The sequence below is a fragment of the Moschus berezovskii genome, chromosome 27 (assembly GCF_049115385.1).
Source record: "Moschus berezovskii isolate FMDL1 chromosome 27, NW_MosBer_1.0, whole genome shotgun sequence".
Classification (NCBI taxonomy): domain Eukaryota; kingdom Metazoa; phylum Chordata; class Mammalia; order Artiodactyla; family Moschidae; genus Moschus; species Moschus berezovskii.
The window spans coordinates 19,914,526-19,986,614 of NC_142486.1; the positions used below are offsets into that span (position 1 = coordinate 19,914,526).

The window sequence follows — 72,089 nt, forward strand, 5'->3', positions numbered from 1 at the left end:
AACCTTCTAGTTCCCCCCCACCCCTTTTCCCCCCTAGCTGCAGTAGGAGTCAGGTGGGGCCCGTCTGGCTCTGATTGGGCTGTCTTCCTCTTAGCGATCTAGCTCTGTTCTGTCTGCAGCCCTCTCTGCACTCACGCATTCCTTCGTTTCCCTCCTTAATCAGGATTCAGTGAAATAGATCTGGCTGGAAAATCTGTTAGGCTTATTTCCTCCCATTGCAGTTATCTCCTTTTCTCGCTTGTTCCTACACCCAAACAATCTTTTATTAAACAAACTCTTTTTTTGTGTGGCGTACCTACTACATTGTGGATCTTGCGCAAGGGAAGAGAAGCGATGTTAAAGAAATGCGCAAAGGGAGCTCTCCCTCCTGGAGGCCACATTGTTTGTTAGAGGCAACAGAAACAGCAACAGATGTAGCAGATGCAAATTTCAGAGTCACAAAAACTGAGGCGTGAGAAATGTGAATCTTTTATTTGTCTACTCCCCAACCTCACCTCTCCCTCCAGCCTCCCCACCTCCATCCTACCCAGTATAGTAAATTTAATCGAATCATTTCCGAATAAACTCGTCTGGGTGACTTTTCTCTGCTTCAGATTTAAAATCAAATTAAATGTTCATTCTCTTGTCACTCTGCATACTAGGGTTGCTACTGAGCTCTGACACTGACTTAAATAAATAAACAGGTAAACAAACTATATGGACCTCTTTCCTTAGAAGAAAATAGTATGACTCACTGTCACCTTATAATTTAGGGGCCTGTTTGAGCAAGGAAGATTACAATTTAAGTTCAGATGGGCAGCAGTGTAAAATGCCCATGAGAGGAAATCAGAAGTTTTTCCTAATCAGAAATTTTGTTCTATTTCATCCTATATAATAAAAACAGAGGTGTCTGTGGTAAACACAGGTGGCTGAGTTTACATGATGTGATGCATTAAGCTTCCTGTGTGGGGCAGAATGACTGTGTAGGGTAAAATTAAGTTTTCAGTTCAGTTCAGTCGCTCAGTTGTGTCTGACTCTTTGTGACCCTGTGGACTGCAGCACGCCAGGCCTCCCTGTCCATCACCAACTCCCAGAGTTTACCCAAACTCATGTCCACTGACTCAGTGATGCCATCCAGCCATCTCATCCTCTGTTGTCCCCCTCTCCTCCTGCCCTCAGTCTTTCCCAGCATCAGGGTCTTTTCTAATGAGTCAGCTCTTCGCATCAGGTGGCCAAAGTATTGGAGTTTCAACTTCAACATCAGTCTTGCCAGTGAACACCCCGTCCACTTTAGGATGGACTGGTTGGATCTCCTTGCAGTCCAAGGGACTCTCAAGAATCTTCTCCAACACCACAGTTCAAAAGCATCAATTCTTCAGCACTCAGCTTTCTTTATAGTCCAACTCTCACATCCATAATGACTACTGGAAAAACCATAGCCTTAACTAGATGGACCTTGTTTGGCAAAGCAATGTCTCTGCTTTTTAATATGCTGTCTAGGTTGGTCATAGCTTTTCTTCCAAGGAGGGAGCAGCTTTTAATTTAATGGCTGCAGTCACCATCTGCAGTGATTTTGGAGCCCCCAAAATAGTCTGCCACTGTTTCCCCATCTATTTGCCATGAAGTGATGGGACCAGATGCCATGATCTTAGTTTCTGAATGTTGAACTTTAAGCCAACTTTTTCACTCTCCTCTTTCACTTTCATCAAGAGGCTTTTGAGTTCCTCTTCACTTTCTGCCATAAGGGTGGTGTCATCTGCATATCTGAGGTTATTGATATTTCTCCTGGCAATCTTGATTCCAGCTTGTGCTTCATCCAGCCCAGCGTTTCTCATAATGTACTCTGCATATAAATTAAATAAGCAGGGTGACAATATACAGCCTTGACATACTCCTTTTCCTATTTGGAACCAGCCTGTTGTTCTATGTCCAGTTCTAACTGTTGCTTCCTGACCTGCACACAGATTTCTCAAGAGGCAGATCAGGTGGTCTGGTATTCCCATCTCTTTCAGAATTTTCCACAGGGTGTAGACAATTAGAGCAATTATAATTTTGCACACCTAAGTTTGTGTGGCCGTGAAATTTGAGTTTGCTATATCTGAGTTTCTGATGCCTTCTCTAGACAATGTGCACCTTAAGGACAGAGATACTGCCATATGCATTCTACAATTCATATTCTTTGTTAACATATCCTGATTATGGTTCCAACATCAATATTTCCAGCTCTAGGGATGACTCCATTCTCCTTCACCAGAGATTTCTCCAAGGATGGACATGTGACCATTCTTGCCAGAAGCTTCTGGAGCTGCTGGAACCTCCTTTATCTTGCTTGATAAGAGACAGACTCACAAGGAAGAAGTTCTTTCCTTCTCTACTTTTTGTTCATTGGATATGGTCATGGGAGGCAGCCTTCATGTGTCAATGAGGTAAAAATTATCATTGACATAACACTAAGGATGTTATGAAGAAAGACAGAAAAAATACTTTTAGCCACGTATTTTTATCAAATGTGGTTGGAACGTATCCTAACTGATACAGCGTCCTTTGAATTTGTCAGTTGCTTCCTGGTCATCAATGGCCTTGGAAGAATAGCATCAGTGAGGTTGTGGAGGTGGAAGTTTGATGATAGTGAGTCAAGACGTAAATTGGAAAATTCTGTTCCCAACAATATGGAGGGCCAAATAAGCATAGGGAAATTCTAGATAAAGTATAACACCTTTCTTTTAAGTGCATAGCTGAGTGCTCTAGAAGGGAAGAAGAAACAGAAAAGCAGAGAGCTAAGTTCCTGAGTTAACACTGTGTCAACCTTGGGAGCTGGTGTTTAATGCGGTCAAGGCAACCTTAGGGGATTGGGCAGTAACCTTGAGAAGTGTAGAGACAAAGTCTTGTGTCTGGGGAGATGCAACTTAGGGCCCTTAAAGGGCTGTATTTTCAGTGAAAATGTGCAACAGAAAAAAATCCACATTTACGTTCAAGAAAACATGGAAGATTATGTGATTTGACGAAATCTGGGGAAAATCTCTGATAATTAATAACCAAGCCCTGTCCTCATGTGTCTTTGATGTTTGAATATACACTATTTTTATGACCCAGGAATACTCCAAGTGGAAAATAATACATAAAGAGAGGAGCCTTGGAGAGGCAAACATAAAACTGATCCCAAGGCAAGTTCCCTAAACTCAGGCTCCACAGAATTCCCACAGATTAAGTTCCCACTGCAGATGTGTTCATAATCCAAAATTATAAAGCATCAGTTATAACATATAAAGCACTAGTAGACAGAACAAAGAGCAGTATTTGATCCTTACAAATTTCATGCAATAATGCATTTAAATGAAGACTATTTTAAAAAATGTTATGCATAACTTTTTAAAAAGAGATTATTGGCTCTTAATTCGAAATAAGATGGAATAACAGGAATTGGCTGTATCCTTCTGCATGAAACAACTTAAAAGATAAAATATATAAAGCAACAGTTTTCAAGACATTGAACATTAGACAACAAAGGACAGATAAAACAAATGATATTAGCCCTGTTACTGCTCCATGTTACAACCTGGACCGAGTCTCCAGGTTGTAGTAAGAGAGGTGGGACTCAGACTGAGGCTGGCAGGCTCCGTGAGTTGAGGGGACAGAGCTAAGAGGTCACAGAGGCCAAGGCAGTTAAAGTTTGCCAGGCAGGGTACTGGAGAGGAGAGAACCTCGCAGGGAATGAACTCCAGAGATCTTCAGGGGTGCCCTTCAAGTCTCCAGCTGAGTACAGATCATCTACATGTGATATCACATGTGATCATACATGTGATAAAACTACCAAAGACAACTGAAAGAACCACCCTAAGAGGAACCAATTCCTAAGGCACATACAGGGCCAGGAATAAGTCCTGCTCACCACCCTAAATTGGAACACTTTGTAATTATTGGGTAGAATACTAAGAAGTGTCTTGCTGCAGTGTTAGGCCCAAATAATCCCCAAATTAAACACAACTCTAGTTCAGTCAAATAAACTTTAAAAGCAAGCCTTAAAAGAATTGATATATTTTTGAGTAGCTTAACTGATTCCCATATCAAAGTTCAATAATATTTAAAGAAATATGAAAACATCCAAGCACACATCAAAATAAAATTCACAGTTTTACCATCCAATCTTGAATATTATCAAACATGCAAAGAAACAGAAAAATATCGCACAGTGGGAAAAAATAAATAAAAAATGACACAAAATGGAATTAGTACGTAAGAAAATCCAAGCAGTTATAATAATTATGTTCCATATGTATAAAAGTCTACAAGAAAGATGAAATATGTTAAGTGGAAACATGGAAGATATAAAAATGACAAAAATCAAGCCTCTAGATATGAAAACCGTAATGACTGATATAAAAATCATAAGGCATAAGATTAGAAGCAGATTATACTTGTAAAATAGAATATTAGTGAATCTAAAGACATAAAAGGGCTTCCCAGGTGGTGCTAGTGGTAAAGAACCTGCCTGCCAATGCAAGAGACAAAAGAGACACAGGTTGGATCCCTGGGTTGGGAAGATCCCCTGGAGGAGGGCATGGCAACCCACTCCACTATTCTTGCTTGGAGACTCCTATGGACAGAGGAACCTGGTGGGCTACAGTTCATAGGGTTGCAAAGAGTCAGACATGACTGAAGCAACTTAGCATGTATTCACACAAAGACATAATAATAGAAATAACCCCAAGCGAAGCATGTAGAGAAAAAAAGATTGAAAGAAATTAGCTGACCATTGTGAGCTTTGGTAAAACTTCAAACAGCCTAATATACACGTACTTGGAGACCCTGAAGGAGTGAGATAGAAAAAATATTTTAATGAATCACAGTTGAAGTTTTTCTAAGTGGATAAAAACTATAAATACACATATCTAAAAAGCTAATCAAATACCAAACACAAAAATAAAACTATACCGAAGAATATCACAATCTAATATTTAAAAACCAATGATAGAGAAAAATATTAATAGCAGTCAGGAGTCACTTCACATTTGTTAGGATTGCTATTATAAATAAACTATATTTCACAGATGACATTCTATACATGGTAAATCCTAAAGATGAGAAAATTACTAGAGCCCATCAGTGAATTTAGTAAAGTTGTTGGATACAAAATTAATATACAGAAATCTGTTGAATATCTATACACTAACAATAAAATAACAAAGAGAAGTTAAAGAAACAAACCCATTTACCCTTACATCAAAAGGAATAAAATATCTAGGAATAAACCTACCTAAGGAGGCAAATGTGAAGAAAGCTGATCGCCGAAGAATTGATGTTTTTGAACTGTGGTGCTGGAGAAGACTCTTGAGAGTCCCTTGGACTGCAAGGAGATCCAGCCAGTCCATTCTAAAGGAGATCAATCCTGGGTGTTCATTGGAAGGACTGATGCTAAAGCTGAAACTCCAATACTTTGGCCACCTCATGTGACGAGTTGACTCACTGGAAAAGACTCTGATGCTGGGAGGGATTGGGGGTGGAAGGAGAAGGGGACGACAGAGAATGAGATGGCTGGATGGCATCACCCACTCGATGGACATAAGTTTGAGTGAACTCCGGGAGTTGGTGATGGACAACGAGGCCTGGCGTGCTGTGATTCATGGGGTCGCAAAGAGTCGGACACGACTGAGCGACTGAACTGAACTGAACTGAACTAAGGAGGCAAAAGACCTATATTCTTAAAAGTACAAGACAATGGTGAATGAAATTGAAGATGATACAGATAGAAAGATATGCTGTGTTCTTGGATTGGAAGAATCAATATTGTTAAAATGACTATATCACCCAAGACAATCTACAGAGTCAATGAAATCCCTATCAATTACCAATGACATTTTCCTCAAAACTAAAACAAGTGATTTAAAAATTTCTATGGAAACATAAAAGGCCCTGAATACCCAAAATAATTTTGAGAAAGAAAAACAGAGCTGGAGGAATCACACTCCTTGACTTCAGACTATACTACAACGTTCCATTCCATTCCATCGCTCAGTCGTGTCCGACTCTATGCGACCCTGTGGACTGTAGCCTACCAGGCTTCTCCATCCATGGGATTCTCCAGGTAAGAATACTGGAGTGGGTTACCATTTCCTTCTCCAGGGGATCTTCCCGACCCAGGGATCGAACCCAGGTCTCCCGCATTGGGGGCAGAAGCTTTAACCTCTGAGCCACCAGGGAAGCCCAAAGTTACAGTAACCAAAACAGTATGGTACTGGCACAAAATCAGATACATAGATCAATGGAACAGGATAGTGAGCCCAGAAATAAACCCATGGGCTGATGGTCAGTTAATCCATGACAAAGTAGGCAAGAATATAAAATAGAGAAAAAACAGTCTCTTCAATAAGTGGTGCTGGGAAAATGGGATAGTTACATGAAAAATGAATGTTGTGTACATGAATGAAGGTACATGAAAACATTTACATGAAAGAAAGAATGAAATTAGAACATTCTCTAATATTAATACAAAAATAAAATGGATTAGAGACCTAAATTTTAGACCAGATACTAAAAGAACTCCTAGAGGAAAACTTAGGCAGAATAATCTTTGACATAATTTGTAGCAGTATTTTTTTGCATCCATCTCCAAAAGTAATGGAAATGAAAGCAAAAAAACAAAACCAAATGGGACTTAATTAAACTTAAAGGTTTTTACACAGCAAATGAAATTATTAACAAAATGAAAATACAGCCTATGGACTGGAATAAAATATTTGCTAACAATGTGACCAACAAGGGGCTAATATCCGAAATGACAAATAGCTCATATAACTCAATATCAAAAAAACAACCTGATTTTAAAAATTGGGCAGAGGATAAATGTTTTCCCAAAGAAGACATACAGGTGGTCAACAGGCAACTGAAAATGTACTTACCTAATCATCAGTCAGTTAGTCAGTTCAGTCGCTCAGTCGTGTCCAACTCTTTGTGACCCCATGAATCACTGCACACCAGGCCTCCCTGTCCATCACCAACTCCCGGAGTTCACTCAAACTCATGTGCATCGAGTGGGTGATGCCATCCAGCCATCTCATTCCCTGTTGTCCCCTTCTCCTCCTGCCCCCAATCCCTCCCAGCATCATGGTCTTTTCCAATGAGTCAACTCTGCATGAGGTGGCCAAAGTATTGGAGTTTCAGCCTCATCATCAGTCCTTCCAATGAACACCCAGGACTGGTCTCCTTTAGGATGGACTGGTTGGATCTCCTTGCAGTCCAAGGGACTCTCAAGAGTCTTCTCCAGCACCACAGTTCAAAAGCATCAATTCTTTGGCACTCAGCTTTCTTCACGGTCCAACTCTCACATCCACACATGACCACTGGATCTAATCATCAGGGAAATGTAAATCAAAACCACAATGAGATAATATCTCACATTATTAAAAAGACAAGAATAACAAGTTTGGTAAGGATGTGGAGAAAAGAGAACACTCATGCACTGTTAGTGGGAATATAAATTGGTACATCCACTATGGAAAGCAATATGGAAGTTCCCGAAAAAATTTAAAAAATAGAAGTACCATATGAACTGGCAAATTCCACTTCTGGGTGTTCATCCAAAGAAGGCAAAATCATTAGTTCGAGAAGATATACATACCCCTATGTTCACTGCGGCATTATTTACAATAGCCAAGATATGCGAGCAACCTATGTACCCACAAATAGATAAATGAATAAAGGTGTATATAAATACAATGGACTATTACTCAGTCATAAAAAGAATGAAATCTTTCCATTTGTGCATAGAAGGTTATTATGCTAGGCGAAATAAGTCAGATAGAAAACAAATGCCTTATGGCTTACATGTGGAATCTAAAAACCAAAAAAGAAAAGAAACGAAAAACCAGAAACAGACTCATAGATACAGAGACAAAAAATGATGGTTGCCAGGCAGGGGATGGGGGGAGGGTAGAATGGAAGAAACAGGTGAAGAGGATTAAGAGGTACAAACTTTCAGCTACAAGATAATTAAGTCATGGGGATGTAATGTACACACAGGGAATGTAGTCAATGATATTGTAACAACCTATGTAATGACAGATGATAACTAGTCTTATTGTAGTGATCATTTTGTAATGTATAAAAATTCTGAATCAGTAGGTCAGACACCTGAAACATTAATTTTGGCTTATTGTAACTCAAAACACTTTAATTTAAAAAAAGCTCATGGAAAACAAATCCCTTAGTTATATACTACGAACAATCAGAGTTAACCAATAAATAAATAAATAAAAGAGGTTGAAGGAAGAGAAGATGAAATAAGGGAACTAGCAGAAGAAAAAGTTACTGATCTAAAGGAAGAACATAGATTGATATAGGTCAACTTAGGTTGACCAAAGATTCTAGTCATGAATTCACAATGGCCTTGAAAACATGAGCAGCCCAGAAATTTATAGCATCTTGGAGGAAAACTTAGACATTTTACAAGCCAAGTTTTGCTAATCTGGAGGACTTAGCCAAGTCCCCAGGTAGACATTGTCTAACAATATTATTGATGACAGAGAGTAGGATTGAGGGATTCCAGCTAAACATAGTGGGTTGAATATATTTCCTTCTGATTCTTCCTGAAAATTCACTCTAATGATAATAACGGGAGAAAAGGGGTACAAATGAAAAAGAATACAAAGGAAAGGAAACAATGACAACACATTGCTGGAAGATGAAATTCAAATAAACAATCAGAAAATCAGAGTTCTAAATCAGTAGCCCAAAGCCAAGCTATTCATAACACAGAAGTCCAGGAAGAATCAGAATACACAGGTGATACTGGTGAAAGCAGGAATGCAGTTAGGGCCAGAAGAGGGAATACACAGCAGTTCATCCTGCAGAATGCAGATTAGCTCTCTAGAAAGCAGTGGTTCTTAACGCTTGGCTGCATATTGAAACCACCTGGGGAGATGTATTTTTTTATTATTATTATGTTTTTTCACGTGAAGGAAATTGTGTAAATCTTTTTTAGATTTATTTTTTATTTTAACTTTTTTTGGCTGTACTGGGTCTTCATTGCTGCTCATGGGCTCTCTCTAGTTGCAACAAGTGGGGGCTATTCTTCAGTGCAGTGTACAAGCTTCTGATTGCAGTGACTTCTCTCGTTGCTCAGCACAAGCTCCAAGCCCACGCTTTAGTAGATGTGGTGCACTGTCTTAGTTGCTCTGCATCGTGTGGAATCTTCCTGGATCAGGGATTGAACTCGTGTCCCCTGCATTGAGAGGTGGATTCTTAACTGCTGGACCATCAAGGAAGTCCTGGGGAGATGTATTAAATCAGAAACTCTGGAGAGTAGCATCTTCAGTGTTTTTAAATGCCTCAGTCTTCAGTATTTTTAAAGTTCCACAGGTAATTTCAATACGCAGCCCTGTGAGAACCACTGAACAGAAAGGCTCAGGATTTGAGGACATCAGGCATAGCTGTAGTAGGAATGCTGCAACAAGAACAGAAAGATCGACTTAAAAGTCTGTATACAGAGTGAAGCCTGCTACTGCTGCTGCTGCTAAGTCGTTTCAGTCGTGTCCGACTCTGTGTGACCCCATAGATGGCAGCCCACCAGGCTCCCCCTGTCCCTGGGATTCTCCAGGCAAGAGTAACTGGAGTGGGTTGCCATTGCCTTCTCCGAGTGAAGCCTATCCGGCTTCAAAAATACCTTCTGGTAGCCAGCTTTGTAATTATATTGCACCTCCTCTATCCCATTCTGAAGAGTGGAAAATTCCTCTTTGGGAAACTAGCTCAAGAAAAGTGCCTGGGAGATACTAGCGGCTGGGTCTCCCCTAATGAAGTGATGCAATGAGAACAACAGAACCCACTTGACAAACCTTACACACGATTTTTCATGCAAGGGGCAAGAACTAAAAGAAAAAAAAAAAAACAAAGCCTATCATCTCTCCACCAGTCCTATTATATCCATGAATAAAGAACAGAATGTTATTAAACAGGAACAATAAAACAAAAAAAAAGAATTATGAGAAATTATAAATATACTAGCAAAAATAAAAACTGGGAAATGTTGAAGTCTTCACCACAAAAAAACAGATGGAAAATAGAAGGAAAGGGGTAAGAAAATTAAGACAATCACCCCAGGAAATCTTAACAACTAAATATAATAAGTCCAAGGAGAAAAATGAAATGGGAGGATATTGTTCCACAAGTAATAAAATAATGTTTTCTAGAACTGAAAGACAGGAGTTTCTAGATTGAAAGGGCTCATAGAGCACTCAGTGAAGTAAATTTTAAGACTCGCATCAGTGTACATTACTGGGCTTTTTAATGCACCCAGGATGAAAAAGTTCCAAAAAGTTTTCTGGGAGAGGGAAAAAAAATCATATATAAATGGATTAGAAATCAGAATGGATTTGAACTCCTTATCTCAGCAGTGCCAAGCTGCATCATGAGAAAGGCCTCCAAGTATAAGTGAAAACAATTTCCAACCTAGAATTCTATTCCTTGTCAAGCCATAAATCAAGGGTAGGGGTGAAGTAAGAACACTGTCAATATTCAGTTCAGTTCAGTTCAGTCGCTCAGTCGTGTCCGACTCTTTGCCACCCCATGAATCACAGCACGCCAGGCCTCCCTGTCCATCACCAACTCCCGGAGTTCACTCAAACTCATGTCCATCGAGTCGGTGATGCCTACAGGGGCTCAAAAAATTTACCTCTCGTGCATCCTTTCTCAGGGATTTACTAGAGCAGGTGCCCTCTACCCCAAATGAGGAAACAAACCTAGAAAGAGGGATATAGGATGGAAAACACGAAGATCCAGTGCAGGTGAGAAGGTGAGGAAAACTTACAGGATAATAAAGCGAGTTTCTGGGGTCATAGCTGTGCAACAGGCTAAGAAGAATAAATGCAAAGAAGGTTCTAGGAGAATTATCACACACAAAATAGATAAAACTGAAGGAAGATTTATTTGAATATTCCAAGAGGTTATTTACATTTCTAGTAATCTACAGGAAACAGAACACTTGTAAAATTTTTTTAAATTTATTTTTGTCTGTGCTGGGTTTTCATCACTGTGTGAGAGCTCTCTCTAGTTGCAATGAGCAGAGAGGCTACTTTCTTCATTGCAGTGCTCGGGATTTTCATCACGCTGGCTTCTCTGGTTTCAGAGCGTGGACTTTATGGTGCGTAGGCTTCAATAGTTGCAGCCCGTGGACTAGTAGTTGTCGCTTTGGGGCTTAGTTGCTGTGGCATGTGGGATCCTTTCTGACCAGGGATTGAACCTGCATTGGCAGGTGTATTTCTAACCACTGGACCACTAAGAAGTCCTAAACACTTTTTAAAATGAACCAGTTATTAATTTCAGGAAGAATAAAATTTTACAAGAAATCCTTATATACCAGACGACTTAATTCGGAATAATATACCGTAATGTACACACAGTTTGATTCAGCCTAAATAATAAAACTGTTATTTGGAGGATGGGAGAGGATGTCTATGTAGGTGGGGTGGGGGCAGGTGGAGGCAAGGAAGAACTAAAGTAATTGTTAATACTTGAAGCTGGAAAATCAGGAAATAAGAGGAGCAGGCTCTATTTTTATCATAAAAAGTTTTGGGGTTTTATTTTTTTAGGTTTTTGGGTTTTGCTTTTGGGTAGTTTTTTTTTTTTCTTTTGATTTTTGTTTATATATTTGTTATTGGCCACACCACTCAGCATGTGGGGTCTTAATTCCCCAACCAGGGATTGAATTCATGTCCCTTGCACTGGAAAGTGGAGTCTTAACCACTGGATCGCTGAAGAAGTCCCTGCTTTTGTTTATTAAAGAAACAATTAGCAGAGTTGAAATTGCCTCTGGAGAACTGGAGTTGGGGTGCATCAGCTTAGCACAAGAGACTGAAATGTCTTGAAGAAATTTGTGACTTTTGAAACTATGTAGAACTTTGTTAAAAAACAAAATTTAAAACTTGCAAATTGAGAATGCATATGATGATCTGGGTGAACTTCATAAAAAAACACTAACCATCAGAGAACGGGGGATGGAGAATCAGGTAGACTTTGGACTTGTGGATAATTCTAAACAACTGAGGGCAACAGAACTCTATTTTATTGGCCTTCTTATTACCAGGGATATCTTTTTCAAATGGTAACTGGCCATTTGTATACTAAGTAATAGTTGAGTTTGTAATTTTTAAAAGTTGTAGAGGGGACTTCCCTGGTGGTTCAGTGGCTAAGACTTCATGTTCCCAATGCAGGGGGCCTGGGTTCAATCCCTGGTCAGGGAACTAGATCCCACATGCTGCAACTAAAAAATACGACATGCCGCAACCAAGACCGCAGGAAAGAAAATAAAGAGTTTTGGGGGTTGGGGGAGAGTTGCTGTTTTTAAAGAACTAACTGCAGCGTCTTCTGCCCTCTAATGGTATAATTCATCACAGGGAAATTGTTTCTTGGTTCAGAAAAATACCTTAATGACTGATTTCAGTTTAAAAGATGAAAAGCCTATAATGTAGGACAAAAAAGAGGGATGCTGCTGTACATAGGAAAATGAGGATGTGATTTGCTCTGGTAGAAATGTCAGAAAATCTATGAAGACTGAGGTTCTAGTGAGATTAGAAGAGAAAAATCAGCACAAGGAATAGACATCAGGAATTCAAACAAGGGGAAACCGAGGTAAACCAGATCTCACAACTACTCTCAGAAATACTGAGGAAGAACCTGGGTTTCCAATAGAGTGGCTGGTTTGGAAAATAAAAACGAAACCATTAAAGAAAAGGTGATTCTAGAAGGCTGGAGTAAAATTGATCAACACTTGGGTTATACAATAAAATAAAATTTTGGATAAAAATTTAACCTATCTAGAATTTTAACATGTGAAAAAAATCTACTTTAAATGGCTGTCCAGTTCTCTCAAAGTATTTACTGAAAAATCTATCCTTTTCACATCTATTTATGCTGAAACTGTTACTACTTTTATATTTGGATCAATTTCTGGAATGATATTCAATTCCACTTAATTGTCTGCCCTTGCTAGTACCAATACCATAATGATTTGAAAATTATGTATGTTTAGGTGATTTTTCCCCTTTCCTGTAATAGCCAGGCAAATGAGACCTGTGTGGCCTTACCTGCTTCCTGGCAATGAGACCAGGTATAGCAATCTACTTTTGGATAGAATCTTCACCTTTATGAATCAACATTGTAGCCTAAGATTGAAGTTAAGGAAACCTGAAGTGCAACTTCCATTTCAAAAGTGAACCCAAAGGGAATGTTCCTCGTGTGCTCCACAGCCCTACCCCGTCTCTACAACTTCGGTCAGTCACTCAGTGGATGTCATCCACCAAGTGCCTCTCTCCATGGGATCTTCCAGGCAAGAACACGGGAGTGGGTTGCCACTTTCTATTCCAGGGGACTTTGCTGACCCAGGGATCGGACCCGCATCTCTTGCGTCCTCCTGCACTAGCAGGAGGATTCTTTCACCACTGGGCCACCTGGGAAGCCCCCCCTCCAACTTAGTGATGATCTCTTTTTACTTCCCAAAAGGCCATCTGCTTTCTCAAGAAAGAGAATTACAGGCATTTCTTATTCCCTTTTTTTATAGCCAGCAATATATAAACTTCAAAGTTGCTAACAGACTATATCCTTTGTTCTCACCACAAAAATAAATAATTATGTGACGTGATAGAGATGTTAGCTAACACATTGTTGGCAATCATATGGCAATATATGTCTATCAAATCAACAGATTATACAACTTAAACTGATACAAAGTTATGTCAGTTATATATAAAATATTAATGAATTGTGCTAATGAGCTCTTTTAAGAAACATTTAAAATTATAAGATATCAATGTGACTGTAAATTGATGTTTATTAAATTTTATTTCCCAAGATAATATTTAAGAAAATATTATTAAACTAAGAAATAAAGACTCACTAAATGTAGAAAAATAATATTTCCCAGTTACAAGAGGTAACAATTGATTGCATGACTGAAAGGCTGTTTGTTCTTTAGCCTGAGATTCTGACTTGAAATTCTGAGTAAAGTCAAGATTCTTTGGATTCTTGGATTATTTTTGAATCCAAATTAACTTGATAAAGTCAAGTTGAAATCCCTCCTAAATAACAATTTTATTCAAGGGATTCAAAATTTCAGGAATTAACTGTCAGTTTCAACCTTATCTTAACAGAAAAATTGCTACTAATTGATGAACTGCTATTTTGTTTTTATTATTAGTATGTTTCCAACAGTAATAATCACCAGGATAGCCTCCCACCACTAAGTGACAAAAACAAAGGAAATCATACACACACACAGTAACAAAAACAAAAATAGAAAAAAACCAAACTTTAAAAATGTGGTATTGTGGCAGAAATCACACATTTGTGACTATGCCCCTTTTATATTTTACCTGGTTCCAAAAGCCTCTTGATGAAAGTGAAAGAGGAGAGTGAAAAAGTTGGCTTGAACCTCAACATTCAGAAAACAAAGATCATGGCGTCTGGTCCCATCACTTCATGGGAAATAGATGGGGAAACAGTGGAAACTGTCAGACTTTATTTTTTTGGGCTCCAAAATCACTGCAGATGCTGACTGCAGCCAGGAAATTAAAAGACACTTCTTGGAAGGAAAGTTATGAGCAACCTTGATAGTATATTAAAAAGCAGAGACATTACTTTGCCAACCAAGGTCCGTCTAGTCAAGGCTATGGTTTTTCCTGTGGTCATGTATGGATGTGAGTTGTACTGTGAAGAAAGCTGATCGCCGAAGAATTGATGCTTTTGAACTGTGGTGTTGGAGAAGACTCTTGAGAGTCCCTTGTACTGCAAGGAGATCCAACCAGTCCATCCTAAAGGAGATCAACCCTGGGTGTTCATTGGAAGGACTTCTGCTAAAGCTGAAACTGCAATACTTTGGCCACCTCATGCGACGAGTTGACTCACTGGAAAAGACTCTGATGCTGGGAAAGGTTGGGGGTGGGAGAAGGGGACGACAGAGAATGAGATGGCTGGATGGCATCACCAACTCTGTGGACATGAGTTTGAGTGAACTCCGGGAGTTGGTGATGGACAGGGAGGCCTGGCGTGCTGTGATTCATGGGGTCACAGAGAGTCGGACACGACCGAGCGACTGAACTGAACACTGATATAGTTTGCCCTATATTCATTTTTCATTAAATTTGTTAATTTTTAGGAGATGAAAAAGAATCAGTATACCAGCTTTAATCATATATCATTTAGCCTAGGTAAAAATATATTTATAAGCAATTATCAAAATTTTAAGGTGTGTTTACACAAAAGAATATTTTAAATCTTAAATGTATGTCCACTCCTGTATTAGTATCTTAAAATTTTTTTTTTTTTTTTTACTGTGCTGGGTCTTCATTGCTGCATGTGGGCTTTCTCTAGCTGTGGTGAAAAGAATATTTTAAATCTTAAATGTATGTCCACTCCTGTATTAGTATCTTAAAATTTTTTTTTTTTTTTTTACTGTGCTGGGTCTTCATTGCTGCATGTGGGCTTTCTCTAGCTGTGGTGAGTGGGGACTACTCTCTAGTTGCAATGCGAGGGCTTCTCACTAGCTTACTTCTCTTATTGCAGAGGACTGACTCTAGGGTGCTTGGGCTTCGTTAGCTGCAGCTTCTGGGCTCTAGAGTGTGGGTTCAATAGATGTGGCGCAGAGGCTTAGTTGTTCTGTATGTGGAATCTCCCTGGACCAGCGATCGAACCTGTGTCCTCGCATTGGCGGGCAGATTCTTAACCACTGGACCAACAGGGAAGTCCTTGTATCAGTTCTTTTACCACTAAAAGACTTCTTCTCTCGGTTTGCAACTCAATTGTTTTAAACTTTTTATTTTGTATTGGGGTATAGCTGATTAACAAACAATGCCGTGATAGTTTCAAGTGAATAGGGAAGGGACTCATCCATACATATCCATGTATCCATTCTCCCCCAAACTACCCTCCCATCCTGGCTGCCACATAATATTGAGCAGTTCCATGTGCTATAAGTAGGTCCTTGTTGGTTATCCATTTTAAATACAGCAGTGTGTACGTGTCCATCCCAAACTCCCTAACTATCCGTTCCCCACATCCTTCCCCTCCCCCTGCCCCACGGCAACCATAAGTTCATTCTCTAAGTCTGTGAGTCTGTTTCTGTTAAGTTCATTTGTATTGTTTAAGATTCCGTATATAAGGGATGTCGATGTCATACCATATCTCTCTCCTTCTCTGACTTACTTCATCAGTATGATAGTCTTCAGGTCCATCCATGTTGCTGCAGATGGCATTATTTCCTTCTTTTTCATGGCTGAGTAATATTCCACTGTGTACCACATCTTCTTTATCCATTCCCCTCTGTGGATGGGCATTTAGGTTGCTTCCATGTTTTTGCTATTGTAAACAGTGCTGCAATGAACACTGGGGATGCATGAATCCTTTCAGATGTTTTTCTCCAGATATATGCACAGGATTGAAGGGTCATATGGCAGCTCTATTTTTAGTTTTTTAAGGAACCTCCATACTGTTCTCCACAGTGGCTATACCAATTTACATTTCCACCAACAGTGTAGGAGGGTTCCCTTCTCTCCACACCCTCTCTAGCATTTATTGTGCATTTTTTGATAATAGCCATTTTGGCTGCTGTAACACTGAAGACTTTAAAAATGGAAAACTGAGGAAGATTTACACTGGCCAAGTCAACTTCATAGCAAATCACTGAACAGTCACATTGCAGAGTGGAAAAGATTCATGTTGGTGTTGTTTTTTTTTTAAAAAAAGGATCACTGTTAACCCAAGTGCATAATGAAATTATCAATAACTATTTTAAAATCCTTTAACATGACATTAAAAATAATCTCAAAGTCAACAAAGAAAGCCTTGGTAAACTGTTTGTACTTGAAGTTACTGAAAAAATTCACATGGGATCATTATTTTTGGTTGCACTTGGTTTTTGCTGCTGCACGTGGCAAGCAGGGGCTACTCTTCATTGCCGTGCTTCTGCTTATCGTGGCGCCTTGTCTTGTTGTGGAGCTTGGGTTTCAGGAGTTGCAGCATGTGGGCTCAAGTTGTCGCCGGAGGGCGTAACCGTTTCCCAGCATGTGAGATCTTCCTTGACGAGGGATCAAACTCAGGTTCCCTGCACTGACAGGTGGATTCTTAACCACTGGACCATCAGGGAAGTCCACACATGAAATCTTGGAATATTCCTGTTAACCCCATTTCTTTCATGTATACCTGTTATTCACTTATAGCAGCTCCACATTATCCTTTATCAAGGATATATGATTTATTCAGTTATTTCAAAATCACTCTCAATTCTTCAAAATGAAAAATGCTAGTCAAAAGGATGTGATTCCTTGATGGTTCAGCAGGTAAAGAACCCACCTGCAATGGAGGAGACACAGGAGATGCAGGCTTGAATCCTGGGTCAGGAAGATCCCCTGGGGGAGGAAATGGCAACCCACTCCAGTATTCCTGCCTATAAAATCCCAAGGACAGAGGAGCCTGGTGGGTTACAGTCCATGGAGTTGCAGTGTCAGACATGACTGTGTGACTTAAGCACATGGTATATTAAAAGACAAAGCAGGGTACGGCTGTATGTGTGCTAGTGAGGTTTTCATTGTTGCTAAGAAACCCGCTGAAGCTGGCTGAATGGCAGTAGTGTAAAAGGACTTTGATCAAAGTTCCAAATCAGAGGTTCTGTTCTATATAGTTTTGTACAGTAAGAACAGAGCTCACTGAAAGAATCAGACAGGAAAAAGTGGAGAAGACATGCATGGGGACACTTGCACAAATCAGAATAAACCAACCATTAAAACTAGTTGCCTACCTTCTCTGAATCCGTGCCTTAAACATCTTGGACTAGCTTCCTTCATTTTGACATGCTGAGACTAGCAAAGGAGCTATTTTTCAACCCTTCATTATAAGGCTTTGTCTATCCTTGGCACACTTAAGCACCCAGTCACTGGAAGGACACTACCTCCCAGATCTATAGAGCTCACGTTATATTCCTGTCTTTAAAGAAGCTGACACACTGCTGGCTTCCATGACGCAGTGGAGACCAGACAGTTCACAGTAAGCACTTTGGAGAGTTATTAATACTATGGCATATTCAGTGATGCAATTGTGTCCTGAGGCTATTATTTTGGGGTAGGCAGGCAACCCTGAAAACTCAAAACAATCAAGTTTTCAAACAATGGGTAGGAACTTGTGAGACAGGTAGAGGAGGAAGGAAGTCCAGCCAGAGCAAACCGTCAGTTGAGTAGGGTAGAACATGACCTTTTTGGAAACCAGCAAGGACAGGTGTGTTTCACCTGTCCAGCTCCAAACGGCAGGGGTTATTTAGGTGGACTACCTAGGCACTGGCTAGAGTACTCCAGGTTGGGCTGAACCTCACAGGCAGTGGTTTCCTGCTCAAAGCAGCACTAAACACGCGCCATTAGAATTCTCAAGGGTCAAGTAAGGACTGCACCTAGCACAATGCCTGGCAGTTATTTCTTCAATTCTCTCTCAAGCCTTTTAATTGTTAAGCAGCAGTTATCAGCACCTGTATCTAATTTGGGGGGTTGAGCTGTTTAGATAAGCAAGATGGGTAAGGGTGAGCAGGTTATGGGTGTTAGCACGTGGTTGAAATGATGTGATACAGGCAGCTTAGAAGGAAAGACAATAAGAATGACTAAGGGATGAGTTGAAACCTCAGGTCTAAATAAGGCCAACAGGGAAAGGAGCTGAAAAAGTAGGTTGCAGAGGACACACTGGAATTGAAATTTTAAGATGGGAATGGTGACAGGTGGTGATTAACTCAAATTGTCATAGGAGTGGACTGCAATTAAAGTGAAGGCCAGTTGAGCTCAAAGTGAATTATTAACAATGCATCCAGGTAATGAAACTGACCTCACTTGATAGAATGTATGATAACAAAAAGTGAGTTCTAGATGCCAAAATCCTCAGTGAATGTGGGAGATATAGTCTAGATGTGGGGCCAAGATTAGTGCGAACTGAGTGTGGTCTTGCTGCAGTATCTGAAAGCACAAGTGGAACGTGTTGTGAGGTTGGAAAGGGGTGAGGCTAGCAGTGGGTGGAACTCCCCCGTGATGGAGATGTCTGGAAATTTTTTAAGAAGTGACTTAAGAATCACAGCAAAAGAAGAGCTCTTTAAAGTCAAGTTGGTTTCATTTAAAGGCAACATTTCCCAAACTTAACTCAGTCCTGAATGGCTTTCCTGATGTGAACAGCATTTTTGTTATTACCCTTACATTCTTTAAATCATTTAATGTTTTCCCTTATAAATTAAATGTTGCATTAGAAAACATTCTCACGCATGTTTGTACACCACCTAAAACCGAGTACCAACAATGGCACAGAGGACTGTAAGTAAGGTACACTTTGGAAATAACATCAAGGAAATGAACTGAGTTGCTGCTAATGGAAACCCGTTCTTCTCTCACTACCAGTCCAGTGCCCGGGACCAAAGTATTTCAGGATCATTACCTCACACTAGAACTAGTCTCTTTTCCTCCTTTCATCCACTGTCTTCTTAATCTCTATTTACACAGCTGCGTTTCTAAAGTACCATTCTTACCCTAGCTCCCAACATCCTTTCAATAGCTTTTCATTACCTACAATAAACTTCCTGAACCAGAGCCATGAAAGAAACCCACTGTAGTCTCTACCCAGTGCTTCTGGACCTATTACTGCTCACTGCTGGACACAAACTGGGTAGGTCACGTATGGTAAGTACGATTTAGAACTTTATTTAAGACCCTTCTAGATTTATTCAACCAGAAATCAAAGTAACCACGATTCCTTATTTCTGGCCACCTATTATCAGCCCACAAAATGAAGTACATTTTCCATGTTTACTTCAGAATTTTATATATACAGTTCAGTTTATACTAAAGACTCAAACGATAGTTTAAATAGGCAAATAGAAGGGGGAAGCGAAGAGTCATGACATACTTTCCTTCAAATAAGGCAAACATGCAACATTTGAAAAGTTTACTGAAAACTTTTATTGTAATCAAAAAGTGACATAACAGGGTTGTAATGAATTCAGCAAATCATTCTGCTGATATTTTAGAACTGATATCAGCTTTTGCCAGGCAATAAAAATTCAAATGTGAAAATTTCACAGTACAGTAAACTCCACCCCAACTAATTAATGGTGGTTAAAAATAATAGGCCCTAGCAAAACCTCTCATGTTACATGGTCACAACTCACAATTCTGTACAAAAGTTCGTGTTATAAAGCTCTGATGTAAAAATCAAATAATCAAGCAGCAATATTTTAAGTGCAGCACAGGGTCTTCCGTATCATTATTTACAAGGCTTGAATCTCTTTACATTATAACAAAATTTAATACAGATGACTTAGGAATTAAGTCAATTTTTAAAAATCTGCCCTTCTACACAGTGACAGATTTCACTTTTTGGTCATCCTTCTCCTTCTCCTTTTCTTTATCTTTGCTCTTCTTTGACTTCTTTTTCTTATGTTTGTGTTTTTGGCTTTTTTCCAATTCTGCTTCAGTGCCTGCATGCTTCTTATGCTTCTTATGTTTTTTATGTTTCTTGTGCTTTTTCTTTTCCTTCTTTTTCTTCTTCTTCTTGCTGTCCTGACTTTCTGCAGAGCTGGCACTGCTGCTGTGGCTCCGGGTTTGGCTTCCAGAAGGACTGTGACTTCTGCTCGGACTGACACTCGGGCTGCTCTGACTCTGGCTCCTGGTGACGCCTGCCTGGCTGACTGCTGCCGTGTCCAGGCTCTCCTTTGCTTTCTCTACTACTTTATCTTTCAGTTCCTTAGAAACCTTTCCTGCAGTTTCTTCCTCTTTTATAGACACATTGCTTTCACTGTCACTTTCATTATAGTCTGGTTCAAAAGCAGCTTCATCAGTTTCTCTAGTTAAGTCAGAGGACAGTCGAGAGGAGTGACTTAACTGGGGCTTAGGCTTGATGGTGTTCTTATCAATTTGCCCAGCAACTTGCTCTTTCTCAATCTGTGGGTCAGGTGGGTTAAGTATATAAAGTGATTTATTGCCACTTGACTCTTTATTGTTCTTTGCCTCTAACATATGTTTCTCACGATCTTTACAGGGATTTTTATCCACAGATTTTGTCTCTTCACTTAAGCGTTTAGTATCATAAGTGGCTTTATGATCATGAGGTTTTTTGTCTCTCGGAGGACTAGAATTACTTTTTTTGGAATCTCCTGATCCTTTTTTAGGCAAATCTCTCTCCTCCCTTGGCTTAGTTTTTTGTCCAGATGCAGAGTCTTTACTCCGAGAAGGAGAGTCTTTTCTTCTTGTTAATTCATTCCTTTCGTCTCTACGTTTGGAACTTGAATACTCTCTATTGTCATAATCTGTTTTTTTGTCTCTGTTGGGAGTGAAGTCTTTATTTGAGGAACCTCGAATGGAATCATGCTTATCTTCTTTTCCAGAAGTTCTAGTCTCTTTGGAAGACTGAGACAGACTCTTAAAATTTCCTTGCTCATTCAGACGGTCCAGAGTACTATCTTTCTCAGGCTGAGTGCTGTTGTTCTTCCTCTTTTCTGGGTTTTCCTTTTCCAATACTGAGTGATCTCGATCTTTGGTTTTCCCTTTTTCACTAGATGCAGAGTTTTTTGAACTTTTGACCTCATGTTGTGCAATTTCATGGCTCACCTCCTTGGTGAGTTTCTGAATTTTCTCTGATGATTCACTTTCTTTCTCAGTATACTTGATTGCATTTGGTGGTTTAGTGCTAACATTTTTTATAACACTGGCAGGTTTTCCTACACTTGATATAGGCTGTGAGGTTGATTTAACATCTTCTTCTTCAGATTCAAAGTCATCTTTATCCCATTTGGACTGGGGAACCTGGATCATAATAATAACATCTTCAGCAGGAGCTGTGTTGTCATTATTATATTCTTCCATTGTTTTAATGACAGTTCGCTTTGCATCTGTTTTTTCTTCAGATTTCCGCACTGGACTGCCTCCAGTCGAACTGGTACTAAAAAGAATTAAAATATTTTTTATTCAGTGAAGAACTCATAACTGTTAAACACTGATGAGTATAAAAAGACTTAAATATGATAAATGCCCTTTCAAGTTTCAAAAGCCCACTTACTCTGCTCTAAGATATGTATGTATGATTACATAAAAGTAAGTGTGGCTCATTCCCAAAATCTACTTAACATCTGTTATCTTTTAACAACTGTTATCTTCAAAGACAAGAGTAACCAGTTAACCCCTATCATCAATACATTCTTAAGGAACATATTCTCCTTTTCTCACCCCTGCCATTATCAGATACCTGGTATAATCCACAATGCAACCCCCTCCCCCACCGACAATTATCAGATACCTGGTATAATCCACAAGTGTTGAGCTGGATCCTTCAGTTCCAGTCACTTTTCGCCTGACCTTTCCTTTGATTTTTTCTTGTTTCACTTTGCCGGATGTAGATTCCAATTTTTCAGAGGGTTCTTTTGTGTTAGATACATTTTCTGTACTTCCAATTTTTTTACCAGTTTCTCTGTTAAGCTTGATTTTTTTGGCTGGAGCAGCTGATGATGAAATTTTGTCTTTTTCAGGTGTCCTATCCATCTTTTCAATATCAAGCTCCATTTTGCGCTTGGGTGATGGTTTCACTACTTCAGTTACTTCTAACTTAGAGATTTTCATTGAAGATGACTCAAAATCTTTATCTACACTTTTTTCTTCAGTTTTTCTCTTCCTTTTCTCTCCCTTGCTATCAAGTGGTTTACTTTTCTCATTAGGCTTCCTGGCCTTTTCTTCCTTACTGGTTACCTTCTCTGACTTTACGTCTTTGGAGTAGTCCTTCTTCACTTTTTCCTCTTTGACTGGTTTTGTCTCCTGGTGCTCCTTTACTGACTTTGAGTGAGCTTTTCTGGGGGTACCAACCGTCTTTTCATCTTTTTGAGAGGAAGATGATGGTTTCACATTGTCAGTCTTCGGGGTCTCCTCTTTGGCTTTTTTAAGTGGGGGTTCAGATCGAGGAGATTTTTCACGCTCTCCATCTAGTTTTTCCTGGGGTCCTTTAGCAGGCTTTACAACAGTTTCTTTTTTGGATACACTAGATCCATCATTTTTCCGTTTGGTCTTGTCACCTTTTGCTTTAGGTTTATCTTTTTCTCTCTTGTCCTTTTCAGACACTGATTTAAAAGTAATGGATTCAGCATCCATTGGTTCGTCTCTAACAGGTGTAGCATCATCTCTACTTGGGAGAACAAACAATGAGTCTGTTTTGTTTTCTTCACCACTTGTAGGCTCTCTGGATTTCCTAGAAGTGTCCAGTAACTCTGGGTTTAGAAAGCCTTCGCTTTCTTCCCCCTTTCTTCTTTTTCTATGTTTCTTATGTTTATTTCCTTTACCATCTCCTGGAGCATTTTCACCTTCCTTGTCTTTTGACTTTGTATTATCCTTCTGATTGTGACTGTCTCTTGATGAAAGCTTATCTGGATAGTTGCCACCTACATTTCGACTTCTATGACTCTGTCCACCAGAGTAATCCTCTCTGCGGCCTCGTGTGAAGGGAGAATTCCTAAGGTTAAGAGGTAAAAATCTCTCTGGAGAAAAGTTCTCTCTATTTGCTGATGGTCTAGGCTGTGCTCCAGTAGCATAGCCTTTGTAATATTTTTCATACCACTCTCGGTATTTTCTCTCCCATTCTCGATAACGTTCCTTCTCAAATGGGTCTCTAAAGTCGACACTCCTCCCGTAATAAGCTTTCATGTCATAAGGTGGTGGAACTTCTCTGAATCTGTTAAAATATTCACGCTCTGTTTCTCCTTGAGGTACGTTACGTTTATTAGGAGACTGTCCCCTAAATGCTTGAGGAGATCTTGATCGTGAATGATACCGTCTATATGGAGGTGACCTTGACCTAGATCGATGATACCCGTGCGATCTAGACCGTGAACGGTAATTTCGACTCTTTCCTCTGCCTCTTCTGGGGTATGGAGGTGATCGTGAATAGGAACGAGAATGTGAGCGGCTAAGCGATCGCGAATAAGAACGTGACCGCGTTGAACCAGATCTTGATTTAGAATAAGTATATGAACTTCTTGAATAGGATGAACCACTATAGGGAGACTTGGACCTAAAAAAAAAACAAAAACAAAACAATAATCGATAGTTGAGAAATACACACTAAATAAAATACAGATTCTTGCATTCAAGTATGTTCTCCTCATGGTTCCATATTTCTTTATACCAAGTTTCATCTTAGATGATTAAAGAGGCACAGTGACCTCTACTGGAATGGAATAAAGTACACAAAGATCAGAGCAATCACTTGTTGCAAAACAAAAGTGAAGTCTTAATAATTAGAGTGAAGTGCATTAATGTACCGTGAATTATATGAGCTAATCAACATTAAACAAAACGCCAATTAAATTTAAATTTTACTTCCTATCTGATTATTTTAAGTAGCAGTGACTTTTTTCCTTTTGTCCTTTATTGGCCAACAGTCTAGCTTTAAAAGGAACCATATTTTGAGCATAAGCTTAAAAAAGTAGTCTTCTAAATAAGCTTCTAGGGAATTTTTATAATTCAGTTTTTCTATCAATAAAGCAATCTGTAGTCTACTGTTATTTCATAATTACACAGGTTAATGTTCCAGCAGAAAGCTGTAGCCTTAAGTAAGAGGGTCCTCAAATATGAATTCTTTGGCTACTCCCCTATTTCTTTCCTTCTATAAACATTTCCCAATTTTTTCATACTATAAATAACTTCAAGGGACAAGGGTAATTTAATCCCCATAACTGCTAGTTCTACACAATAGAATTTACAGTGAGATATTATTTCAATAAACAGATACTGGGAAATAAGTTACATTTCCATTTTTATAAACCTAGACCGAATCAGAAAAATTCCATAACTGTGATGTTATTTATATCCATAGCTAATCCCTGGATATTCAAAGTCCCATTTGCAATTCTGTTGTGAAGGCTTGCAAAACACTAACCTGGAAAATGAGCGCCTACGCTCCTTTTGAATCTTTTTGTATTCCATCAATTCCTTAGCAAAATCATTTGTAAACTCATCTAGCTTGGACTTTTTCTTTTCCCTAGTAAAATAAAGTTAAAGAGTGAAAGTTAACAAAAACCATTTAAGAAAACTAACAAGACAAATGTAATTAGATTATGAATGAAATGAATGAAATTGCCATTAGTTTTCCACTTTAAAACTATAAATAACTAGGAATCCCTGAGGAAGTTGCTTGTATGACTTGGTTTAATTTTTAGGTGATTTTTCTTACACTAACTGGAAACACTGGAAAATGCTTCCAAAGATACCTGTTTAATGTTACATCAGAAAATGAAAGTGTAGAGAAATTTCAAATTAGAACACTTACTCTTCTTTTAGTCGTCGCTGCTCTCTATAGAATTCTTCCCTGGACAAAGGTGGTGCTTGTGTTGTTGGGATGGTATTAGAATGAGCAGTCTGTACTCCAGATGACACCCAAGGTGCTGACAAATTGGCTGGAGCCGGAGGAAATCCCGGAGGGGGAACACTATACCCAGCAGGTGGTGGCTGGCCAGGAGGAAACTGAGGAGAAAACTGCGGAGGAGGCACACCTGGAGGGAGAGGAAGTGTGTGGGGGGGAGGAGGATACAAGGGAGGGGGCGGGACAGGAACAAACACTGGAGTTGCTGGGAGTGACGGGCCTTGAGTTCTCTGTGATCTTTCGCTGTGATGTCGTCCGCGGTTTATACTTCTGGAAAAATAATTCCAAGATATTAAAGCATCTGAGACAAGTAAGCTTATCTTTTCTATCCCAAAACTATGTAAATAAACATTAGGACACTGATATAAATTGTATGTAAAGGTAACATCATTCATATGTTAAAAACAACTTTTCAGGCCAGTTAGGGACCCAGGGGATATAAGTTTGCAAGGCCTTCTTTATATGGAGACACAATGTTTAAAAGTTCTCTTGTGAAGTTCCAATTATCACTTCACAACGATCTCCTGTTACTTCCTAACCCATCATTTAAAGGAGCTGACGGGTTAAAGTCTCTGTGATCCGGTTCTCCCCAAAATGCCCTCCAAGATCAAGTTTAAATGAAGAAAAACCACTTCCTACAATCTTTTTGAATAAATACGTAAAGACCCTTCAAACTAGAACAAATGTTAGTTTAACATTTGTAATTAGTAACTGAAAATGTTTTTTTTCTGACACAGAAGTGCTAAAATTCTGCCTCATCAAAGAAATAGTGGTTTAAAGAAAAAAGTGGCCTTATTTCTGTTAACCTTTTTAAAAGGATCTTTAAATTACAGGTTAACTGGTATACAACAGTAGCAGTAGGGGTTTAGATTTTAAGCCTCTTTTCAGAGTCTGATTTAGTAAATATCCTATTAAATATGTGATTTAGCAACAAAACAGTAGTTATCTTTCATAAGCTTAGCAATTCTCTTTGGTGCACTAGAAGATATCCTTAAGAATGACTTAGAGAGTCAAACTTGTATGGGTTACTTCTTAGATTGACACTGCTTGTGTATCTCCAGAGCAAGGGTCCCTAACAATCTCCTGTCTCTTCTTTTGGAAGAAAAGATGGCAGAAGAGTGGGACAACTGAGTCTAGGGGAGAAATATGTGCAATTCTTCTACACACTTAGGAGTTGAACTGGTTAACATTCACTTTAAATTAATGACAACACCTTAAACATTGTGTAGGCTTTACTGACTTCCCTCTCCACTCAACAGAGATAAGCCAATATTCTGCTATGTGCTGGCAAGGAGAAAGTAGTCGTTAAGGAGTAGCAAAGAGGTAGCCTTAAAAAACCAACATTTAAAATACTAAATGTAACCTATTCTTTTATAGGCCTCTCAAGTGCAACTCAAGATTCAAGTGAGGTATTTGCAAACCAAATAAACTCATTCCCCTTGCCACTGCTGTGCTTTAATTTTTGTTATATTTTTCAGTGTGTCATCAGATTACTGTTATTCAAGATTTTTAGCAAGCCTACCTATAGCAGCTTCTCTCTCCTCTTCTAATTTGCTGTGGTGGAGAAACCAAGTATCCAAGTTTGTTGGAACTGTGTGGAAAGATAAAATAGGCTTGAGTATAATACCTGATCTTTTTGTGCATAGACTTTAAGATACCTATTTTTTAACTATTCCAGAAACTTTTCCTTACTCTCCGACCCTGATTCTTGCTTGTTCCAGATAGAGATATGAGCAAGCATTACATGTACCTGAATATTTTTTCTGATTAACGTAAACAATGAAGCCTCAATATAAACTTCATGTAGTATATTTTAATTAGCATTCTATAGGTTACTCTGTGAACTTTGTGTGTGTTTTTTTTAAAGATCCCATGTATTTAAAAAAATTATGCATTTATTTATTGGCTGTGCTGTATTGCTGCTTGGGCTTTGTCTACTTGATGTGAGCAGGGACTAGTCTTTGTTGCAGTGTGCAGGCTTCTCATTGGGGTGGCTTCTCTTGTTGCACAGCATGGACTCTAGTGCGCACGCGCTTCAGTAGTTGCAGACCCTGGGCTCAACAGTTGCGGTTCCTGGGCCCTAGAGAGCACAGGCTCAATAGCTGTGGTGTACGGGCTTGGTTGGTGCTAGGCATGTGGGATGTCCCTGGACCAGGCATCAAAACCCTGCATTGGCAGGTGGGTTCTTCACCAATGAGCCACCAGGGAAGCCTTGAACTTAATTGTTACAGAAAAGGAAAAGAGTCCTTTTATCTGCTGGGAACTATGTGGAGGTGTCTGACATGTGAGGTAAGTAGCACCATTCCAATTCTACAAATGAGGCAATGGAGACTGAGAAGTACAATCACACCCCCACTGTCATACAGTCAGTAAATGCAGGAGCTGGGATGCAAACCCAGATCTGTCTTCAAATCCCGTATTCTGTCTACTGATATATTCATGTGTGTGTGTTAGTCACTTAGTCATGGCTGACTCTGTGACTTCATGGACTGCAGCCCACCAGGATCTTCTGTCCATGAAATTCTTCAGGCAAGAATACTGGAGTGGGTAGCTATTCCCTTCTCCAGGGGAATCATCCCAATCCAGGAACTGAACCTGGGTCTCCCACACTGCAGGCAGATTCTTCACCATCTGAGCCACCAGGGAAGCCTTTTCTACTGATATATTCTTAACATACTTTTTCTATAGTGAGTCTGATTTATCTTTCAAACAAAATCAAAGTTTTAGAATATAAGCCACTTTATATAAATTTATGAGCTATATAAACAGAAATATTATATAAAACAGTAAATAAATCTGATTTTTAAGGCCATAAAAAATTATACCCTATAGAATTTTTTGCTTTTTTTCTGAAAGGAGGAAGGACTTATTATAGGGACCATTCACAAAGCAAGTCTTTCATACCTTATATTTTTTTTTCTTCTCTCATACCTTATAGATTTTAATATGCAATAGAATTTAATTAACTGAGCTACTCAAAATGAGAAATTTTGGGACTGACAGAATTTAAAAAGAATTTATATAAGTTTATATTTATTTTAGAAAACAATTCTTATATATAGGCTTGAGTCTGTGACATTTTACATAAAAACTGTAAACTACAGCATATAAAAGACTATAATAAAAGACACTCAGCAACACACCACTTAGGTTGTAATTTCTATCTCTGGTTTGAAAGCAATCATCTGAAGATTATATGAAACATATACTTACTGTTCCCAACCTGGTCGACCACCACCTGGACGAGCAGCATTTATTCTTACTGGACCTTGGACAGAAAAATAAGAACAACTAAATATAAAATTACATGTTAAATAAAGCTAAAATTATTTTTTAAGGGAAAAAGTTCAAACCAAAATGATTTTATACTCACCAGTTGTGGGGATCAATTGTCCATGCAATAATGACTGTCCAAGCAAAGAGGGGGTTCCAAGTACAGGCACCTGGTAACCCTTTAGGAAAAAACACAAATAGTTAAAAACAAAACAAAAAACTCTACTGTAATTATATAAAAACGTCTCCAAATTTAAAAGCCAATGAAATTTACCTTCTCTTCCATAAGAGCAGTAATTGCGATTGAAGATGCTCCCTTTGAATGTTCTGATGCAAGTGCTGCAGCTGGCAGTATTTTATTATCAGAATCCCTAGAAAATAAAATAATTTACAACAACATTAAAAGGTCATTAGAAATGGAGAATTAAAGGTATAAACTTCCAGTTATATAAGTACTCAGGATGTAATGTACAATATGACTGTAGGTTAACACAGAGTATGGTATACTAGAAAGCTGTTAAGAGAGATTAGAGCCTAAGAGTTCTTATCACAAGGAGATGAGAACTCTTTTTTTCCCCTTCTTATTCTATTTAGGTGAGAAGATGGATGTTAGCTGATCCTATTGCAGTAATTATTTCACAATATATGTAAGTCAAAATCAGCATGCTGTATGCCTTAAACTTCAATGAGAATATTTTCCATACTTTTGAAGAAAAATTCCATTATTACAAAGATTGAGTCATATTTAAGAGGCCTCAAACACCTGCAGAGAAAAATAATAGATCTGCAGTACACAAATATTCTTACTTCAGGAATGCATTATCTGTGATGACAGGATTATAAGGTTTCCCTTTGCATATAACTAGTAAAGATTATTAAAGGAAAAAAATTAAAAATTACATCTTGTTCCTAACACTGTTCTCCATCACACTTGCATTAAGATGAGTTAAATCAAAGATGATGAAAACTTCTGGGGAAAATGAGCCAGACTGCACTTTCGAAGAGTTCTTCATATGTAACTGAAATATATGATGAAGGAATCTCCTTATAAAGTACAATCTATGAAATGATAGAAACTGGTGCAGTTTTAAGACTACTAAAGCTTAAAAAAATATAGTTGAGAAACCAGAGAAAAAAAGGATTTAGAGTTAAATCCTACTTCCAGCTCTAGTAAATCAAAAAGGTACTCTGAGTCAATGAATAATAGACCATTCCCACTATTAATCAAATAAAAGGCTGAACTAGATCAGTGGGATTTTATTCTTTTTCATTATGATTTGTCACATGACACTGAATAGTTTCCTGTGCTATACAGTACGACCTTGTTGTTTATCCATCCTATATATAGGATCATACAGTAGTTTGCAGGGATCTCTTCAGTATACTTGCAAAGGTCCTACTCCTAAACATTTTGCTTCTGGGAACATACCCCTAGCATCTTAATTTTTAAAAGCTGGTTCATTTTTTTGAGACTTGGACTTATAGAGCCACTGGATTATATAGTCATCAGTTCAATTCAGTTCAGTCGCTCAGTCATGTCCGACTCTTTGCGACCCCATGAATCACAGCACGCCAGGCCTCCCTGTTCATCACCAGCTCCCGGAGTTCACTCAAACTCATGTCCACAGAGTCGGTGATGCCATCCAGCCATCTCATTCTCTGTCATCCCCTTCTCCTCCCGCCCCCAATCCCTCCCAGCATCAGAGTCTTTTCCAGTGAGTCAACTCGTCGCATGAGGTGGCCAAAGTATTGCAGTTTCAGCTTTAGCATCAGTCCTTCCAATGAACACCCAGGATTGATCTCCTTTAGAATGGACTGGTTGGATCTCCTTGCAGTCCAAGGGACTCTCAAGAGTCTTCTCCAACACCACAGTTCAAAAGCATCAATTCTTCGGCGATCAGCTTTCTTCACAGTCCAACTCTCAAATCCATACATGACCACGGTATAAACCATAGCCTTGACTAGACGGACCTCAGTTGGCAAAGTAATGTCTCTGCTTTTTAATATCTATCTAGGTTGGTCATACGGAGAAGGCAATGGCAAGCCACTCCAGTACTCTTGCCTAGAAAATCTCATGGATGGAGGAGCCTGTAGGCTGCAGTCCGTGGGGTCGCTAAGGGTCGACACGACTGAGTGACTTCACTTTCACACACTGGAGAAGGAAATGGCAACCCACTCCAGTGTTCTTGCCTGGAGAATCCCAGGGACAGGGGAGCCTGGTGGGCTTCCGTCTATGGGGTCACCCAGAGTTGGACACGACTGAAGTGACTTAGCAGCAGCAGCAGCAGGTTGGTCATAACTTTCCTTCCAAGGAGTAAGTGTCTTTTAATTTCACGGCTGCAATCAGCATCTGCAGTGATTTTGGAGCCCAAAAAAATAAAGTCTGACACTGCTTCCACTGTTTTTCCATCTATTTCCCATGAAGTGATGGGACCAGATGCCATGATCTGTTTTCTGAATGTTGAGCTTCAAGCCAACCTTTTCACTCTCCTCTTTCACTTTCATCAAGAGGCTTTTTTGTTCCTCTTCACTTTCTGCCATAAGGGTGGTGTCATCTGAATATCTGAGGTTATTGATATTTCTCCCAGCAATCTTGATTCCAACCTGTGCTTCTTCCAGCCCAGCATTCCTCATGATGTGCTCTGCATATAAGTTACATAAGCAGGGTGACAATATACAACCTTGACATACTCCTTTTCCTATTTGGAACCAGTCTGTTGTTCCATGTCCAGTTCTAACTGTTGCTTCCTGACCTGCATACAGGTTTCTCAAGAGGCAGGTCAGGTGGTCTGGTATTCCCATCTCTTTCAGAATTTTTCAGTTTATTGTGATCTACACAGTCAAAAGCTTTGGCATAGTCAATAAAGCAGAAATAGATGTTTTTCTGGAACTCTCTTGCTTTCTCCATGATCCAGCGGATGTTGGCAATTTGATCTCTGGTTCCTCTGCCTTTTCTAAAACCTGCTTGAACATCTGGAAGTTCATGGTTTACATACTGCTGAAGCCTGGCTTGGAGAATTTTGAGCATGACTTTACTAGCGTGTGAGATGAGTGCAACTGTGCGGTAGTTTGAGCATTCTTTGGCATTGCCTTTCTTTGGGATTGGAATGAAGACTGACCTTTTCCAGTCCTGTGGCCACTGCTGAGTTTTCCAAATTTGCTGGCATATTGAGTGCAGCACTTTCACAGCATCATCTTTCAGGATTTGAAATAGCTCAACTGGAATTCCATCACCTCCACTAGCTTTGTTTGTAGTGATGCTAAGGCCCACCTGACTTCACATATAGTCATAGGTCCCTTTCATTTCAGAAGTGGTAGGATCTAAGTGAGGTTTTGCTACTCTCCTACATAATTATGCTTCAAAACAATTATTTCTGACCTTTCTACCAGTGTTTCATCCCCTCTCCTCTGTTCTTAGTTCTACTCAAATCTCTGTTTTTTAATACCATCATTATGATCATAAGTGAACTTTCCCACCTGTGAACCGCAAAGCTGTTATGGGATACTATTCAACATTTAAGAGCAGTTGCTGGCAATCTGTATAGTTTTTGACTTTGGGATATTTAATAATTTAGAAACCAATCTCCTTCATCTGTCTATTCCTCCAGTAAGACTAAGTCATTTTTTTTTTTCATTTGGTCATGCTGTGTGGCTTGCGGGATCTCAGATCCCCAAAAGGGATTGAACCTGGGCTCCAGCAATGCAAGAGCCAAGTCCTAATCACTGGACTGCCAGGGAATTCCAAAAGACTAAGTCATCTCTTACAAGTCACCCACCTTACTGAGTACAGTAGGATGCTACAGACTGCCAGTCACTAAATCAACAATTTAAGCAATATACAATGAAAAAAAACTACGTCACTGGTCTCAGTTGTTTCCTAACAGTGAGAAATACAGACTTACCGAAAAGGTCCATCTGATTTTTCTGAGTGGACTGATATGGAGACTGTTGCAGTTATATCAGGTACGGGGGCTGGGGCAGAAGATGGATTTCCAGGGACAGGAGGGGCCAAGGAAGACTGATTAGAGGTTAATGAAGACATAGATGGTGCTGGGTGAGCTGATGAGGATGTCACTGGGATCATCAGAGGATCTTGCTGTCTTGATATTGGAGATCTCATCAGAGGTTGCAGGTTCCGCTGGATGAGTGGTCTTGGAGGTGGTATTGGGGGAGGGGGTGGGGGTAACTGTTTCCTTAGTCTTTTCGTATAACCAGTTTCATTTTTGAAGTTATTAACAGCCTATAGACACCAAACATAAAAATGCAGAAAAATGTAGTATTTACTCAAGTGCAGTTAAATAAAAAGATTTTTTAAAATTTTTCATAAAAAGGGATATAAATATAGCTACCTGTCGTAAGAACTTATTGGCAATTAAAGCGTCAGGAGAGACGTCATTCTGATGACATGTTGGACATGTATGTTCATCTGATTCCAAGAGTGCTGTTCTTATACCTATGTATAAGATTTTAAATATTAACAAAAGCACAGTTAGGAACCCAGTTTTTGGCAATGAATTGAAAAGATGGTTTATATGTGTTCAGTTACACTACTATTTTCCAAGCACACATTACTAATCACTTCTATTCTTAGATTAAGAAATTTAAAAGTAAAATTTCTCTCCTGGTATCACTCCTCTGCTTTAACCTCTACCTTAAACACAGAAGTAATGGATATAATCTAAACAAACATTTAAATTAAGAGAAAGGACACTCTCAAATACCATTCTCTTTGGTTAGCTAACATCTAGAATATTATAGGAAAAAAATAGAAATATAGCCTAGAAAAAGACAAAAACATTATGTTGTAAATACAGGGCTTTAAAAAAAGCAATCGCTTGGGACTACCCCAGTGGTCCAATGGTTAGGACTCCACACTGCTGAGGGCCAGGGTTAAAATACCTAGTCAGGGAGTTTAGATCTTATAAGCTATGTGAATAAACAAACAAAATTTAAAAAGGCATCACTAGGAAAGGGCATTATATATAGCAGAAACATTATTCAGACAAGAAAATCAGAAACATCTATAGCACAGCAGGTAAGAAGGAATACCAAACTACAGATGCACTAATTACACTTCAGTGTAGTTAAAAAAATCCAGTTGTGTAAGTGGTTTGTACAATTTAAGACACACTCTGAAACAAGCCTTAAGTAACCTCTTCTTGACTTTTGTCTTCACTGAAGAGGCTCCATAACAAAGATTTGTATTCTAAAACTCTCTTTTCTTGTTCTACTTTTGGCTGCACCACGTGGCAAACAGGATCTTAGTGGATCTTAGTTCCCTGACCAGGGACTGAACACCGCCCCCTCCACGGAAACACATCGAGTGTCAACCACTGGACCACAAAGGAAGTCCCCCAAAACAATCTTTAGAAATGAAAAGGACCAAAGCAGGACTGAGCAATGAAATTTTTAGATGACATTATTTTCATCTGGGTAAGAAGGGAAAAACTTAAGGTAAGTGGCAGAAGAGAATCAGTGCTAATATAAATGACTAGGAAAAAAAAGTCACAAGCAACCCCCTGCCAAGAGTTTGGGTAATATGTTTACAGACCATAGTTCTCAATCACCCTTAGGAATTTTAGAGTAAGCTATTTTTCACATTCCTAGAAAGGGACTTATTTTTAAAAAATACTTTGGAATTGTCTAAGGCCCCCAAAGCTTTTAAATTTCTCTATACCATTTAAAACATATTTGAAACAAAAATTCTACATTTTATAAAACCTCAGTAAAGACTCCTTGATGAAGGTAAAGAAAGTGGTCAATTCTAAAGGACAAACAGACTTTTTTTTAAAAAAAAGGAGCGACAAAAAGTTATTAAATGTTCACTGACGAAGGTATCAATAATTCAAATTTTATCATTAAAACATATATTGTTGTTAAGAGCCTTTCCAATGAAACACACACACTCTAAAATACATATCTTCAAAGGTTCAACTTTTCTTACATTCATCACAGTAACTGTTTCCACAGCAGGGAATGACAACAGCATCAGTCATAATGTCTTTGCAGATGAGACACAACAACTCATCTGGGATAGGGTCATCTTCTTCTGATGATGATGATGGTTCCTCCGGTAAAAAAGGCGGCTTTTCTTTCTTCCCAATTGCATATGCTTCTCTGTAAAAGAAGGTCTCAGTGTTTTAACACTGTGATGGGAAAGTATTTCCAAGATATTTATATATTCTACTATACAATAGTGGGAACTTATAATCTAGTATGATGCCAAATTAGTTTATACAAGTGTAGTACTTTCAAAAATAAGGGAGCAGTTATGAACATCCTCCCCTAAACAAAAAGATACAAAACAAAATCCTAAGAGAGTATAACAAAACAGAAAAGAAAAAAAAAAAAGGCCACAAAATTGGCTAAAGGGATCTTAGATTCTGTATTTTTAAGAACTGTTAGTCAGAGCGGTACAGAGATACAATCAAGTACCACAAAGTTATGTTTAAATGGCAGAGACAGGATTTGAGCTCAAGTGATGACATCCTAATCACTATTCTCTAGCCTACCATGTTTCCTGGAAAAAGTTTTTTTCCTCCTGAGTCTAACAGTCTCCAAACCTGTGAAAATACTAGTGTGAATGTCACAATACGGGAAACCAAAATTGGTACTGACATTACACAATTAAGGTGGATAATTCAAAGGAAATATGTCACTAATCACATCAATAATTAATAAACAGAATTAGACTTCAAAACAGTGGTCTTATACTTAATACTATGAGAGATTAATCTATTTACAGACAGTTGGAGTAGGAAATGGCAATCCACTCCAACATTCCTGTCTAGAAAATTCCACAGTCAGAGGAGCCTGGTGGGCTACAGTCCATGGGGTCACAGAGAGTTGGACATGACTGAGCACAAGAAATATTAATGACTTAATTAGAAAAATGTGTAAAAAACTTAAAAGTAACACCTCATTAGACACTTGGGGGACCATATTTTTGTAGAAATTTTGTGGAAATGTTGGATATTAAATATATTAAAAACAAACAAAAATAAGCCATTCTCAGACTTATCACCACTGCTTCCAATACCCCCATCTTCTCTGTAATCAGGCACATCTATAAAACAGGAATTCCTACAGAAATCTTTGCTCTTTCATTCAGGAACAGAGTTGTGTTCAACTCAATGCTAAAAATGAAAGAATCTCATCTGGACAGAGCAGGGTACCTTAGGTGTGTTATTTGTGTTGCAGCTGCTCCACAGACATCACCACGATTCCAGAAATAAGTATCAATGTGCTTATGCCCCATTGTTCCCAATTTGTGAAAGAGGAGTCTCCCACTGCCCAAAAGAGAGAAAAGAAAAGAAAAAAAAAAAAAAAAGAGGAGAACAGAGGATAGAAAAAGAAACAGAAGAAAAGTCTGAGTTGTTTATCAGTGGTGTTAGTGGAGAGGGTGAAAGTCTCATTTAAAATATTTGGGTTCCCATTTTCCCCAGTATTTGCTGTGTGTTTGGCACAAATGCACTTTTGTATTCCAGTATGCAAACAGCAATGAAGTTAATTACTAGTTATGAGTTTACAGGTGATGTTAATTTTTCCAACACAAATTTCTATTTAAATACTTTTACATTTACATCTTATTGTATTAAGATGAAGCGGTCTGCTCTTAAACTTTGTCTGTAAAAAGCCATCAATTTCAACCTAAAACTGTTTGGATGCATGTATGAAATGTCTGAATTAGAAACAGCATACAACAAACTGCTCTAAGATGAACCACAAAAACACACAATGGGAGACTGATAAAAAATAGATGGGAGTGAAGTTGAGAGAGTGAGCAGGGTTGGGAGTTTAGAAAAACATTAATTCTTATCTGTTAACTAAAACAATGTATTTACTTACTCAAAAACAATCTTTTTTCAGCATCATTCTGTAAGCATAGCACTTTTGTTGTCCTTACCTGCTCATCACATTTTGACAATACAGCACAAAGCTGACAAAAACTGTTCTTAATAAACAGTCTGTCATTGGGAACATGGATATCTATTCTTTAAATTGATGTTTCTCAAGGCATGCCTTGAGCATCCTCTAACCTCATATTCTCCTGGAGGACTTGTTAAAAGATGCAGACTGAGAATATAATCCCTCAGGGATCGGGGAGAGGAGTGGGACAGGGCACCTAGACTGTTATAACACACTTTTGCAAAAGATTCTTATGTACAATAAAGTTACAGAGCCATAGTCCCAAGGAACACTTAATACTGTGTTTTATATTGTGTGGGTTTGCAATTATTGAGGGTAATCAAAAAATAATTAAATATATTAATAAAAGCAGATAAAATGGGAAGTTACCTAGCTGAACTATGCCACTAGGTTTACTATCTAGTCATTTCATTAAAAATTGGCTCCTAAAATAAAACCTGAAAACATGTGAAAAATAAGCATTAAGGTATGGCTTACAGAGCTACTAACAGTTTATAACAGATAAACAGTTCTGAACTGTTATATGACAGATCTGAACTAACAGTTTCTAAAACAAACCATACTTCAGATCTTAAGACTCACATAGTAAATCCAAACTAGTCAAGATACTTGAGTATTTCCTTTAATCTACATACTTAAATCTGCCTTGATATCTTGCAGAACTTTTATTCTTAAGCCTCTTGTTTCTTAAAAAGCCTAAGACACTTATCTTGTTCATTTAAAAGATGCAAATAGCATACAAGATTATGTAGCAGTATGTATGTGAATGAGGAAGAAAGCAGAAAATGACAGAAAAAAGAAAAAGTAGAAGACCACAAGGAAAGACCACTCACTGGCAACAAAAACCCCACATTTTTGTTTTAAATGGAGCAGACTGCAGCCTCTCATTCTTAACACAGAAATGCAACATACAGCCGAAGACTTGGTATACAATATTTATAAGGAATGCAAGTAGCCAAGTTACAAGCCCAAGATTAAACAAAACACTATCGCCTGGACTGACGGTAATCTCCACAGATCGTACCTAATTTGAATACTTACGCATCTATAGTTGGTATGGCATATTTTCCAGTGTTGGTAAGCATGGCACCTTTCATGTTAGGATCTTTCACTTCCATCATAAAACTTCTGGGAATTCCAGTGCTCTTTTTGATCCTAGGACCAGATTCAAAGTTCTTATCCTACAGGTAGGGGAAAGGAGAGCGGAGGAAAAGAAAAAGCAGTCACCGTTATTTAACATTAGTGAACACACAGTATTCCCTATATGCTTGCATTATCTGTGGAGCTTTACACACATGGTCTCACTTGACCCTCTCACAGCCATGTGAGGAGAGCACTGTCTTCATTTCTCAGAGAAGTCGCAACAGGCTTGGAGAGATCCCCTAACTCGCTCCCTCAGCGGCAGTGTCAAGATCTGACACTGGCAGTCTGGCTCCAAAAGCTGTGCTCATTTGCCACTCTAACACAGACGCCCACATTTACCAAGAAAATGAATATGGCTAGGGAAAAAGTTTAGTTTGAACTTACCCCATTTGTTGGGCAATTCTTAATATAATGGCCAGGTTTACCACAACGGAAACAAGTATAAGATGGAGGTGGTGGACCTAGAGGTTTCTTCATGTAACTGAAAGGGGAAAAAAAATATTATATGTACACAAAAACTTAAAAAAAAAAAAAAAAAAAAGCTTTCGACATGGGGGGCTGTTAAGTACCACCCCAAAGTACATATTAGAATAAAGTACTTATAAACTTACTTGATTGGGTCGTATTCATGGCCAGATTGCGACATCATTGCTTTAATTTTATCTTCTTCAGAAGCATTGGCTTCAGCCAGATTGGCAGTCTGTTTAACAGGTAATTATTTGACACACACATTAGAAACACATTTAAGACCACACAGCCAAAGACAACACCACTCATCCTGTAAAGAGCAATATCTAATCTTGCATAAAAACAGTTATTTACAAGTATAACCTAGAAGAGGCATGGGGAGTGCCTTAGGTCATTATATGATGTTTGGGTGTCTATGGGGTTGAAGAAAGTCCTTCTGGGGGCACTCAAACCTTAGACCCTGTTTGTACATTAAGATTTACATACTACTCTTCTAAGTTAAAAACTGGGATTAAGTTAGAGAAACACTTGACGTTTTTAAATATTAAAAATAATTCAAGTGTCATAGCATTAAGCACACGACTTAAAGGTAGGGTTGGGGATAGGACACTGAACATATTATGCAGCAGATACTAGAAATCAGAAGGCCAAAATTCATATTAAGTGCAAAGCACATGCACTGAGCATTCAAATTATAAATCCAACTCTCCAAAGATTTACGAACTTCATCTCTGAGGTATTACATAGTCTAGATAATAAGCAGGGTCTAAGGGAGTGAGTCCTAATAACTTGAATCTTCAAGCATCTAGCACTCATTATCAGCCATTCATTAGGTTTTAGCTTTACATTCATCCACAAAACAAGCAACCAGTTTTAACACTTTATTGTAATTTTATATACAAAGAATGCTTAACATTAACAGAGCTTAGAACAACAGCAACATTTACAAAAAACTGGATTACAGATGTTGAACAACTAATTTGTTTGAACCCAAACATTAACTTACAAATAGTTAAAAAAAAAAAGTCCCCCAAACCTCCAAAACTCCCCAACTGCTTCCCACAAAGAAACAATGGAGGAATAGACCAGAACTCAAATATGGTCCTTACAGTACAGAAGACTTTAAACAGTGAACTATAAGTTGCTAAAGATGTTAACTCTATGCTAAACCACTTTGCATTAAAATATTATTGAGGTTGGTTTTAGAATTATCAACTTTAATGTATACTTTTCCCACAACAGGAGTTTAAAAAGCTGTATGTTACTAGGACATTTTGGGGATACATTCTAGGGGATAAGGACAAAACCTACAACAAAGCCAAGGACAAGATAGGGACAGCACTAATGGAAAACTTGTCTACTCATTCACTTTGGTTGCTGAATTTAATTTTATATTTCCGATAGCGGGGGGGAAAAAAGGATTTTTGGAAAACTTCCTTCTTGGCCCTCAAAACACTACCTGTTCTCTATTATTTGCCTTTTTTCCCCCTAAAGGCATAATTTGCAAACTAAGTCTATTGTTTTAAAAATTAATCCATCACTAGTGCTTTCCCAACAAAAGGTACACACTGTTGAGCAGAAAACTGCAAGCAATCTTATTGCAAAACATGGCATATACAATGATTTCAGGAGGTAACAATTTGCCCCTCTGCCAAACATACACATTGGTATATTCCTGCAAACAACTTTATACATTTACACAATTCATGTAGTCTGTGTTCAAACAAATTAGGTTGTTTAAAACTTTTTCTAATGCAGACAGACTACAAGTCTATAGCATAGAGAAACAACTGTATCACATTTAAAAGGTTAACTTTCAAGGGATCAATTCAAATATTCAAGAAATAACCACGCAATTGTCCATGTAAAAGAAAGCTTCTATTTTGGCTGCGTAAAGTCCACATAATTTACAGCCAAAATCAGGGAATTCCTCCAGAATCTGTTAGTTTCCAATGTATAGTTAAACAAAATGTATGAGAAAAAAAGCAAGTAAGTGTAGCTTCATTTGTTTCTTCTGTCTTGAAGATGAATACGCCAACATTATGGTGAAGCAAAATACTCCCCCTATCTTCTCAAAACAGTAGCTACTCTTTACAGGACAGTAATATGTACAAATATTTCTGCAAAGTATTTCCTCCCCCAACCCCTCTTAAAGCAATTGCTCCACATTAAAAAAAATTACGATGTTAGAAAAAGATTTATATTTTCAAGAATATATATATATACCTTTGTAAGCTGGGCCAGAGAAATAGACGCAGAAGAGTCATCAATCTGTTCACAAAAAATTAAACACACATTCAAGTTTCACACTGAAAACATCTGAAAGTGATAATTTACTCCCTATTGCCACTTAATGTTCAAATCTTGGGTATTTTTTATTAGACGTTTTCGCCAGAATGTTATCTTGTTTTAAGCTGAAATGTAGCTCACCCCACTTATCCTTCTCCACACATCTCACAAACAGTAAATAAAGGCTAATGGTTGAAGGGGATAGAGTCCCCTTGTAATAGATTACAATGGGAAAACAGTAAAGAAAAGGATAGGAAAGCTGCTCAGTGTGGTGATTAAATACTAAATAAGAGTCCCAGGTCTATCGGTGGTCTCTAAAACGAATGATGCTCAGGACAATGTACACTAGAAGAAGAAATCTTTCTAACTTTCCTATAATGCCAGTATACAACCCTGTAAAAACAAGCAGCTCTTTAAAGGCTCAGATAATTGCTTTAATAAAACAGCTCCCAAATAAATGCTACTTTTCCCCTCTTTTGAGTATGTACTGCTCAGTCTGAATAAGTTTATTCTCCCATACAAAGTATCAATAGCTAATCTTGCCAAAGAAACCAAAGCTTTAACAGGGCAAAAATTTTAAGCCAAATAAAGGGAAACAAAAGGCATCCCGGGGCAGGGCAAACAGAGCAGTTATAGGATGGACTTCAATATGCAGGGAAAATAGTTACTTTAATCAAAGGGAGCAAGTATTAAACATGGATATAAGAGGGCTTTAAAAAAATGTATGTTCAAATGTATTTAAAAGTGCTTCATTATTTGTTCCCCTGAAATATATTAATATCAGTTTTTAAGAAGTGTTTATGCATGGGTGTGTATATGTATACACACACACAATCTTCAGCATGTAACTCTAAAGACATATTTCCCTACAAGTGTACCAAAATGAAAACATTATCAGCTTCCTATGTAGTAAGTGGGTTGCTTATTCAACATGTTACAAATTTCTCATGCATTACTGGTCAGAACTCTTCTTTAAAATGGAGAGAATGTAACAAGATGTCTGGATCAAAGGAAAAAAAAAGTGAGTCTTCATCATGCATTTTTCAAGGATTCCAGAGAACTGAGAGTATTTGGGAAAAAAAAAAGCAGCATGACTTGGAGCCCCAAATAGAAATGTAATCAGTTTCAATATGTAGTTCTTAGCTTAACGCCACCACAGCAGGAATGCAATAAATAGAAATAAAACTAATGTTGGCTAAATTTAAAATATATCTTATACATGTCTTAAGAGTTTTAAAAGTTAGTTTGATGGATATTATTGCTGGGATGTTTATCTAAACAAAAGGTTCTCAGCTCCACATTGAGGGACTGTAGAGTCCATAATGCACTAACTCCATATACATTCCTACCCATGTAATCTATCAGTGGGTTGAAGTGTTCTTTCCTTAAAAGAATGAATATCTCAAGAGGTAAATTTAGAAAAGAAAAATCGAAAGAACACAGCCTATTTATTTATCCAGAAAAATTCTGACCTATTCAATCTATTTTGAAGCGTGTAACATTTTATATCAACCAGGAATCGCCTGAATTTTAAGAAATAAGGACTGAACAAACTGCTGTCAACCATCAATCTATACTGTTTCTAATCAAAGAAACAAATTAAGAGTCTTTTAAAATAGTCTTTTACTATATAGAATATGCATGTTGATCACTTCCTTAGAAAGAAAGCAGCAGTTAACTGCTGAAACCAAAAAAAAAAAACCTAACTTTTTTTGTTGTTCTTCTCCTCCTAAAATACAGCTGTCTGTTATTATGCCAGGCTTTCCTATTCTTCCTTTGGGCCAACTTGTTATTAGGAGCATATATTTATTTAGTTATGAGTGGTTTTAGATATTCAACAGCATCTAAATCACTTTTTCCCCACCAAATAATCTGCGGATTCTTTACCAATTGAGCTATCAGGGAAGCCCCTACAGCACTTTAATACACTATAAAAATACAAGGAGGTATAATTTACCACAAATTTAGAAAGGCATCCAACTGTTTTCTACATATAGCAAGATACTAAGAAATAAGTGTAAAATGCTGACAAGAAATGATTTTAAAATGAGTAGGAATTTATATGTATTAAACATCAATTATAAAAACCCTACTTTAAAAAAGTAGTCTCTAGAAACACTGATTACTTTGCACACTGTGGACATGATTAAAATTAACCTACCTCTCTCACATCTAATTTGTGGTCTTGCTTCTGGGAACAAGAATCTGAAATCTTTTATGTCAACTATACTTGCCTGAAATTAAAGGGTCTTACAAAATGTAATTCTGATGTTAGCAGGAAGGACCCACAGCTTTGGAATAGCAACATAGAAGAATAACTGCAAACAGCAAAGCTGTGGAACAGCCATCCTTGATTATAGCTGGCTTAAGTGATCAAAAATGTACATACATTTACTTTTACTAATCAGAATTTAAAAATCTGGCTTTAGTGATTTTGTCTTAATTGTGAATGTGCATAAGACACCTAAGTCTCCTAAGATGGACACTAATTATACTTCATGAATATACTTTCTCGTATTTTAAATGTCAGCAAATGTACCCCAAGCAAATAATGGGGATATTGTTATCTAATTTCTCCACTTCAAATAATTCTACCTAAAAATTAAAGCCACTTTTATTTTTTTTTAAAAAAAGAAGAAAGAAAAGAGAAACCTAAATAAGCATAAAATAAACTGCTTCTTATAAGTGTAATACAGACATGCCAGGGAACACACAAGGCTAAAAGAATGTTAACTTTATTTATGAACATGTGATCTGTGTTTATACACATGCTAATAAACAAAAAGGAAATAATTGTTTTCAAGAAATAAAACTTCATCTGAATTAGTTTAAATACTGTATAAAATGTACTTTTACAAAATGTGTTACATTTAACTACTACAGTCACCAGTATAGTCAATCTAATTTGTGCTAGCATTTGGATACATAAAAATCAGTTTTAAACCAATCACCAGCAAAACAGAAACTTGTGGACAGTTTTTACAGCATTATGCTTTAAAAAAAAAAAAAAAAAAAACCCAAACCCCCAAAAAACCATATACCCCAAAGAGGGAAAAAAACTCCCAAAACACTAAGTTTTGATTCTTGAATCACTATATTTAGTTCCATGAGAACTAAAGGCCATATACTTTAGAAAACAAGTCCCAAGTTCAGATATTCTATGTTATCGTGTTTAAGATTCAATGATCCAAGGTTAGTGAAAATACCTGATACACAATTAAAAGATCACTAGTATTTTAAAAGGACAAAGTTGAAAGAGCAAGCAGTACCCTTAAATTCTAAGTGAGGATTTCAGACATCTTGTATTGTGTACAAATCAAGCCTGAGCACTCAAATGTTTAGAGAACCATCAAGTTTTACAGAACTCAGTTACTACAGATCTCTGTTCTGAACCGGGTGTTTCACCCTACAACTTAGGAATGCTGCTGCCTTTTACTTAAAAGCTCAAAGTCAAAATGGTGTCATACTTAAGGTTACTAAGATGTTAACCTGGTTAAGGGAAGTTACCTTCGATAAGCTACAGCTTACAATTAATGCAGCATTTTAATATCTTATGAGAAAAAGGGAAATATTTTAATTTGCACAATTGAGCAGACTAGAAGTAAAAGATCTCTACTAAAACTTGTTGAATACTCAATTGTATAAAATCATCAAAATCATCGGCGAGACATTGATATACTTGTAGGGGCCCAATTCCAGGTTTCACTGTACAGTACAGATGTAAACAAAGAATAGGAGCTCAAAACTGCCAAATAAAGCAAAACTAAATAATAAAAGCTGCGTCAATGGTCTCTGGAAAGCTCTATGACGTGTCTGAACTTGGAGAAAGCATCAAACTTTAAATATAAGCTTTGGATGTTGCTAATGCATTTTTCAAAGCCATCAATCAGGCAGAAGAAAAAAAAAACAAAAAAAACCCAAAACCAAAAAAAACTAAGTGATACAACGTGAAAATGGCAAAATATACATTCCAAACATTTTTTTTTATTGCAGGAAACAAAAAGCACACAACAGCCTGTACATACATACAAAATACTAACTATAGACAGACAGATGTAGAACATGTTACCATGTTCATTAGTGTAAAACCTACATGATCTAAAAAGGATCATACATCAACTGTACAACACAGTGTCATACAGGGAGAATGCTATCATATTTAATATGAAACAGTGTTTTTTGGGCACAAATTACCCATTTCTACAAAATAAAGTGTGCAAATTATGCCACATATATCCATATTCAACTGAGCTGTCATCAAAATACATTTTATTTACAATATGTACTATGATCAATTGGATATTACGTTCTAAAAATGATTTACTTCACTGCTACATTATAAAGGAAAAAGCAACGTGTAGAAAAAGTGTGAGATTGTGTTTTTACATACTGCTTTTGAAGTTCCCATCACTGGTTCAGTTCGACTTCTAAAAAGACAAAAAGAAAAACAGCATTAACTGAGTAGCTATTAATGAATTTTTGGGCTAAAAACATCTCTCCAATCACACATTTTTTAAGAACACAACTTTTCCTTGCCACAAAGATTTAAAAACAACCAATTTCAGTAGTAATAAATATACTACCTTATTTAATTTATACTACACCTTTGAACAGTTTAAGATGCATTTTTGGTTTTTAAAAAAAATCCATACTTTGTAATTATAGAATAGATGTGTATCTTTCTACCTAAAATAGACGCTTTCTGAAAGGTAGTATGAGGATTTTGTTATTCAAGAAACTTTGTGGCTATTTCTTAATAGACTGAATTAATCCTCATTTTTTTAATAGGTACAGATGAGAATTTTCATACCCTGAATTACCTTACAGCAAGACTACTACTGTAAATATTTTATAATTAGGAGCCCTGAGAAATTGTACTCCAAAAACTAAATTTCAAATCCAGAAAGACAGGTTGGCAGTTTCTTCTTTTTAAAAGTCTCAACACAGTGACCAAGATAAAACAGGAACTCTTATCGTCCAGAAAAATCAACAGTTTGACAGCGCATTTTCCTTAAAAGAATAAGCTTAGTAAGTTGGTTATGGAGAATTGAACTGATTTTTTAAAATATACACACAAGTAAGTTCAAGAAGAAATTCCTTTAAAAGTCCACACAGAAAAGGGTATGAGGGTCAAGTTGCTAAAATATCGCCTTTGAAAGGCTTAGTTTTAGTTTTAAGTTTATGCTATCCTGACAGAAAAATGTTAGACAGCATATGAAAGGAATTTCTCGTTCGTACATGACTGGGACGTCCTGAGATAAAAATGAAATTTTCATTGACTAGTATTTGCTCAACAAATTCAAAAACACTTCATGAGGCAAGTATATTATAAAGGAAATCAAATACATAGTGAATTACTCATGCAATTCTGTAAGAGGCAACAATTTTCCCATGTACTTTAAACAATTTTCTCCCTAAAGTTTCTGAATATCAAAACAATCTCCTGAAACTGAATGGTTGCTATTTTTACAAAGCACTTAGTAAATTAAGGTATAACTTCACACTAAATTCTAGGAATTAATTCTTCCCTTACAATGTCTCAAAATGGTACACAGAGCTCACTTGGTATTTACAGGAGGAAAAAGTCTTCAGCTTTTAAAGTTACCATACACAAGATTTAAGAACCTCCAAATGTTAAAATATGGACTAGAACTTTACACTAAACTAAATGAGAACAGTCTTAGAACACTTGCCCACATGAAACAAAGCTCCAGGAAATGACTTTATTTTACCTCAATTCCAAGGACACATTCCATTTCCTAGGACCGGCAAATTCCAGAATGTTTCATTGACCAAAAGCAGAATTTGCCAGAATTTCATCGACCAAAAGCAGAGTTTGCCAGAATTTCAAGTAAGTCTATCTTACCTCTGAGTATTCTTTAAATAAGCCCAAGTTGCTATCCTTTTCACAGATTATACTGAGTTGGCCAAGAAGTTCGTTTCGGTTTTTCCATTCCACTGTATGGAAAAACCTGAAGAAACTTTTTGGCCAACCCAATAACTGTTATCAGCATTAAAATTGCAAGAAAGCAAAGAAAGTTAGATATAAAGTTATAATCCTGCCCTTTTAGTGAACTCCTTAAAGCTCTAGACCATTCCTAAGTATTACCACTATAATTCTTACTCCAATTAAGGGCATTTGCCATGTGCCTGGCACTACTGAATTCCTCCAATTCCCTGGAGTTACATGTATTTTATTTTGAGGAATCTGAGGTACAGACTTTAGGTAATTTACCCAAATACAACTTCATACAACTGGTGTGAAGCAGTAAATGGGAGTCAGATCTAAGCCTGATTCCAGTGTTTGTGGCTCATGAATCCTATAAACATCACTTCCCAACAAAGTCCCTTATTAATAAGAAGCAAATACTAGCATTACTGAATAATCCTGATGCTGACAAAATATTTAGGACAGATCTCAAGACACTTATATTCTTGTAATGAAAAAATGGTAGGGGGGAAAGTGCCCAGGTAATAAAAACCAACGAAGGGGAAAGATTTACTTATTTGAAGATCATTTGCTTTTTGTTAGTATTACCTACATAGAGCCACAGGTCTACTAGCTCTTACTTCTGACTATGGTTTAAGTTAACTGGGGAAAGAAGTCAGGAAAACAAACATTCTCATAATTTTAAGGATTAAGAAGACATCCTCACTAGCATAAAGTAATGAGTTCAGTTCTAAAGTATACCTTTTCCTTCTCACAAAGTAAAAAGTATTTTGAGAACTTGCAAACATGGTATTTAATAAATACTTACATAACATATGTCTTGCTTGTAGATTTAACACCTCCAATAGGAATTCTTCTAACAATTACAGATGAATTTTTAGGAATTAGAGCATTATCATCAGTATATTCTGTAAATAAAAGGATAAAGAGTTGAATTTCTATTTGGCGATTTGGGTAAGTCATAGTCCTCAAGAATTAGAAAACTTCAACCAGATATAAATTTTATGGGAAATCATCTTAAATATAGAGGAGCATTAATAACCACATGCTCCTTGCATCGAGATTACTAATACTATCAGAACAAATATCCAAAGCTATAAGGAGTTAACACCAAATATGTCAACAGGTTCTTGGCTCTGGCACCTCTACCAGAGATGGAGGTGGAACCCCAAGTCTCAGGAAGACTAAGTCGTTCTCTGTTTAGCGAGTAATGCTGAACATCTGAACTATATGAGGAAAAAGTTGTTATTTAGAAAGAAAATGTTTTCTCTCTCCTGGTGGCTCAGGCAGTAAAGCGTCTGCCTATAATGCGGGAGACCTGGTGTTCAATCCCTGGGTTGGGAAGAGCTCCTGGAGAAGGAAATGGCAAACCACTCCAGTGTTCTTGCCTGGAAAATCCCACAGACTGAGGAGCCTGGTAGGCTACAGTCCATGGGGTTGCAAACGGTCGGACACGACTGAGCAACTTCACTCACTTTTCCTGGGCTCTACACATGAGTATTACTGGGGAAGACAGACTAAAAAGTATGACACATTTTGAATACTTTGCATTCAAAGAAAAAAGGGCTTTGTAATAAAGAATTCAAAGTGGGATGCAACTCTGGATAGAATGTTGATTCAAGGAAAGCCCCTCTGAGGAACTGACATCTGAGACTTAGAGAAGACAAGATGTGCAAAAACACTGGCAAAGAATGTTTCAGGTAGAGACAAGCATGTGGGAAAATGACACAAGAAGGCCAGAAGAGCTGATGGAAAGGACTAAATGACACAGGCACAGGTTACATATATATATTTTGTTTCTAAGGACAACAGGAAGTCATTGAAGGATTTTAAATAAAAATGATGACAATTTGATTCATATTAAAAACAAAATCCCTGGTATCTAAGTGAAGAATGAATCTGTATAGGAACAAGAACAGAAACAGGGTGACTAAGGAGGAGATTGCTGCGTAGTTCAGGTAAGAGAGCATAATGATCTGCTCTGGAAGTGACAGAGAAATCAAGAGAATGTTTTAAGGCTTTCCGACAGATGTGGGTGGGGTCAGAGATAGAGGAGAAAGAAATCAGGCATGAATTCCTGGGTTCCTGGCTTAAGCAACTGGATGAACAGGGATGCTACTTTCTGAGAAGACAGACAGGAAGAATTATCCTACTCTTGGGGCTATTACTTGCAACAGTTCTCTAAGAATGAAATTCAAACAAAAAATGAATCAATGAATTCAACGATGGTTTTAAAAAAAATTGCTATGAAAGGAATTTGCAAAATTACCAAAAAGAAAAATAATCCACTACAGGGGGATATATGTAAAAATGTACCCATCTCCCTTAATCACACAATCAAGTATTAGGGTTCACTCTTTTTAAATTACTGAGTCTACCTGACTCACTTAAGTTACTCAGCACCAAGTGCTCTAATTATCAAGCTTATCAACCTCTGTTGTAATTAAGTTTATCAAATATGTAAGCATTTTAAGCTTTTATAGATGTACTGGCTCTATCCTTTCTAATCACATTATCATAAATAGGGTTTCCCAGGTGGCACAGTGGTAAGAGACACAAGTTCGATACCTGGATTGGGGAGATCCCCTGGAAGACGAAATGGCAACCTACCCGGTATTCTTGCCTAGAAAATTCCACAGACAGAGGGGTGGAGGGCTACACTCTATAGGGTCATAAAGAGTTGGACACGACTGAGTGCACATACACATAAATTTTCCAGGAAAGGGTTCTTTTCGGTATATATATATTTCAAGTAGTAAGCTTTATCTTCGTAAGTATTCAATGAGAGTGATGCAATTTTCTAATGTAAGACTATCATCATTATCTTTTGCATAGTTTAGGATAGTTCCAAGTTCCAAGCAAGCTCTAAGAAAGAAAATCCCAGAAGCATGGGAGATGAGGAATCTTTAAAAACAACAACTCTAAAACTGGAGGTCAAATATCAGACAGTCAAGTCGCTGCCTATGTAGCCACTGTCAGGAGCTCACGGTAAAACAAACAGCAAGTGCGTCCCGCAGCTCTCTAAGGTGACTTATTCACCTCATCAACAGTGCTGTCAAGCTGAGAGTCCGGCTCTGATGCCACATGTGCTCTAACTGACCCTTTAAAGATCCTCTCTATTTGACACTGCCATTTTTGATCCAAAAACATGAAGAATATGGGTGAAATGAAAAACAAGACAAATTTAAGAAATGGAGAAATAGTCTTTTGAAAATCCTTTTTCCTCAGCTTCCAAATCTTTTTTACTCAGAATAAAAGCTGCTTTGTTGTGTGTGTGTGCATTTTTTTTGCGGGGGCGGGGGGTAATTGCAAATAAGCAGAAAAATTTAGAAAAACAAGTTTATATAGGAAAAACACAAGAAGATAATTTGAGATTCATTTTGAACTGTAGTCTAGAAATAAAGAAGCAGAATTCTTAAATCTGAAACATGAAATTCTGATTCAAGCATTTCAGTCTAAGATTTAAGAGTCCTAAACACGGACAGACTTCCAAAACTGTCTGGAATCTTTTATAGAAACGTCACAGAAACATTAATTCAAACAAACTAAAATGATCCAGTTTGGCATTCTTTCCTAGGCAATCTCTTAACGATGAAGCTATAAATATTTATTCTGTCCTCTTTAATTCACTGGATGGTGCTAAAAGCAAGTGGCATTCTTACTCAGCTGCCTTGCAACACTGATACTACTTGCCATAAAATTCATTAAGTGCCTAAGTATCTTTTTCTCTCCTAATTTGAGGACAACATAAGATGCAAACTTTCTCTTCTCTTAACCAATCCAACAGCAAAGCTTACTACAGCAAAGCTTTCTCCAATAATGATACAGTTCACAGATATACAAAAAACACGGGGCTGGGCAAAGCACTTTCCTGCTTTCAGCATTTGTAAAAATAAGCTATTAAACAATTTCCTAGCTTAGAAAAAATATAACACATCACAAACTCTTAAATTCATGGACAAGAATTCAATCAACAATAATTTATTCCAGCCTAACAAAGCTGTAATCAGTTATTAGATGGAAAAGATTGATGGAGTCTTAAACGAGTAAATTTGTGTTATACTCAAGCAAAATATGAAATCTGAATATGATTAAAACTGGCTTAATATTCTCTAATTTCACTTAATAGTTTATTTTCTCTCGTTCATTAAGTATCATTAACATATCCAGATGTCCTAAAATTATAAATCCATCTGTTAAGTGTGACTGTTATGCTTAAGGCTTTCGTGGCCTTAAAAAATATTTCCTTAAAGGTATTTCCTTGAATAATATTTTTAAAAGCTATTTCTCAACTATTCATGATCACCAGCAATTTTCCCTCACAATCACAATTACCAAAGCCTCACATGAAGCGTCTCCTAGGTCTGATACACTGAAAAACCGGAAAGGGGGGAAGCGGAGAATATTCCTGCACATGTCATCAAGTGAGTATACAAGTTCTTTCTCGCTATTTTTGAGTGCTGCTCCTTAATACAATTATATTTATGTCTGTATGTAAATGTAAAAAACGGCTCTTGACAAGTGGGGGAACCTCCCCAATTTCCACTAAAAGAACCCATGTCCCACTAAGCCAAATTCAGTGATCAATAAACTACCCTAACTAGAACTTCACTTTACTTCTCATCAAAAAAAAAACTCAAAAGACACAAAAGGACACATCAGCGTTGCAGTCCTGAGAAAAAGAAACCGAAGTTAAGTTCAAAGCCAGAGTCTGAAAATAGAAACTCTAAGAGGCCATTCTGTCGCATTCTCATATCTATGTTAAATTCTCAGTATCATATAAAAAGCTTTAATAAAAGAGAAAAATTTAAAGACTCCAACTAGTGGCTTATGTATATTCATATGGTAGCGCAGCAGACTATTTTTCAGTATCCTACTATCAATATAACCATATAAAATCAAGCAACCACTATTTTAAAAAATCTGTACTTTTGATCTTTATGAAACTGCTAAAATTTAAGAGTCATGTGATGAACTAAGAGTTCAACTACTTAATTCTGGAACTTAACACCAGACAAAAGTGGTCACACCAGAACATACCAAGTTCCAAAAGCAATTCCAACTTTAAAAACCGGCTGGATTAAAAACATCAAAGGGAGGATCTTTCTCCAAACACAGGCAACTCCAAAATTAAAACTAATTAAATAAATCGGGGAAGGGAGAAGAGGACATGAAATTTGCCATCAAACCCCTACGGTGATTAAGTTAGAAAGTTAGAGAAGGTTCTCCAGCGCTGCTTTACAAAGAAGCCTTCCTTGCGCTCTCCTCCTTCTGATGGAAAACAGATTAGGAAATGCCCCAGGGTAAGCACTCAGACAACCTGGATGACGTCCCCACCCCGTACCATCAAAACCCTCGTTTAAAATAATCATTTGGGGGGAATCATCACAGTTGAGGATCGGCCAGTTGCAGATGATCCAAGTATACAGAAACTCGGGGGCTGACTTGGTGCAACACCTGGCTATCAATGAAAGTCGTCCCCAAAGTGTTAGAACGAACAGTCCCACAAGACATAATGGCGGTTAGTCTCCTGCCAGGCACCTCGCCACCAACATCTCTCTTCCACCAGCCAGGATCCGGAGCCCGGGCGGCTCTTACCTTCTTTCGTCTGTGCGTTGGTGATCTGCAGGTCGCAGTCGGCAGCTTTCAGCTTCTCTCTCCCCATAATCTGCTTCTTTAAGTCGCAGAGGGAGATGTGGAGCCCATCAAAGGTGACGGTATCATAGTTGAGTTTAGAAGAAAATTTATAATGCACACAGGACATGGTGCCAAAGGATTCCTAAGGTTCAGCGAGGAGACGTGGACACGCTCAATATATGTATATTTATAAACTTAAGAGCAAAATACGTACACACACAAAACACTCAGAGACACCGAAGGACCCTAAAAGGCCTCAGATTAAATACCCCCCCCACCACAAGCAGGGGTTCGTAAAAACAGTAATTCAGAACCCGCCCCCCCAGGATATTCAGAATCGCTTCATGTGGGAGGAGGCGGACGAGGACGGGGCAAGGGGGCAAGCGAGAATCCGCCAACCGGCACAATGTCACCCGGCCGGGTGCCCCTCGCTCATGCTAAGGGCCGGCAGGAGACGGGGGCAGCGGTGCAGTCAGTAGCGGAAAGTCCACACGTTAAGAGTCCGAGTGACCCCGCGGGGTCAGGGGTCCATAGCGCGGCCGCACCTCCCGGATGGTCTCTTTCTCCGTGGATGGGGGTGACCCAGGCCCCGGGAGAAGGCAGAGGGGAGAGGGCCTAGGCCCGGAGTCCACGAGCGGCCTCTCGCCTCCTCCTGGCTTCCGGACGACCGGCGTCGGCGGCCCCAGGCCCAGGCCCCCGCCACGCAACAGACCCCTTTCGCCGGCTCCCCGCAGGGCCACGGGCGGCCCCGCGGCCTAGGCCGCCACGCGCGGTCGGCGGAGGAGAGGCCTTCCCGCAGGCCGCCCCCGGCTCCGCCTCCCCCCCGCCGCCGCCGCCGCCGCCGCCGCCGCCGCCAACGCCAACGCCGCTCAGACACAAAGCCGGTACTAGGCCTCGGCTAGGCCTCGCAGCGCTTCCTCACCACCCCGGGCCCCAGCCCGCGGCCGGGGGGCTTCGGCGGACCCTCGCGACGCCGCCGAAGGCTCCCTGACGCTTCCTCTCGCCGAGTGCTCCGAGCTGCTCTCGCCTTTCGCTTCCGTCGCCTCTCGGCCCAGTACCGCGAGGGTGGGCCCGCAAACCGCCGGGCAACGGCGAGGGCTCCGCCGGCTCCCTGTTTTGTCTCGCCCCTCGGCCGCTCTCGGGCCCTCACCAGGCGCCGGCGACACCTCTGAGCCAGGCACTATGGCGGACGCGGCCGGGCTCCGGGCGAGCGCCCCACTCCGGGGTCTCTTAAGCAGGGATTGCACGGGCGGCGCGCGCGGGGCGGGGCTGGCGTGCGCCGGTGGGCGGGCCGAGGGGCGCGGCCTGGGCGTCACAGAGCGCACCGGCCCGCCCACGTGACCCCGCGCTTTGTGACTCCCGAGCGCGGAACCTGAACCAGCCGGGTGAGCGGAAGAAACCATCTGCCTCAAAGGGCGGGGGGACAGGCCGCGAGGAGGACCGGCCCACAGCGCGCTTCCAGAGGAGAGCTCAGGTTTCCGCTGGTGCCGGGCCGGTTCCCACTGAGAAGCGGCGTGTGGGAGCGGCATCTAGCTGACTCCTCCTTCCACACAACCCCCATCGATTCTCCCCAGCGCCCCGATTTAAGTAAACATTATGGTTGCTATGCAGTTAACTATGGTTGCCATGCAAGCACCCCCTAGCTTCCCCTTACAACAGACTATCTAAAGCTCTTCCTAAGGAGAAATTCTGGAGCAGCCCCGGGCTAGAACAGATATCAGCCACTACTATGAGCTCTTACTGAGCTCTTACCACCTGACCTGCCTCTTGAGAAACCTGTATGCAGGTCAGGAAGCAACAGTTAGAACTGGACATGGAACAACAGACTGGTTCCATATAGGAAAAGGAGTACGTCAAGGCTGTATATTGTCACCCTGCTTATTTAATTTATATGCAGAGTACATCATGAGGAACGCTGGGCTGGAAGAAGCACAAGCTGGAATCAAGATTGCCGGGAGAAATATCAATAACCTCAGATATGCAGATGACACCACCCTTATGGCAGAAAGTGAAGAGGAACTCAAAGGCCTCTTGATGAAAGTGAAAGAGGAGAGTGAAAAGTTTGGCTGGAAGCTCAACACTCAGAAAACAAAGATCATGGCATCTGGTCCCATCACTTCATGGGAAATAGATGGGGAAACAGTGGAAACAGTGTCAGACTTTATTTTTTGGGTCTCGAAAATCACTGCAGATGCTGATTGCAGCCATGAAATTAAAAGACGCTTACTCCTTGGAAGGAAAGTTATGACCAACCTAGATAGCATATTAAAAAGCAGAGACATTACTTTGCCAACCAAGGTCCGTCTAGTAAAGGCTATGGTTTTTCCCGTGGTCATGTATGGATGTGAGAGTTGTACTGTGAAGAAAGCTGATCGCTGAAGAATTGATGCTTTTGAACTGTGGTGCTGGAGAAGACTCTTGAGAGTCCCTTGGACTGCAAGGAGATCCAACCAGTCCATTCTAAAGGAGATCGATCCTGGGTGTTCATTGGAAGGACTGATGCTGAAGCTGAAACTGCAATACTTTGGCCACCTCATGCAACGAGTTGACTCACTGGAAAAGACTCTGATGCTGGGAGGGATTGGGGGTGGGAGGAGAAGGGGATGACAGAGAATGAGATGGCTGGATGGCATCACCGACTCTATGGACATGAGTTTGAGTGAACTCCGGGAGTTGGTGATGGACAGGGAGGCCTGGCGTGCTGTGATTCATGGGGTCGCAAAGAGTTGGACACGACTGAGTGACTGAACTGAAATGAACTGAACTGAACTACTATGTGCTAAGTACGGAGCTAAGCGCTTTACAAGACTTCCAGGTTCTGAGTTTTCTGCTTTGAAACCCTACCTGTGGGACCCTAGATTTTACTCATGTGTGCCTCCCGTTTCCTTGGTTATAAAATGCTCTTAAAAAAAAAAATCGTACTTGGCTTACAGGATTGTCATGGATTAAATGAATACGTTTTCATTGTTGAGGACCGTGCCTAGCACATGGTTCAATGTGGCTCAATAAATGTTGGTTTAACAACGTCAACAAAAAACCCGAGGTGGTCAGCCCTACCACTCTTTCCAATTTATAGATGAGAAAACTGAAGTTAGGAGTCCTGCACTTTATGAAATCACAGAATCAGAGGAACGTCTTTTCGGTGGCGGGGTCCGAAATTCCTTCACTAAATGCCAGTAACTGTACTAAGCACCCCCTCAGTAGATTGGCCTCTTTCCCCCTAGGTGCTTGGGGAAGTTACCATTCAGTTCAGTTCAGTCTCTCAGTCGTGTCCGACTCTTTGCGACCCCATGAATCACAGCACGCCAGGCCTCCCTGTCCATCACCAACTCCTGGAGTTCACTCAAACTCATGTCCATCGAGTCAGTGATGCCATCCAGCCATCTCATTCTCTGTTGTCCCCTTCTCCTCCCGCCCCCAATCCCTCCCAGCATCAGAGTCTTTTCCAGTGAGTCAACTCGTTGCATGAGGTGGCCAAAGTATTGCAGTTTCAGCTTTAGCATCAGTCCTTCCAATGAACATACAATTCATAATGTCATCTTATTGGAAAAGTCTCCGGAGGCCACCTTATCTAAATAGGACCGTCATCACTCTCCATTCTTATACACTTAAATTTTCTTCCAAGCGCTCATCATTAGTCACAGAGTTTATGCTGCTTTTAAATCATCTGTGCTGAGAAAAGGGACTTTTGTCTCTTGCTTATGCTATGTCTCTACCTCAGAACACTGCTTGGACATAGTAGGCACTCAATGTGTTGAATAACTAATACATTTTTTATGTGATCTATAGTAATAGCATGGTTTTAAGATTTTGGCAAATTAAGGACAGTCCGAGAGATACAAATACAATTTAACTACATCATCATCAATGCTTTTCACATGTAACACATTTCTCTTATTTTTATTTTCTTCAGTAACCCACTAAAATTTTCTTGCTCTTGGGTCCACTTAGAAGGGCTGCTTTTCTTGAAAAAAAACAAAACAAAACAAAACTCTGTGTGAATGAATGAGGGAAAAATCACATCTAATGAAAGAAAATGACAGATCGTCCTAGTATCTCTGCCTCCAAAGTGGTGAATCTGTATTCTTTCACTACTGCTGTTGCTGCTGCTGCTAAGTCACTTCAGTTGTGTATGACTCTGTGCGACCCCATAGATGGAAGCCCACCAGGCTCCCCTGTCCCTGGGATTCTCCAGGCAAGAACACTGGAGTAGGTTGCCATTTCCTTCTCCAGTCTTTAGCTAATCCCACCAACCCTAATTTAATCAGTCAACTTGATGATATTCAAAGGATGCCACACCCTTAGGGTAGAGTAGGTCAGAATTCTATCAGAAGAGCAGTAAGAGTTCTTTGAAAGAATACACATTGAGTGGTATAACTGGGTCCAACAACCAAGAGCCCTTTATAAAACTCTGTTTACTCTGGGCACTTACTTTTGGAGACCTCACTCCGGATCACACCAAATAGGTCAAATGTATCCACATTCAATACACTTTTGATTAGATTTAATTAAGTAGCTTGATTAATGACTAAATTTCATTAAATTCCTTTATTAATGTCAATTTTGTAAATTTCTTTTGGTTGCACAGAATCATGTTCCCTTCCACCGCTGTACCCATCTCCCCAGTTTTTTCAAATAATTTATTTATTTGGCTCCGTTGGGTCTTCGTTGCTGGAGGACTTTGTCTAGTGTCAGCAGTTGTGGCTCCTGGGCTCTAGAGTACAAGTGCAACGGTTGTAGCGCACGGGCTCAGTTGCTCCACAGCATGTGGGTTCTTCCCAGATCAGGGATGGAAACTGTGTCTGCCTTCTCAAGCCCGCTATACCCTCATCCCTCCACCAAACACATGCATTTAGTAGATTCCTTACCTTATTTCCTTTGGCTGAAATTTCGGAATTGGGAGATCCACAAAGCTCTGCCTGTCCACTGCAGGGAACATGGACTACCCCCAGGCTCCAGAAGTTAGAGTGAAGACTGCCCTCATAGAGATTGCAGTTTATTTACAGCTATAATCTCATCTCCCCAATGCCCCAGATCATCAAATTCTTAGTCTGGTCTGCATGCTCTCAGACCAAATTCATCAAAGGTAGATATATATGTCCGCACACCACTGATCTACCAATATATCTTCCCCAGGTGGTTGATTGCCCTTATATTACTTTTGTATTTATTTATTTAGCATTAAGGCTACAAAAATTTTTGCATTTTTAATAAAATACATCAATCTTCTCCCCTTCACGTGTTTTGTGTTTGTGTGTGGTATGAGTGTGTTGTCACTGTTGTTGTTTTGGGCTGCATCACACAGTTTGTAGGATCTCAGTTCCCCAGTGGACTAGGGACTAAACTCGGGCCCTTGACAATGAAAGTGTCAAGTCCTAACCCCTGGACTGCCAGGGAATTCCCTTCTTCACGGTGTTTACCTTTACTTCTGTACATAAAAAAAGCAGTTCCTGGCCATTCAGCACCCTCCTTAGATATTTATTTGCTTATGTTTCTTTCTAGTTTATGTATGAGCTTCCTGAGTTTAAATTCTGTAATCTGTTTGAAGGGTTTCACACAGAGCAAAGATCATTTTATCCCTTTTAAAACAGTGCAAGGGACTTTCTGTCTTTTGTTTTTTAAGTATTTTCTTTTAATCTTATATCTATAATACATAGATGATTCTAGTTTTTAGGAGATTTTTGCTACATTATTTTGACTCCCTTTTATTTTATCTTCTTAACAGCATTTTCAGGCACATTTAATTTGTTGAAAGCTAAAGGTCATTGATTATTTAAGCCCTCACATGAACTGAGTTTTTGAAAACTGATATGAGCAGCCTATTTCCTCCCCACTATTAGTGCATGTATTCACTCAGCACTCATTCAGCTGGGGACTCCCGGGCCGTCCAGTGGTTAGGACTCAGCACTTTCACTGCAGGTTCAATCCCTAGTCAGGCAACTGAGATCACCACAAGCCATGCGGTGTGATCCAAAAAGGAAAAAAATTATGACAATACCATGCATAGGAGACACGTGTAGGGACCAGTGAGATCCCTTGTCATCATTGCGGGGTATACGCTGGAACAGTCATTTGGAGAAAGTTCGGGATTCTTTTGCAAAACTGAGCATTCCTTTACCCCATGAATCAGTAATTCTGCTCCTTGATTTTTGAAACAATTAAAATAGTACTTTCCCAGAAACAGCGTAAGGGGTTGTGGGGGAAGAAATGAGAAGATGTTCAATGAGTATAGAGTTAGTGTATATATATATATATATATACCCTTGGACTGCAAGGAGATCCAAACAGTCCATTCTAAAGGAGATCAATCCTGGGTGTTCGTTGGAAGGACTGATGCTAAAGCTGAAACTCCAATACTCTGGCCACCTCATGCGACAAGTTGACTCACTGGAAAAGACTCTGATGCTGGGAGGGATTGGGGGCAGGAGGAGAAGGGGACAACAGAGAATGAGATGGCTGGATAGCATCACTGACTCGATGGACATGAGTTTGAGTGAACTCCGGGAGTTGGTGATGGACAGGGAGTCCTGGCGTGCTGTGATTCATGGGGTCGCAGAGAGTCGGACACGACTGAGTGACTGAACTGAACTGAACAGATAAGTGTATATACATATATATGTCACTTTTATATCTTTATTATATCTTTATCTATATATATATAATATCTCTATATATAGTATCTTTATATATAGATATATACATAGAGAGAGAGAGAGTATCTTTCTCATATTGGTTATAAACACAAGGCAAAATTTAGCTCGTGAATTTGGACAAGAATTTTATGGAAGCTCTCTTTTTAATAACAAAAAGCTGAAACAACCCAAATGTCCATGCTGTGAGAATAGATAAATACATTAAAATCTATCCAGACACCAAAATGTTGTACAGCAGTGAAAATAAATAAAATATAGCAACGTGCAATAAGATGGTGATAGGAATCTTTTTAGCTGTTCTTGAGTCAAAAAAGCAAGTCTCAGTATATTATGCATACCCTTTCTGTGAATTTCAAAAACAAGTAAAACTAAACAATGCATTATTTAGTTAGGCATTTGGATATAACACATCTATTCAAGACAACTGGAGAGTGATTCCCTCTGAGAAAGAAGGATAAAATATAGAGGAGGAACTCAGTTATTGGTGATGATTGTTCTTGGATAGGTTCACTCTTTGTGATCACATGGACTGTAGCCCACCAGGACCCTCTGTCCATGGAATTCTCCAGGCCAGAATACTGGAGTGGGTTGCTGTTCCCTTCTCCAGGGGATCTTCCCAACCCAGGGATCAAACCCAGGTCTCCAACATTGCAGGAGTCTTTGCCATCTGAGTCACCAGGTAAGTGGATAGGTTCATAGATATTCATTATTTTACTGAAAATAAAGAACAATTAATCTAAAAGGGAGTCATGCACAGAACAATGATAATAAGTGGTCAGGAGATCAGGGTTATGATTAATTCATTGATGTGCCCCCGAGGTTTCAGCCCTCCCTTCTTCCTGCTGCCAGCAAAGAATCTCACAGATAGGAAAATGAAGCCTCTTTCAAAAAAACCAAAGTTAGTCTAGTTCCCTAAACTCTTGAAGCACTTAAAACCATAACTGTAAAAACAAGAAAACAAACCTCATGTTTTGCTTATACTTATATATTTTGGGTCTAGTTTTCTTGTGTTCAGATCAGAGTCTACTTGACCATTGGACTCAGGTTGACCTGGGGGACCTGGAGCCAGAACATGGCATCAGTGACCTCACATTGTCCTGTGTCTTCTAACTTCACTCCACCCCATAAAAGTGGGACTCAAAACCAGGAATGTTCTGGAGAGGTGAGGCCTCACAAAAGCATCAGGGAACATTATGTATAGACAGACACACACCACTCTTGCTTCTTCGAGGAATGCAAGGGTTCTGCATAAACACAGAAGAGGAATAGGAATGGAAATGTTATTGTGCCAGGGCCCAGGCAAAGCTCAGAACCTCCGAGAAGCTTCTTCTGTCTAGGGTGAATCCGACCTATTCATTCATTCCCTCAGATATGAAGTTTGTAATGAGCGTCAGTGTGTTCCAGACACTGTGCTGGCTGCTGGGCAATCTGCAGTAAACCTATCAAAGTCCCTGCCTGCAGGAAATTTACAATAAGGAAGGAAAGTCGTGTAGAGGCTCCCAAACTTGCTGTGTGACCTTAGGAAAGTACCTTAACTTCTCTGGCCCTTGGTTTCCTCCAGGGATGTTTTATGGGCCCACATGACTTTGCTCAGAAGGATCCTGTGCTTGGTTTAATGCTCCGCTGTTGCTGTCTAGACATTCCTCACAAGTTTCATTTTCATTTTGCCCTGAGTCCCACAAAGTGTGTGGGACTTGGGTCTTGGTTTCCTCTCTTTTTAGGCGGGGGTTGGGAGAAGGGGTGGGGCTGGGTGTTGTGCCCTGAAGCATGCAGGATCCTAGTTCTCCAACCAGAGATAGACCAGAGCCTCTTGCATAGGAAGCAGGGATTCGTAACCACCAGGCCATCAAAGAAGTCCTTGGTCTTAGTTTCTTGACTTGTAAAACAGTTAAAATTGTGCTTTCCTAGAAACAGAAAGTTGGAGAAGGCAATGGCAAGCCACTCCAGTACTCTTGCCTAGAAAATCCCATGGATGGAGGAGCCTGGTGGGCTGCAGTCCATGGGGTCACTAAGGGTCGGACACGACTGAGCGACTTCACTTTCACACATTGGAGAAGGAAATGGCAACCCACTCCAGTGTTCTTGCCTGGAGAATCCCAGGGACGGGGGAGCCTGGTGGGCTTCCGTCTGTGGGGTCACACAGAGTCGGACACGACTGAAGTGACTTAGCAGCAGCAGAAACAGAAAGTGGGCTTCCCTGGTGGCTCAGCAATAAAATAATCTGCCTGCTGATGCCTGCCAGTGCCTGCCAACGCAGGAGACACAGGCTTGATCCCTGGGTCGGGGAGATCCCCTGGAGTAAGAAACGGCAACCTACTCCAGTATCCTTGCCTGGAAAATCCATGGAGAGAGGAGCCTGGAAGGCTACAGTTCCTGGGGTCGAAAAGGGTCGGAGACGACACACACAGAAACAGAAAGTAGGGATTGGCAGAGGGGAAGATGGGAAGAGTTTCAGTTTCATTAGACGAAAAAGCTCATGAGATCTGTTGCACAACAAAGTAAATACACTTAACACTACCAATCAGTACATTTTAAAATGATTTTTACATATAATGTTATGTGTAAAAAAAGACAAAAAACTAGTATCTTCCTCATAAGGTTGTTAGTATAATTCCCTGACAGTGTTTGCCATAGAAGCACCACATAAATTCATGTGGCAAATGCTAGAGATATTTCTTTTTTTTTCTTTTTTTTTTTGAGATATTTCTTTGAAGTGCTTCCAGTTCAAGCCAACATAACAACACAACAGCTCTGGCTGGCATTTGCCACCCATTTCCTATTCACCACACCCTGTGCCAAGCATTTTCAATGCAACCCTCCTTAAATTCTCCCAAGAACCCTGCGAATAAGTCCTAATACTATCCCCATGTTATAAACGAGGCAATGAGGTTCAGAGAGGTTAAGTTGTGTGCTTGATGTCACATAGGATCCATCATTTATAACAGGGTGTGCCTGGCTGGGCAGGGCGGTCTCCTAACCATGACTCTACGTGACTGCAGGGGTGTCCTACGGAGGGGCCCACAAGGAGAGGTGCCCCCTCTTTGGGTACCAGGAGCAAAGCTGATCCACTGCCAACAGACTGTCTCCCACCTTCTGTCGTCTCACACTTCTTATCTGTTATCTTCAGCCCTGTGTTTTATCTTATCTCTGCTCCTGGATTAAGTTTTCAGAGGGCACAGACTGCATCTGCTTCAGCTATGTCTCCCGGCAGGCACCTGGAATGTGCTGGATAATTATTTGTAGAGTCCCAGAATGACTCGTGGGAGACGGTGAAGGACAGGGAAGTCTGGTATGCTGCGGTCCATGGAGTTGCGAAGAGCTGGACATGACTGAGCAACCGAGCAACAACAAAATGACTCTTGATAAGTGGTTCTGTCTGGCTTCTCTAGCAGTAACAAGCTTGGTAGATTAAAGCAGGGCTGTGGCCTTGAATCTACCCATTAAGGAAGTACAAATGGGGTGCCTTTAGGTACACAGGCCATCTCTCAGGCTTTGTGTGTGCCCCTCCCCCAAACTCTGCATTCAGGATTGCTGATCTGATGGGTCGGGTTCTGTGTTGCCTGCTGAAGGCGCAGTATCTCACCTTTACCATGACCCCGTGGTGTAGGTCTGATTCTTTTTCCTAATTCATGCAGGAGGAAAACCGAGGCCCAGAGAAGGAAGCCCAAGGTCGCATCCCTCAGAGGTGAGGCCAAGGTCACAGTTAGGAGTGAAAGAGCCAGGTTTAAACCCAGTGGGTGCATTGAGTCTCTCTGTTGGGGGTTCCTCGCTGTGTCTATCCCCTGTGCGTGTCTTGGTGTCTATCAGCCTTCAATTTGCTGCTGATGACAAAGGCATCATTCCTCTCATGGATGCTTATTGAGTGACAGCGTGTTCCTGGCATTGTTCTAGGCATGCAGGATAAGGCTGTGAACACGATGGGCAAGGCTTTTGCTATCCTAGAGTTTATGTTTTAGTAGAGGTATGTCACAATAAGCAACTAGACAAGTAGAGAGAAGATAACTGCAGAATGTGATAAGTGCTATTAAAGAAAATTAAACCAGGTTAGGGAGCTGGAGAGTGCTGGGAGTGGTGGCTGAGGGTCACTTAACACTGGATGGTCAGGAGAGGCCTCTGTGAGGAGGTGACATTTGAGTGTGAGGTTCTAAGAAGATTCCAGGTGGGATGAATGCCCTGTGCAAGAGTCCTAAGGTGTAATCAAGGGACAGTCAAAAGGCTGGGATGGCTGAGGCCTGGGTAATGATGGGGCGTGTCCGAACTTAGGCCACAAGCATACGCAGGGGCCCAATCACATAGGACCATAAAAGCCATTTAAACAAATTTTGATTTAGAGAGGAATGTTCTAGAGGAGTATGAGAACTCAGGCAGGACCCTCTCGTGTTAACATTCAGAGCAATTTGAGTATGACTGATACCACAGCTGAACTATAATTATCCTCAGAAGCATCTGGGAGTTTCCAGGAACTTGAAGGGGCCGGGATAGCATGGAGCTGTCAGGTGTGGCTATTTAAAGGCAGAGTTTGGGTGGCACATACACCGTGGCTCATAGCATCATTCCCAGTGGTCACGCGACCAGGGTTACACTGCGGATAGGTGGGGAAGGATGGTCCAAAGGAGAGCCGTTTCTTCCGGTAGCTCCTGGAGCCTGTTCCACCTGTTGTGCAAGCTGGTGACACAGATCTGGCAGGAATGAGTCAAAGGTAACCCTAATCATCTAGATCTGTGATTTGGTAGAGGAAGGGGCTGGTGGCAGAGATCCTCCCCAGTGAGGCTGGGAGAGGGAAACTGGGAGGAGAAAGGGATGCCCATATTTGAGCCCTGACTCTGTGACTAGGCACAGAGCTGGTTTCCAAAGCAGAGTCTGAAGGGTCTGATTCAGCAGGACTTGGCAGGATGTGCAGGTGTTTCTGATGAACAGCTCGGATAAAGAGCCTCCACATTCCTGGTTGCACGTGGTTCAGTGCACAGATGCGGGCAGCGCGTAGCCTTGGTGGAAATCCCAGCTCTGCCACATACTACGTGAGGGGCACTGGACAAGCCAGGTAAACTTGCTGTGCCCCGGTTTTCCTCACTGTCCAATGCAGCTGATAATAATAGAACCTCACTCACAGGTTACTGGAAAAACTAAAGCACCCGAGAGAAATACCTGCATAGACTAAGTGCCATGTAAACATTGTTGCATTATTGCATTGACCATCAGGTTCACCTTGTAAGGAAAACATCATCATTATTCAGATTTATAAATGAGAACTGAAGTTAAGTGACCTTTCTAAGGTCACACTGAAAGTATTTCATTTGCCAAAATAAAAAGACCTCCCCACGAAAAAATCCCCCAAACCAAAAATATAATACCCACACTCACAATCCCTATCAAATTACCTATGACATCTTTCACAGAACTAGAACATTTTTATTTTTTATTAAAAATTTTTTTATTGGAATATAATTGCTTTCTGCTGATACTGCTAAGTCACTTCAGTCGTGTCCGACTCTGTGTGACCCCATAGATGGAAGCCCACCAGGCTCCCCCGTCCCCGGGATTCTCCAGGCAAGAACACTGGAGTGGGTTGCCATTTCCTTCTCCAATGTGTTAATTTCTATTGTACAGCAGACTGAATTAGCTTTACATATACTCTATCCCCTCTTTTTTAAATTTTCCTCCCATTTAAGTCACCACAGAGCATGGAGTAGAGTCCCCTGTGCTATACAGTAGATTCTCACTAGTTATCTGTTTTACACACAGTATCCACAGTGTCCTGGAGAAGGAAATGGCAACACACTCCAGTATTCTTGTTTGTAGAATCCCATGAACAGAGGAGTTTGATGGGCTATGGTCCATGGAGTTGCAAAGAGTCAGCCTGACTGAGTGACCAAGCGCACACGCACGCTCACAGTATATATATGTCAATCCCAAGCTCCCAATTCATCCCACTCCTCTCTTTTCCGGTTGCTGTCCTATGTTTGTTCTCTACATTGGTGCATCTATGTCTTATTATATAGTATTTGTCTTTCTCTGCCTGACTTTTCTCACTTATGTCCTCAAGGTCCATCCAAGTTGTCACATGTGGCAGGGGTTCCTTTATTCTCGTAGATGAATAGTATTCTTGTGTGTGTGTGCGTGTGTGTGTGTGTGTGTGTGTGTGTGTACTACATCTTCTTTAATCATGGACATTTAGGTTGTTTCCATATCTTGGCTATTGTGGATAATGCTGCAGTAGCCATGATAGTGCATATATCTCTTCAATAGTCTGAAACAACACATTTTTAAAATTGTATAGAAACACAAAAGACCCCAAAGCCATAGCCAAAGCAATCTTGAGAAAGGAGAATGGAGTGGCAGGAATTGACTTCAGACTCCTCTGCTGACTCCTTGACTTCAGACTATACTACAAAGCTATAGTAATCAAAACAGTATGGTACAAGCACAAAATCAGATACATAGATCAATGGAATAGGACAGAAAGCTCAGAAATAAACCCATACATTTATGGCCAATTACTCTATGATAAAGGAGTCAAGACTGTACAATGGAGAAAAGACAATCTCTTCAATAAGTGGTGCTGTGAAAACTGGACAGCTGCATGTAAAAGAATCAGTTTAGAACATTCTCTAACACCACATACAAAAATCAACTCAAAATGGGTTGAAGAACTAAATGTTATACCAGATACAATAAAACTTCTAGAGGAAAACGTAGGCAGAACACTGTTTGACATAAATAGCAGCAATATCCTTTTTGAGCCACCTCTTAGAGTAATAGAAATAAAAACAAGAGTACATAAATGGGACCTAATTAAACTTAAAAGCTTTTGTGCAGCAAAGGAAACCACAAGGAAAATGAAAAGACAAACCACAACTGGGAGAAAATATTTACAAATGATACTCATACAAAGGGATTCATTTCTCAATTATATAAACATCTCATACAGCTTAATAACAAAAAACCCCCCCAACAACCCAATCAAAAAATGGGAGGTGGGGTGGGAAAGAGGTCCAAGAGGGAGGGAATATATGTTCACATATCGCCGACTCACTTCATTGTACAGTGGAAACTAATGCAACATTGTAAAGCAATTATACACCAATAATTTTTTTTAGATGGCAAGAAAAAAAATGGCCAGAAGGTCTAAGTAGACATTTCTCCAAAGAAGACATACAGATGGCCAACAGGCACATGAAAAGATGCTCAACATCGCTAATTATTAGAGAAATGCAAATCAAAACTACAATGAGACGTTACCTTACAATAGTCAGAATGGTCATCATCAAGACGCCTATAAATACAGGCTTCCCTGGTGGCTCAGTTTTAAAGAATCTGCCTGCCAATGCAGGAGACACAGATTCGATCCCTGGTCTGGGAAGATCCCACATGCCTTGGAGCAACTAAGCCGGCATGCCCCAACTATTGAGCCTGAACTTTAGATTCCAGGAATCACAACTACTGAGCCCACGTGCCGCCACTACTGAACACCGTGTGCCCTAGAGCCTGGGATCTGCAACAAGAGAAACCACTGCAATGAGACGCCTGTACACTGAAACTGAAGCGTAGCCCCCTCTAACTGCAACTAGAGATAAAAGCCCTCGCAGCAACAAAGACCCAGTACGGCCAAAAATAAACAAACAAATAAAATCATATGGGAAAGTCTACAAATAATAAATGCTGGAGAAGGGCTGGAGAAATAGGAACCCTCCCGTACTGTTGGTGAGAATGTAAATTGGTGCAGTAACTGTGGAGGACTGTGCAGCGTTTCTTTGAAAAACTCAGAATTACCATATGATCCAGCAATCCAACTCCTGGGCATATATGCAGAAAAGACTCACACACACAAAAACACCTCTAATTTGAAAGGATACATGTGCCCTGGTGTTCATAGCAGCACTATTTACAATAGCCAAGAAACAACCTAAGTGTCCATCAACAGATAAATGAATAAAGAAGATATATAATCTATATACAGTGGAATGTTACTCAGTCATAAAAGAAGGAAATAATGCCACTTCCAGCACATGGATGAAGCTAGAGATTAACATACTGAGTGAAGTAAGTCAGAGAAAGACAAATATCATATGATATCACTTGTATGTGGATCTAAAATATGATATAAATGAGCTTATGTACAAAACAGAAATAGACTCATATAGAAACGATCTATGGAAATATGGAAAGTGATGAATTGGAACTTGGTGTTAACACACAGTACTAGCAATGGGCTTCACAGGTGGAGCTAGTGGTACAGAACCTACCTGCCAATTCAGGAGAAGTAAGACACATGGGCTAGATCCCTGGATCAGGAAGTAGGAAGATCCCCTTAGGGAAACAATAAGGACCTACAGCACAGGGAACTATATTCAATATCTTGCTATAACATATGATGGAAAAGAATCTGGAAAAGAAAATAATATGTATGTACATACGTATATATATATATATATATTATATGTATATATATGACTGAATCACTTTGCTGTACATGTCAAGCTAACATATTGTAAGCTAACTACACTTCAATTTTTTAAAATAGCTAAAAAATAAAATAAAATCTTATGGGGAAAAATCACACTCAATCTCAAAATGCTCCAATGCTCTGGGGTCCAATGGGCCCATATGACACTTTGCTCTGCAGACAGGAGGCAATAACATTACCTTTCCTGTAGAGTGGTCCTGAAGGTGAAATGTGGCAGTTAAAAAGAGTGAGGCAAAGTCCCTCTTCCAGTCAAGAACTTATAATGTCCCAGATCAGTCACATGCAGTTAACAGCTATAAATGCTGGACAAAATATTAAAAAAAAAAAAAAAGTTAATTAATGACCCGAGGACTTCCCAGGTGGCGCTAGTGGTAAAGAGCCCACCTGGCAATGCAGGAAACTGAAGAGACGAAGCAGATCCCCTGGAGGAGGGCGTGGCAACCCACTCCGATATTCTTGCCTGGAGGTTCCCATGGACAGAGGAGCCTGGCGGGCTACAGTCCAGAGGGTCAAAAAGAGTTGGACATAACTGAAGTGATTTAGCATGCATGAGGGCACTGCGGAATGACTAAAGACAGGCGGGTGCTAGTGGTGGCCGTTACCTAGAAGAAAAGGACAGGACCGGGTGAATGTCCTGTTTTCAAGTGAAAGTGAAAGTCGCTCAGTCGTGTCCGACTCTTTGCAACCCCATGGACTATACAGTCCATGGAATTCTCCAGGCCAGAATACTGGAGTGGGTAGCCTTTCCCTTCTCCAGGGGATCTTCCCAACCCAGGGATAGAACCCAGGTCTCCTGCGTTGCAGGCAGGGTCTTTACCAGTTAAGCCACAAGGGAAGCCCCTCCTGTTTTTAAAGGCAGCGCAAATCTGTGCTAAGTGGAGGCGCTGGAGGTGGGGTGGCTACAACTCTGCCAGAATTCCTGGGTTTACTGACCTGAAGAGTCAGAGGGCTGAGTGTTCATGAACACATGCTAAGTCGCTTCATTCATATCTGGCTCTTTGCAACCCTATGGACTGTAGCCTGTCAGGCTCCTCTGTCTAGGGAATTTTCCAGGCAAGAATACTGGAGTGTGTTGCTGTTTCCTCCTCCAGGGGATCTTCAGGGCCCAGGATCAAGCCTGGGTCTCCTTCATTGCTGGCAGATTCTTTCCCGATTGAGCCATGGGCTTCCCTTTCATGAACACCGCTTCTGGAAATTGGGGGGAAATCCTGGAAAGGGAGATCCAGAGAAGAGGAATCTCATATTCTATACATGACCCCTGTTGAAATCTCCAGCAGACCACTTGTAAACAGGGCACCTCCAGCTGTGGTGGTTAAACAAAGTGAATTGCTACACTTCAGCAGCTACTTACCTTCCAGGGGAGGTGGTCTGCCCCTTGAGTTCAGCCAAGGGGTCTGCCTGGTTCAAAAAAAAGAAAAAAGGAATGCGACAACCTGCTATGTATTGATATGGGAGGATGCTCAAGATATATAAAGTGCAAAGCACAGTAAAACCCAGTGTATAATAGGCTTCTAAAATTATGTGTATGCATATTGTGTATGCGTTCATGCATATGTACATATGCACTTGTATATATCTAGAGTATTTCTGAGAAGCTGAAAGGATACACAGCCTGGTAACAGTGATTGCCTTCTGGGAAGGAAAGATGGAGTTAGATGGTTGGTCCAGCCATATGAGCAAAAAGACTATTTTCTTTCCCCCTTTGCTTTTGTATTTTTTATTTTGAAGTCAGATTCATTGAAGTATGATTTTCACACAGAACAATTCACTCATCCTAGCTTACAGGTTTCTGATTTATTGGCAGAATACAGTCACAGCGCCAAGCACCATCACCTCCAAAATTCCCATGTGCTCCTAGGTGTAGTCAGCCCCTTGCTCTACTGCCAGTCCCAGACAACCACTGACCTGTCTTCTCTTCCTGCTATTTTACCATTCATCCTATAAATGGATTCATACTGTATATTGCCTTTTTTTTTTTGCTCCACTGTACCAGCATGTGAGATCCTAGTTCCCTGATCAGGGATGGAACTCGTGCCTCCTGGCTTGGAGGCAAAGAGTCCTATCCACTGGACCACCAGGGAAGTCCCCATACTGTATGGATGTTGCCTTTTGAGGCTGGCTTTTTTCACTTAACCTATGTAATTTGACATTCATCCACATTGTTGTAGCCATAGTTCATTCCTTTCTGTTACTGACTCATCTTCCATTGTATGGGTGCATCGTGGTTGGTTACTCATCAGCTGAAATCTTTTGGGTGCTTTTTATTTTGGCTGCATGCAGCTTATTATATACTATTGAACATGCGAGCATGTTTAGTTGCATCTGACTGTGCAACCCCATGGACTGTACCTGCCAAGCTCCCCAGTTCATGGGATTGTGCTTGCAAGAATACTAGAGTGGGTTGTCATTTCCTCCTCCAGGAGATCTTCCTGACCCAGGGATTGGGTTATGGAATCTTAATTCTCTTACCAGGGATTGAACCCATGCTCTCTGCAATGGAATCATGGAGTCTTATCTGCTGGACTGCAGAGAAGTCCTTAAGTTGTTTCTTGTTTGCGTGATTATGCATGACACTGCTATAAAATTCAAGTTTAGGTTTTTGTATGAACATGTGTTCATCTATCTTTTGTAAATACGTTACAAATATCTTATTGTAAGAATAAGTTATTGAGCCATCGTACATGTAACTTTACAAAAAAAACCCTGCCAAACTATTTCCCAAAGTAGCTCCATCTTGCATTCCCACCACCATCTTGCACTCCCCACAGGTCCACAACCTTGTCAATTCTTGATATTTTCAGTCTTTTTCCTTTTTTTAAAAAAAATCATTCTAACAGATATGTGGGAGTGTCTCAAGTATATGTCCCAATAGTTAATGAGAAACATCTTTTCAAGTGCTTATTTGTCACCATATGGGGTCGCAAAATGTCAGACACGACTTAGCAACTGAACAACAACCATCATTATAACAGAATTCTTCAGATATAATTCACATACCATAAAATTTACCTTTTAAACATATACAGTTCAGTGGCTTTAGGTATTTTCACAGAGTCATGCAGCCATCATCACTAATTTTAGAACATTTTAATCACCCCACAAGAAACCCTGTACCCATTAGCAATCATTTCCCACTCATGCCTGCCTAACTCCACTTCGCCTCCTTCAGTCCTTCCCCGAACCATAATTTGTCTTCCTGGATTTGCCTATTTTGGACATTTTGTATAGATGAAATGATGCAATATGTAGTTTTTGCTGTCCGGTATCTTTCACCTAGCATCGCGTTTTGAAGATTCATCCATATTTTCAAAGTTTACCATGTTGTAGCATGTATTGGTACTTTTTGCTGACTAATTGTCCACCTTTTATATGGCTGAAAGATATACTGTTGTATAGTTCTGTTTATCTGTTCCTTCACTGGTGAATGAATGTACGGGCTTTTCTCTAGCTGTGGTGAACGGGTCTAGCCTGAAGTTGCAGTGTGCAGGCTTCTCGTTGAGGTGGCTTCTCTTATCTGGAGTACTGGCTCCAGGGCTCTCGGGCTTCAGTAGCTTTGCCTCCTGTGCTCTGGAGCACAGACTCAATAGTTGTGGTGTATGGGCTTAGTTGCTCCACTGCACGTGGGATCTTCCCGGGTCAGGGATGGAACCCACGTCTCCTGCATTGGCAGGCAGATTCTTTACCACTGAGCTACTGGGGAAGCCCCTATGTTTAACTTCTTGGGGAACGAACCAACTATTTTCTATAGCGGCTATTCTATTTTGCTGTGTGAACTCAGAGACCTCAGGTCATTCCCAGGTAGGCCTGCCCCAGCCCAGACCTGAAGCTAATTAACCCCTTAGTCACACTGCCCAAACCCTACCCAGCAAATTAGAGTTGGTTTATTAAGTGCCTCCTCTCCCTACAGAGACACTGTTCATGCACCTCCCTCCTACCCACCCACTTAAAAAAGGAAAAAAGAAAGAAAACTATCAGGCATCTCTGTCTGCCAGGACCCCATTTGCTCAGTTGCTAAGTTGTGTCTGACTTTTCTGCAATCCCATGGACTGTAGCCCACCAGTCTCCTCTGTCTGTGGGATTTCCCAGGCAAGAGTACTGCAGTGGGTTGCCATTTCCTCCTCCAGGGGATCTTCCTGACCCAGGCATCAAACCTGCATCTCCTGCATTGGCAGGCAGATTCTTTCTCACTGAGCTACCTGTGGCCTCAAAGCAGCTTCTGTCTAAGTCTGTTTTCAGGTCCCTTGAGAGTCACACTCAGATGAACTTCATGGAACCACACAAAAACAATCAAAGCTTCTGTGGTGACATATAAAGGCTTACTTGCTCCCTTACTTAAAATAACCCCGTCTCTTGTCCCCGGCACTCGCAGGGACCTTATTTCCCCCGCCAGGAATCACACCTGGTCCCCTGGCAGTGGAAGCGTGGAGTCCTAACCACTGGGCCTCAGGACAGTCCCAAAATACCTACTTTAGATCATATATATTGTCCTAGTGAAGGTACACAGCCTACATCTAGAAACACTTGTCAGGCTGCCAGAGACATCTTAAAAGGTTCTCCTAAAAGAAAAGCATGGGGAAATTTCACAGGGCATGATTCCACTCCTATGGGACAAGATTCTTTCAAGACAGGGGTAACTTCCTTTTTTAAAATTTAATTATTTTTTAAATTGAAGTATAGCTGATGCACAATGGTAGCTTCTTTTTGAAAAAGTTAATTAACTAATTTTTTGGCTGTGCTGGGTCTTCGTTGCTGCACAGGCTTTTCCCTAGCTGTGGTGAGCAGGATCTACTCTCTAGTGCAGGGCACTGGGCTTCTTATCGTGGTGGCTTCTCTTGTTGCAGAGCACAGGCTCTAGGTGTTCAGGCTTCAGCAGTTGAGAACACAGGCTCAGTAGCTTCGGTTTCCG

The 72,089-nt window shown here is 39.9% G+C and overlaps 1 protein-coding gene across 2 annotated transcripts; it reads right to left on the bottom strand.

Annotated features, from left to right (window-relative positions):
* Nucleotides 1-19,913: 19,913 nt before the first annotated feature.
* On the bottom strand, nucleotides 19,914-53,321 carry RBBP6 (RB binding protein 6, ubiquitin ligase). Of its 2 annotated transcripts, XM_055409697.2 has the most exons (18): nucleotides 52,028-53,321; nucleotides 47,238-47,337; nucleotides 44,870-44,906; nucleotides 40,417-40,461; nucleotides 38,334-38,422; nucleotides 38,107-38,203; nucleotides 37,621-37,760; nucleotides 34,595-34,767; nucleotides 33,000-33,103; nucleotides 32,553-32,890; nucleotides 28,925-29,021; nucleotides 28,751-28,829; nucleotides 28,591-28,645; nucleotides 26,900-26,968; nucleotides 25,285-25,647; nucleotides 24,895-24,996; nucleotides 22,270-24,027; nucleotides 19,914-21,915 (listed from the first exon to the last, which is right to left on the bottom strand). In XM_055409697.2, exons 1-18 carry the CDS (start codon nucleotides 52,191-52,193, stop codon nucleotides 20,331-20,333), a joined length of 5,397 nt encoding a protein of 1,798 aa, XP_055265672.1. In that variant the 5' UTR covers nucleotides 52,194-53,321; the 3' UTR covers nucleotides 19,914-20,330. The 2 variants fall into 2 exon arrangements, with proteins under 2 accessions (XP_055265672.1, XP_055265673.1); XM_055409698.2 differs by lacking the exon at nucleotides 24,895-24,996.
* Between the last annotated feature and the right edge of the window lie 18,768 nt (nucleotides 53,322-72,089).

Excerpts from the sequence above, each read along its gene's own strand:
- RBBP6 (XM_055409697.2), bottom strand. The coding sequence starts at position 52,193 with ATGTCCTGTGTGCATTATAAATTTTCTTCTAAACTCAACTATGATACC. Across the intron at positions 37,761-38,106 it reads AGAATTGCCCAACAAATGGG|GATAAGAACTTTGAATCTGG; the intron begins GTAAGTTCAAAC and ends CCCTACCTGTAG. Across the intron at positions 34,768-37,620 it reads GCCATACCAACTATAGATGC|AGAAGCATATGCAATTGGGA; the intron begins GTAAGTATTCAA and ends CTTCTTTTACAG.